We start from the raw sequence: 72089 nt of genomic DNA, 5'->3' as shown, positions 1-72089 counted from the left end.
CTTTTCAACCCAAAAAAAGAGTGACACTATGTTGAAGTGAACTTCAGCAGTAAAACATGACATCCTTAACTTGATCTTTAACTCGTGGAAAGAATTGTACAGGGATAGGCGCATCTCTCGTTTGACTCGGACCTGAATCGGTTTCGGAGGATTCGCCCTCCATGTAATAGCGAGCTCTAAATGCAACCAAGTGAGCGTAATATGCAGGCGGAACTGTAAAAGAGACGAGATAGATTTAATTGCTATTGAAACAGAAACACACATGAACAACATAGAAGGATTGCAAAACTTACCGATAGAAACTGAACGAGTACACCGGGCGTATCTGTTTTTTTGCAAGAACAAAATGAAATTACAAGCAACAAAAGAAAGACAGAAGAAAAATGAAAGAAATATAACATGAGAAATGCCAAGTACGTGTAACACAAGTTGTTAGTTAAGGTCTGCAATGCATTTGCAGAGAATTTGTTTTCGTCCCATAAAACATGATAATGAGTTGGCTTGCTCGTCCCCTGTCATAAGAAAAAAAAACACATTACAAAAACATTATATTCGTAGAGACTTGAAAGCATAGTATCTTGAGGGCTTCATAATGGCAACCGATCATGCCATGGGAAGTAGTGTTGAAACCAGTATGCTTTTAGTATGTTTCACATCAAAGTAATTCAATCAGTACCTGTATCCCAGCATGACTACATAAATAAAAGTCGAATTCCGTTGGATGACAAATTTTACGATCAACAACAGTACCTAGGAGTAAAAAGATTATAAGTACAAAATCCCTGAGAAAATTTTTGAATCAAATGCAACTAACCAGGTAATATATTCCCACTTCTGTCAGTCAATCCTTGATTTCCATGAACTTCAGGGAACAACCTTGTGTGATGTCGCTTCTGGACTACAATAAACGTGACTGGCGGAAGATATCCCTCTTGTAAAGAAGCACAAGCCTAATGTCATGATCAGAAACAACAATGCAAATGTCATACAAGAATAATGATAAAGGATTGATAAAAAAATAAACCATGGGAAAGTACCGAACCTTTCTTATAGCGTCCATTTCATACAACAACACTTGGCTAAATTGCCCTTCGCTGACCCCATCTCTGCCGTAAAAACATTCTTGATTAAGAAATCACATCACAACTATTGGTTTCAATGGATCTAGGCTAACCTGTAGAAAATTATTCTTCCAGGTTTTTGATTTGTTGAGCGGTAGAATGCTATCAGCAGTTCGCTGAAAAATAACACATGTTTAGTATCAATCTCACTAGAATTTATACAAACAAGCAACAACAAAAATGTACCGTATCATCCCGCCGGGGGTGTGTCCTTTTTTAGGATCTTGATCAACATTATATAAATCACTGATTATTTCTTGTCTATGCTGTTGGGTCGAGAATAAACCTCTGTACTTGGAGATCTGAGGCCAGTCAATCGAGGCTACAACTGCAGCAATGGAAGACAAAGAATCCTCCCCCGGGGAAGGGTGTGAAACATCAGCCCCAAAGAAAATTGTCGGTATATCACTTACAAGAGGTATCCTCCGGTAAATGGCATCTTCAAGTACTGTATTGCGTCCACCACACTGCTCAATTATATACGAAAGAGGATTAACATACAGGCAGATAATTAGCTAATAATCATGGTCAATCATAGTGGACACAATAATAACAAACCTTAACATTGATCTTCAGCGAGACATTTTCCAAATATTGTTTGTTGCATTTAGATACCTGCCTTGGATTGCAACACTGTGACACGATACCGAGCTCAGTTTCACAAATTCTCTTGATATTCCCTGTTCATCCATCATAGATTGAACCAAAATCAAACAACAAATTTTTCGATATGTCTAAGGATAGTCATTGGGCAAAATACCGTAATAGCCCTTCATCTCTGGTAAGATCACAATCAACAACTGGATGTGCTTCCCTTGAATCCCAGCTTTTTTGAATGCTTCAATTGAGCTATTGTTAATGTCTCTCAAAGCAAAGTCTAATCGATCAACACGAGCAAATTTGAAATTGACAAAAGGTGGCTTGATAACCTTTAAAAAATTTATGTAGAATCAAATAGATTGTATAAATGTCAATTAAGAGAAAATTATAGTGATTGACGTGAAGCATCCATACCATTCCATTGTTATTACACATGCCAATCAGTTCTTGACAAAAGTGAGATACTTCCTCTTGTCGAAGTCGTGACGCGAAACTCAAGCAAGTCCAATAATCAACAGAAGCACCATTCACCATTTTCTGGGAAGCAACACATAAAAGATGTATATATCAAAGTGCAGATAAGAACAAGAAATCATTAACAGATCTAATTGATTCCTTTTTTTATTTGTCAGATAATACGTTCTTATAAAAAAACATTGAAATTGAAAACTCTAAAATTTTTGATCCTATTAAAAACTAAAGACAAATTGCTAAAATTACAAGCAAAATAAAACATGTTACCTTGTTTATCATGTTCCACTGACCGACAGAAGGATTGCAGGATTTTTCTCTACCAGAGTCATGATACATTAGCTGCAACATTCAAAACAAATAGATTGAAATAAGTTAACTATAGCATTAGTAACTAGTCAAGAATTACTACACAAGAGTAAAATATTTAAAGGGAGAATACCCTAGGAGGAGGTAGAACACGAGCTTCTACAGTAGTGAGCTCATACTTCATCTTTAAACCGAATTCCTTCGTGAATGCATCATTATTGTAGTTGTTTTGTCCAACCATCTGACAAATCATCATCATATAGAAGTTACACGAACAAGAAGCATCTAAAAGTTTTAACTTTACAATAGTACTTTAACGAACAAGAACAATGTGTAGTATCACAAACCTCACGAATGCTACGTTCTCTGTCCACCGGCCTCTGGCATGTACTTCTCAATATTGCGGTTACCTGTCCCTCATTTAGCTTTTTTGAATAGCGTTGTCCCTCAACAATTGCACAAACCTGGACATCCACAGACCATTCAGTGAAGAACATATGTTTGAGAAAATTAGCAAATCATATATGTACCTCCATTGGTAAGTAGGTTGGTTTGCTCTCACTACCAGCCAGGAGGCAAGGCCATGAAACACACATCAAATTGTAATTATACCGTTCCTTAAAGTATTGGACCACTGATATCTCAGTTTGTGTTTCGCTGATAGGAAACCTAGAGAACGAATTCCCTTAATATAGAAACAATAAGGATGAACACAGAATTTTTCAAACAATTATGGAGACCGATACTGTACTTTAGTTGACGTAGTGGCTCCTTTGTCAATCCATTGATCTTGTATCGTATTCTTAAATCTCTTCTGTGAACTGCCTCAACTCTTACTCCACGTATGGCTCGCTTGACCTATCAATTTCCAGGAGTTCATATAAATGATAAAATATGTAGCATCAACAAAATCAGACAAATGCAGCAACCACAATTAAGGAATCAATGAATAACTGGCAGCAATAAACAACTTTACTGAGAAAAATAAATGGAAGTTTATGACATTTCATAGTAGATTGAAATATAAAAACCTTAGCTCTATTTTGATCAGATAAGGTCCTTGAAGTATCCCGCAGATTAAGATACTCCATTACAAATTCAACAACGTTCATGGGCTTATAGAAAGATGTCGCAGAGATATCTGCAGAGAGAAACATGTTATCTCAAAAGGTAAGGATAACCCTAGCAATATGGATAAACAAGGGAAAAAAAAAACCCATTAGGATCAATAACTGTTAACACGAGGTATCATATCAAAAGACAGGATATATAAGCCTTTCGTTCAGGGTTTTCTTGGACCTCTCCCAGACACTTAATCAACAAAAATGAAGTAAAGTAATACAATTCAGATGACATGTTACTGAAAACTTTAGTCGCAAGATTACAACCCACCTTATATAATGGAATATACCCTAGATGAATTGATAGTTTCCTCAAAACAGATAAACCAAAAAACACTTCCAGCAAGACTTACCTATGTTCAAAGACAAGCCCATTTGTGTTGGTCGAAGGCTTTGATAGTAGCCCCTCCAGCATTCTAAACCTTCTCCAATGGGTGCCCGATGCCCAAAACTCGGGGAAAAGAAGGACCGTGCTACCGAAGTATACCTGAAGCAGAACAAGTTGCAACGAAAATAATATTAACAATAATATAGTACTTGAGAAAATTGTACAGAAAGAAAAGGAAACAGAAGTACTTGGTAGATGGAGACTCCCTAAGAACAATATCAAGGGCTTGAATGACTTCTTGAGGTGCCTCAATCTGTCGACCAGCTAAAAACTCCTTCAGGTTGTGTATGCTTGTGTTTCCAGCAAGCTTAATAATCACTCTAAATTCCTTGGCCTTCCTGAAGAAGAGGAAAACCACACGATTTTAACAGATACGGTCAGCATAAAGCTTCAGTTGAGAAACAGTACCTTCCATCATTTTCAGGCAGTGAAACCGTGAACTCCTTTGACTCAAAAGGAAAAGTACCAGCCGTATACAGGCTCTTCCTTCCATCATAAGCTGGCATTCTCCTTCCCAAGGCTTTATCCTTGTGAGCCTTGACAAGCTCAGAGATGATTTTTCTATTGGTAGCTCTGGACACTGATTCGGGCACTATACTCACCTACAAATTCAGAACAAGGTATTCTCGATCAAACTGGAAGAACGATGCATAACGAAAGAGAAAAATAGAAACTTACATCATAATGGAAAAGAGTATTGTCGGCGATCTCGACAAGGAAATGGTTAGCCCTAACTAAGCACGGCCTTCCGACGGTGCCGAACTCCGGCCGAGCCGGATGCCTCATACCCTTGCTAGAGGCCGGAGGCGCCGCCGGCTGAGGAGTCTGCTCCTTCGCGGGCTCGGCGATCGTGAGATGCCGGAGTTCCTCGCCGATAGAAGAGGACGAAGGCGAATCTGCTGCTGTGGCCGGCGGCGAAGGACGGTACGATGCGGACGGAGTCGACGATTCCTGAGAGCGAGGAGCCGGAGCATATCCGCCCCTTCCTCCGCCGCCACGCGATCTGCCGCCGTCAACAGGACCCCGACCGCCCCGTCCACCGCCACGGCGACCACCTCCATATGCTCCTCGTTCGCCGGACATTGCGAGAGACAGCGCTCGTACCGGAGCAGGAATAGCAACAAACCAAGAGATGCTGGTGAACGTCTGCACGAAGGGGCGGTTGGGCTTCCTACTAATAAAGCGTCCTGAGCTCCGCACGTTCGGAGCGAGTGGGAAGGTGGCTCCGGTGATGGACGGTCCTAGCCGTCTGATTTTACTCGGCGGACGGCGACGATCGACCTATATGTAAAAATTACCCGTTTTACCCCTGTCCGTTCAAATCTTTTCCTTCCTCAGCAAGGCACAGCGTACGAAGCTGGCTCAAAGAATAATAGTGACGTGATGGCCGTCGCGAAAACAATCAATTTTCATTTTGCTCCCAAATTATAGCAAACGTAATGTTTTCACCCTCTAAATTTTCCGATTTTGCTTCATCTTGCCCCCCGATAACGATGGCTCTATTTGTATCATTCGATGCCGAGTGCTGACTGCAATAATCTGAAATTTTCAGGAGAAATCTGGCATTTCCTAAACTCCAAGTGTAAGCAAAACAATTCTCCAAACTTTGAGGATCAAATGAAAAAATCATGCCTTGTAGCCATTTAAAGCATATGGATCTTTCTAGAGAAACGAAAAAGTGCTTCTTTAAGTTGCGTTTCGGCTGCTCGGTGACGTTACTATTTTAGAAATACTTATTTATTCATTTTTGTTATTATTATTATTATTATTGTTTTACTTATTTATAGTCTATTTTTATTATTAAAAATACTTATTTAGTTTATATTTATTGACTACAGGTCACATGAAAATAGAGAGGTCAAGTGGACTTGGTGGACCAAAAATACCAATAGACTTAAGTGTTAAGTAAGCAAGAGTCAAGGTCAATACATATTTAGTATTTATTTGTTGATCAATAAATTTGAAAGTAAAGTGGACTTGTTGACTAGAAAAGCAAAAAAGCTTGACTGGCAAGTAACTCGAGCAACACGGACAAATTACATGTGCCGAGGCTAGCATCCACTAAGTAAAGTAAAGTTGAATAGATTGAGGATGAAAAGAGAAAACGATGTAGCAAGGTGTTTAATCAATGTGTTGTAGGTGGGAATGATATTTAGATTAGTAGAATTGCGTGATGCGAATAAATTGGGGTTCGTAGGTTCGTCATCATCCCTAGATTTTGAAAGTAAAAAAAAAAAATCTATAATATTTTAGAATTTATATTTAGATTTTTAAATTTATTTTTTAATGAATATTTTTTTAACATTTTTTTAAAAAATTAAAATATTAAAGAAAAAATAAGCTAGCCAGAGATGGGGCCTGTGTGTCTACCCCCACCTCGACCATCCAGGGCTAGCTCGGGATAGACCGAATTAGTCTATCGAACAACTTGATAATCATCTATTATTAAGTGGAGTTGTTGCAAAGAACATCCTAAACTAAATGATTGATAGGCGAGTCCAAGAAGTGTCTCCTATAAGTTGTTTTGCTTAGTTAAGTTAATTGAATGACATAATAAATTGGTTGTGCTTTATTATCTTGATTTGGTCTGTGGTTGAGAATGACTTGTGACTCCAAGTTGAGTATGTCACTTAGGTTTGATTCAATCAAGTGCTTGATCAATACAAATACTTTTTATAAATTTTTTTTGAAAATTTGAAATTTAAAATATATAAAATTAGAGAAAAAGCAATACAACTATACAAGTATTTTTAATAGAAAAATAATATTGAGCAATTTATCATCATATAAACACTCAATTTTTTTTTTAAAAAAAATATTTTTACATTTAACAAAGAGTGCATTTATTTTCCAAAATATACTTTCATTTATTATACATTGATTTTAGGGATGACAATTTCACCCGAACCCGATGGAAGATCCGACATCCGACCCGAATGGAGGAGGGTATGGAGAAACTATCAATACCCGATACCCGACCCGAATACCCGATTAAATAATATATATATATATATATATATATATTTTAATAGGATGTTTATTTTAATATATTTTTGTTGAATGATAATAGTTCGATAGAAAGAAGAAAAATTGCACGTATAGAATATATCCGGTCCTTTAATGAGTATGAGTATACCCATCGGATATCCTATACCCGATGGGTATGAGTACGGAGGATATAGAATCCGATCCGAACCCGATCCATTGCCATCCCTAATCGATATTAGTTTGAATATTAATACATCTATGTAAATAGCATATTATGTAATTATTCTATTAACATCTTCCTTTTATTAACAAATATTTATATTCATTTTAATATTAACATTAATTATTTATGAATTTCATTATCTATTTATTCATTTTTATTTTTTATATTCAAAATTTATTTTCTTATTTTTAAAATTTTTTATATAAAATCGGCTCATTAACCACATTCAAAGAATTGAATACGATTAATGTGTGGGTGTTATTAGGGATGTAAATGAGTCAAGCCGCTCATGAGATATTCGAAACTCGATTCGATAAAAGTTCGTTTAATTAGGCTCGTTAAGATAAACAAACCAAGCTCAAGCTTCACAATATTTGGCTCGTTAGCTCGTGAACATGTTCGTTAAGCTCATAAATCAATTTTTAAATAAAAATAATAATAGTTTTGATATTGAATTTATAGATTTTACACTCTACTTATGAAAAACATAAACAAATATATTAAATTTATTTATTAGAATGAAATTATAAATTTTAACAAGAATATTATAATTTTTTAAAAAATATATAATTTAGTTTTTAATGAATATTTAAATTTATAATTTATATTTATTAAACTCGTTTAGGCTCGATAAAAGCTCGAATAAGTTCGTGAGTCATGAATATATTCGTTAAATAAAGCTCGAGCTCGGCTCGATTATAAACGAGTCAAAATCAAACATCCAAGAGTTCGGCCCGGCTCGATTACACCCCTAGGTGTTATAACACTCATCCACATTAGTTTATAACATCATTTAGATGTTATAACACTCATATATTAACACCAATATGGATACTCTAACTAAGCAAATTAAATTTTAAAATCTTTGGTAACTTATGGTCGTCTAGATCACAATCATTTAGGTGCATTTAGTTCAAGGTTATTATTTATAATTTTGGTTATCTATATAAGATTATCAACAAAAATCTTATTTGGTTTATATAATATGTGATTCCAGAGTCATGATGCATATCTGATACGTCATTAAATGAGATATGTAACCCGAAATAAGAACACTTTAAAAAAAAACATAAGGTTCTTTTTAATATTAGGGTTAACGAATTTTTTTCTTCCAAAAGTATTCTATGATATTTACCGTTTGGGGCAAAAATAGCCCTAACAATTTATTAAATGCCAATCCGCGCGTACTCTTATACTCAGCTTTCCCGACTCACAATCATGAAACCCATTCGCGAAGAAACCCTATCGACAAGGCATTTGAAGTCCTTTGCGGAGTGTGCCCTAGCAGAGACGTTCAAAATCGTCTCGTGAAATCCTACAGGAGTTTGACCGGCATCCCCACTCCGCAAAGAACCCTAGCGGCTTTCCCGACTCACGATTATCAAGAACCCTAGTGGCATTCTTTATAAGTATTTATTTGATTATCAACAGAATTTTGGGATTTTATATATCCATTGAGTATTTATTTGATTGATGCACAATAGGTTGTTTAGATTTTAGAAGAGTTTTATCAGAAGTCCTTCCCCTTTGACTTCGGCTTCCAATCAAAAATACTATCATCTGCCTTTGCCTCCTGCCTTACCCTAATTAGGTGCCTTAGTTGACAATCTAACCCTTGTTTCTCTTTTAGCTAAGGAATGGCAGCTACATTGGCTTGAATGTTAGTTGTTTCTAGATCAGAATTTGTTAGCGTATAGTATATTGGTCATGTGAATTAATTGATATATTCTCTATATTGTGAAAATCAAATGTGCGATCAGAAAATTTATTTTTATTTTTATTTTTTTTCAAAAAGTCTCATTCTTCTTGGAGATTTATTTGGTGCTGGCATATTGTTGATATAGTTATGGCTTGTTTTTTGTATTTACCTCTTTCTGTATCCCGGGCTTTAATCCTTATGACTACGTTTGAATTGTTTGTGGATGGGAAGGTATGTTTTTTTGTATTTATCAGTTTCTATTTCTGTTGGAATAAATTATTAGATCTAGAAAATTAGCTTCTGGGTTTGGAGATTTCCAGCATATCTAATAAGGAGGTGTTGTAATTAATTCTATCAGATGAACAACTCTGCTGTGGAGGAATTTCATTGGCAAATGTCAATGGAGATAAGACACTAAATTTGTGGAGGTAGAGAGGAACATACATGCTTACATGCAATATTGGAAGAACAATCTTTGTAGATGGTCAACAATTTGTTACTAAATTATGTCAAATTTTGTATCTAAATTTGTCATCTGAAATAGACTTCTAAGACAATCTCTGATAACTTACAGTGCTCCTAGAATAAATATTATGTTTGATGACATCACTTAGATACATTTATTTTGTTCATGAGTATTATTTTCAAATTTGTATGAGTTAGTATATGAGTTGAATGTCATTCCATCTCTGAAATTTGAGGAGAGACTATCATGGTTTGTAAGCATCATGCATGAATTATTGAAACATGCTTGTCCAATTCAAGAAAAATATTGGGATATGTTCGATACGATATGTATTTAAAACACATTTCGTAAATATGCATAGCGAAAGATATAATGATAAATAAATTAATTTATTACATCACACACACTACGCGCATGCAACATACAATCGCGCATCCAAGATCATAAAACAAAATGAAATTGAATAATAATTATTCTAGGTATACCTTACAGATGACCTGTAACGAGAAGGGCATCAACCTTTTGCGACGTTATTGAATTTCACCTCTATTAATATCCATGCATTGGCATCTTCAAGACAACTCCAAGGAAACAAGTTTCGTCTTCGAAAGGCACTAGCCACAAGTGAAGGAGAAGGATCAAAGTGAAAGAAGAAACAAAAGGAAGGCATTCTTCCTTTGGGTGGCTCACAACAACAAGAGAAGAGCCTCTTGTTGTGGTCGGCGACAAGAGAGAGGGAGAGGGAGAGAGGTATTGAGTTTAGGTTTCCAAAATCTAATCAAGTTAATAATGAATTGTGTATTAATTCTCTCGTAACCATATTAATATATGGTTAGAAAATCCAAATCCAACTTATTATGCTTTAATCAAAATTTAGCTCATTAACCCCTCAGTTTGGTTCACAACTAAATTAAGTAGGTTCATGACTAAACCAAATTAGTTTATGACTAAACCAAATAGGACCCAATTCTTTTATAAGAGATATGGTCCATCTGTGTTTTAGTTCCGACAAATATTTCCATATTTGTCTTATGTATGGTCCAACAAAATATTTATTTCTTAATCTAAGAATTTTATTTTCTAACTTGTTTTACATCTTTTAGAGACTCGTAGTGCGTGTGACTCAATAGGTTCTCAGTTTATCTTGGTCGTCCATAATTAACTACTTAATTATGGAATGATTATGAATAATACCTAGTAGTACATCATAATCCCCAATTAACCGGAAAATCATAGTTGATCTCAGAACTAATTTTGAATCCTTCAGCAGTTACAGTAAGTCATGCTTCGTTCCTTTTACTAGTCTTATACCCACTTGGGTCAGGACATGGTCTATGTGTCTGCCCCCACTAGACTAATTACATCACACTTAGCTTAAGTTATACCTCCTCGTTCTGCGGATTCAAATTATTCATATATATGTACAAGAGTCTTATATTCATAATGTTAGAGTGTATACTAAAAGCCTAGCTTTTGTAAATATTTATTTTTGAAATAAAATAATCACATTGGTCAAATGTCTACATTTATTTGTTAAGTGTAGTTGTTCAATTAATTTATATTGTAGATAACATGGTGTGTGGTGTCACACACAGAAGATCATGTTATCAGTTCTTTATAAATTATAAACAGTTGCTCACGACTAAGATGGAAAGGAACAAACCATTGGAATAGTCGTAGTGTAATTAGGTATTAGTTTATCTTGACTAATAAATCACATTAGTACACTCTAAGTGTATTGAGTAGGACCATTTTAGGTAAGTTCTTTTTATACTGACTTAATAAAAGAACTAAACCTTAGTTATTATGGAAGTGTGTGCTCTTAATCCTAATATAATAACAAGCACATATATTTAGTATTTATTTCTTTAACTTATCAAAGGGTGAGATTTAGCTCGATAAATCAATAGGCCCGATAAGTTGGGAAATGATATTACTTATAGTGTGTGTTGTTGATTATAGAAGGAATCTGTGTCCTAGTTATCTAGGTTGAGAATGCCCCCAAGAGGAGCTCATAAGGATTGTCATGATAAACTCTACAGGTGGACTTAGTCCGACATGATAATAAAGTTGAGTGGTACTACTCTTGGAGCTAGATATTAATTAAGTGACTTGTTAGTAACTTACTTAATTAGTGGGCATTCGTTATCTTAAACACAGGGAGACTAACACACTCATGATATGAAGGAGCCCATAATGTAATTTGGGATTGGTGTGGTAGTGTAATAATAACTCTCTAGTGGAATGAGTTATTATTGATGAACTTGAGTTGTGCGTTCGGGGCGAACACGGGATACTCAAGCTCATCAGAAGGCCAAAACCAATTTATCCTCTAGGTCCCTGTCGTAGTCTCATTTGTTGGTGCGGGAAGCATCCGACGATCAAACCTGAGTTTTGATAATGGCAAAGGATTCAAAGTCCAGTCGATCTGGAAGATCGCACTGGCATCAGGTAAATCTCCTGAGTGGAGTAGGTGAGGACGCGTCCCCGTAGAGGGAACAGTAGGCGTCGGGTCGACCTAGGGTTTCCGGTCAGAAACCCGAAGTCAGACCCGGACAGTCTGGAGACTATCATTATCATATCTATTATGTTTTATGTGCTAACTTTGTGCTGTAGGGTATATTTAGGATTAATGTATTTTGTAGGGACCAAAGTGCAAAGAATAGCCTCGGATGAACAGTGACCGAGGCGCCTCCATGGAGCTTGGAGGCGCCTCGGGTGCGAGTCGAAGCCAGCTGTCCAGAAGGGTTGGAGGTGCTTTGAAGGAAGCTCAAGGTGCCTTGGACAGTGATTAAGGCGCCTTAAGATGGATAAGAGGCAGCGGTCAAAGCTTCATCGCAGAATTATTTCTGGGATAATACTTAGGGATTCAAGGCGCCTTGGAGCCTGATGGAGGCGCCTTGAACACCCTTTATAAGAGGGTTTCGACTAGCAGCTCAGTGAATCTGATTCCAAGCAATCCTTCTGATACAAGCTGCCTACGAGACAATCCCGAAGTGCTGCGACTTGGCACCGACAACCCAGAGCTCTGCATCTACTATTTCTCTTGTTGTTGGTAAATTTAACAGCTTTTATTGTAATTAGTTTGTAACACATTTCCGAAATATAGTTGTTGCCCACGGAAAGCGATCAAGGATCGCGGGTCTTCGAGTAGGAGTCGATCTAGGCTCCGAACGAAGTAAATTCTCCTGTGTCTCTGTGTTTGTTTCTTTATTCCGCTGCGTGTTTTAACTCTGATAGTTTTACGAATCGAACGAAATAGCCGCGAGCGCTATTCACCCCCCTCTAGTGCTTCTCGATCCAACAATTGGTATTAGAGCGGGGTCGCGTTGATTTGGTGCAACCACCAATCACGTAATTTTTTCGCGGTGTTTTAAATTTTTCGGAGTCAACTGAAATTAGTATTATTACTATATTCCAGTTTTTTTTCGTTTGTATTGATCTCGTTCGAGGTTGGTGCAACACCACTCGAGTTAGTTCTTTTTCAATTCTTTACTCCCGCACTACTAATCCAAGACTTAGTCTTGGGACATATTTTTTTTATCTCTTTTGCATATTCTCTCAATGGCCCAACAAGAGGGTTTCAGCACCGTTCGCCCCTCTTCTCCGGAGAAGATTTCAGGTACTGGAAGGGACGAATGGAAACCTACCTGAAAATCCAATTCGAAACCTGGATGATAATCAAGACTGGTTTGGATCTGTCAACGGATAAAGACGACAAGCCTACACCCTGCGAGAATTGGGAGCCATCCCTAATCAAGAAGGTGGAAGTCGACGTCAAAGTTACCTGCACCCTCCAGTGTGGTCTTACCAAGGAGGAGCTCAACAGAGTCGGTCCATTTTCAACCGCAAAGGAGCTGTGGGAGAAACTGATAGAACTCCACGAGGGCACCTCCGACACCAAGGTAAGTAAAAGAGATCTTTTATTTAATAAACTATATAATCTGAAAATGCAGGAAGGTGAGACGGCAAGTTCTCTACACGCAAGAATTCAAGACATCCTCAACTCTCTCCACGGAATAGGGCAAAAGGTAGAGAATCGGGACGTCATAAGGTACACACTAAATTCATTTCCGAGGAACACATTGTGGGCATCAATGGTAGATGCCTACAAAGTCTCCAAGGATTTATCTTCAATAAAGTTAGATGAATTATTCTGTGAGTTTGAATTACATGAGCAGACTAATGCACGACCAACCGAGAAGGGGGTTGCTTTGGTTGCAGGTACCAGTCGAACACGCGAACCGAGATCACGACGAAGAACTGAACCAGAGTCAGAAGAAGAACCCGACTCAGATGATGAAGATGAAGAACTAACAACGGAGCTCATGAACCTTGTGAAGAGACTCTACAAGAAGAAGAAAGACTTCAACAAGAAGGACCTAAAGAAGGCAGTCCAATCCAAGGAGGCCCAACCAAGTTCTAAGGTAAAGTTCGAAGTGATCTGCTACGGGTGCAACCAGAAGGGGCACATCAAGGCCAAACTGCCCTAATCAAAAGGATGCGAAGAAGCAAAGAAAGAAGAAAGCCCTAAAGGCGACGTGGGACGAATCCTTAGAAGAAGATACCGACGATGAACTCGATCAGACGAGTTTACTCGCACTGATGGCCCGGGACCAGATCGACGAATCCGAAAGCGAGACCGAGTCGGAGGCCGAGTCCGAGCGAAGCCACGGATCCGTATCCGTTTTCGAAGGGCCTAATCCCTCTGTAAGTATCCCTCGCCTTAATAATCTAGTTAATTACTTATTGTGAAAATTAGCTAAATCAAACCTTAGAGTTAAATCCATTCTAAAGGAAGTAGAAGTCCTTAAAGAAGCGACTAACTCCAAATCTCTGACTGAACTAGTTCAGACTGGAAACTCAACTCAAGTCCAAAAACTTGAGGAAGAGAATTCTAACATGAAAACTCAAGTCAAGGATCTGGAGAAAACACTAGAACAGTTTTCTTTAGGTTCCAAGAATCTTGACCTAATTCTTGGGACACAAAGAGCCGTTTACAATAGAACTGGTCTAGGATTTAAACCAAAAAAAATATATAAATCCTACTTATCTCTTGTAGAAAGAACAAATAGAAAAACAGTCCAAGAATGGCCTCCAAGTCCAAATTGATTAATCAAGTTGGACTTGGTCAATATTGGATCCCGAAGGATCAAATACACTACCTCGATAGACCATATCGAGGCTATGATCCAGGGGGAGCAAAAAGAAAAACAATATTAATAAAACGAACATAATTTCAAAATTTAAAATTCGAAAATAAATTAAAATATTAAAATTCAAAATTCGGAAATAAATTAAAAAAAAATTAAATTCAAAATTCAAAATTCAATTAAAAATTAAAAATTAAAAATTCAATTAAAAATTTGAAATTAAATTAAAATTAAAAATTAAAAATTAAATTAAAATTAAAAATTAAAATTCAAAATTAAATTTAAAATTCAAAATTCAATTAAATTCAAAATTGATTCAATTTCAATTTAAATCAATTAAAATTAGAAGGAGGATCTAGAATAGCTGGCACCCGCAACTAAACTACCCGACTGGGTAACCGTACTTAATTTACCCGAAATGGGTAAACAAGAGTAGATTACCCGGCAGGGTAATTAAGATTAGATAAAATGGGCTAGGTTTAACTTGACCCACGGTACTGGTGAAGTTTTTGGATGATAGTACGTTAGGGAAGCTTGGGCATCGCATGTCTAGGAAGATATGACTTCGACCTGGTGCATTTGGCCAAGTGGAACTGACCAAAGCTACCCTTAAATGGATCCTAACCAGTTAGACCAAGGTTTAGTATTAAGTTCAATGGGTAGGACTATTTGGAAAACCTCGAAGGTATGGTTACTTTAATGAGTTCCTTGTGACTCACCATAGCCCAAAAGTTTATCCAAAGAATTCTTACTTGTTGAACCCAAAGCTAAACCTGAATCTAACACAAAATTAAACCAAACCCTTAAATTGAACCTCAATTCATCTCACAAAAATTATAGGATTCCCTGATTGAAAATTTAGATCGGGTGAGATGACTAAGTAATTAAAATCAAACTGATAATTAATTCAAATTCAAATTACTTTCAAAATTATTTTAAAAAATCTTTTAAAAACTTAATTTCAAAATTACTTTTAAAAATTATTTTAAAAATCTTTTAAAAACTTAATTTCAAAATTACTTTCAAAATTATTTTAAAAATCTTTTAAAAACTTAATTTCAAAATTACTTTCAAAATTATTTTAAAAATCTTTTTAAAAACTTAATTTCAAAATTACTTTTAAAAATTATTTTAAAAATCTTTTAAAAACTTAATTTCAAAATTACCTTCAAAATTATTTTTAAAATCTTTTAAAAATTTAATGTCAAAATTATTTGAAAAATCTTCTAAAAATGATTTAAAAAAATCTTTTAAAAACTTAATTTCAAAATTACTTTCAAAATTATTTTAAAAATATTTTAAAACTTAATTTCAAAATTATTTTAAAAAATCTTTTAAAACTTAATTTCTCTTAAAACTTAATTTCAAAATCACTTGAATTTTTTTTTAAAAATCATTTTAAAAATCTTTTAAAACTTAATCTGAAAAAGTCTTTAAAATTATTTTTCAAAATTAATTAAATTAAAATTATTTTTCAAAATTACTTAAAATTATTTTTCAAAATTAACTTCAAAGTTAACTTAAAATTGTTTTTCAAAATCGACTTAAAATTAATTAAATTAAAATTACTTTCAAAATTAAATTATTTTTAAATTAACTTAAAATTCTTTTTAAACTTAATTAACTTAAAATTATTTTCAAGATGAATTAACCTAAAATTCAACCATCTCACAATCACCCATAGGATTAACTGATTGTCAACTTAGATTGGGTGAGGTGGAAAACTAGGGAGCCTTTCTCAATTGAGCTATCTATCAATCTATTAAAAAAACCAATTTAACTACTTTATGTGTAGGAATTGGATCAATGGATCAATGGATGTTGGATAGTGGATGCTCCAGACATATGACTGGAGATAGATTGAAGTTTACTAAACTCAAACTAAAGAACCTAGGATCAGTTGCATTCGACAACAACGGTAAACTTAAGGTAGTCGGAAAAGGTAATATCGAACTTAGTTCTGATTTTATTATTCGAAAAGTTCTACTAGTTGAAAATTTCAATTTTAATCTTCTAAGTATAAGTCAGTTGTGTGATAGTGGATACTTAGTTACCTTTGACAAATCTAGGTGTGTAGTTAAAAATATTGAAAACCCTGAAATCACTCTTAAGGGGCTTAAGAAAAATAACATCTACACAATTGACCTACCCACATCCTCTACAAAGTGTTTTCTAACACAACAAGAGAAAACTGATCCGTGGCACAGAAGATTGGGCCACACTCACACTAGACTCATTTAAAAAATGAGTTAAAATGGTCTAGTTAGAGGTTTACCCAAACTAAAATTTATTGAAAACTCAATCTGTAATGCTTGTCAACAAGGAAAACAAACCAAGTCAACTCACAAGTCAACTAATCTAGATAGAACCAACTCCTTACTTGAGCTCCTATATCTAGACCTATTTAATTCATATGGAGCCAAGTCACTAAGCAAGAACCAATATTGCTTAGTTATAATTGATGACTATTCTAGATTCACTTGGGTAAAATTTCTAAAAACGAAAGATGAAACCTTTGAAGTATTTAGTAATTTTTGCAATTTAATAGAAAATGAAAAAGATACTAAAATTAAAAGAATAAGAAGTGATCACGGGGACGTGGGGGGGGGGGGGGGATTTGAAAATCATAGGTTTACCCAATTCTGTAGAATCAATGGGTATAAACATGAATATTCTTGCCCTAGGACCCCCCCAACAAAACGGCCTAGTAGAACGTAAAAACCGAACCCTACAAGAAGCCGCTAGGACTATGTTAAATAAATATAATTTAAATCATCAATTTTGGGCTGAAGTAATAAATACTGCAAACTATATTCAAAACCGAATTCTAATTAACAAACTTCACAATAAAACCTCTTATGAAATATATTATAATAAAATTCCTAACTTAAACTATTTAAAAGTTTTCGGGTGTAAAGTTCACATTTTAAACACTAAAGATTACTTAGGAAAATTTACACCCAAATCAAATCAAGGAATCTTTTTAGGGTACTCTACAACAAGTAGGGCATATAGAGTCTATAATCAAAATACCCTAAAAGTTGAAGAAACAACTAATGTAATATTTGATGAAGAAAATAATCTACCAAATATAGATGAAAATATTGACATTAATCCAAAAATTGATGAAGATGATGAAATTCAACCTAACACTAGTAAACCAGAGGAACCAATTTCTGACCCAAACATAAGACCAACTAGACTAAGGACTTCTCACCCACCTGACCAAATTTTAGGTGATCCAAACCTAGGAGTCAGAACCAGATCCTCGTATATGAACCTGAGTTAGATTGCCCTTATTTCAAAGATTGAGCCTAAGACTGTAATGCCCACCCTTCTCCCTACTATACTACTCTCTAAGGATGACCGTTACTTAACTACTAACTCTACTTAACCGGTAAGATCGAAAGCACGAGGAGTCTCTATCGAAAAATTTCGGCAGCATCTCCCCTGTACCGGTGACCATAAACTGAGATACATACATAGTATACATCAGCCACAGGCGGCTGGAACATATATCAGACACCCACGCAATTAAATAAGCGTCAAACGCCAAAAATACATACTTACTAAACTGAGTTCATCTTAGCATGCAATCTAAAACAAAAATAATCTAAAATGACATGGATCTTAAGGTACAATTTCAAATATTTATTAATCACTAAAATGCGGAAAACTCAATAACATCCCAAGTCTCTCCCATAGTCCTGGCATCACACATCATCGAACACCTCCTTGTCGCCTTCCTTTGCTATATCTTTTCCTTTGCTCTATCTGCAGTAAGAGGAAAATGCAACTATAAGCAAAATTGCTTAGTAAGTGCTATCTAACTCACAAAACTCAAATATGCATGTAACTGGAAGAAATCTAAAACTGAATGCTCAGAAAGAAATACTACTCATACTCATCTAACAGTAAAGGAAACAAAGCATACTGGAATGCTAAACATGTAAAGCAAATCTAAACAAACATGCTAGCATAAAAGAAAACTAAACTTGCTGGATTTTAAACTTATGTGAAGCTTGTTTTACTTATTTAAAAACTTATACTTTAATACTTCAGAATAATAAGTTTAACTGAACTGATACATAAGCTGAGGTAAACTGATGCTAGGCTAATGCTGAATCTGAACTGTATTCGCGTAACTGATTTGTGAAGTTTTGAAAACTATTTTCATAATAGATAAAAATAATAATAATCATACTGCTGATGGGCCCGGCAACTGTACTTGCTATGCGCTCATCCCTAACTAGACCCGAGGTAGCTAGTCCCAAATCTAGTAGGGTTTACTAGGTTATCTAAATCTAGGGATGACTATGGGAGCCCAACCCAAAGACAACTGAGAGTCCAGCATACTAGGTTATCTAAACCTAGGGACGGCTATGGGAGCCCAACCCAAGGACAACTGAGAGTCCAACACAGTGCCACTGATAAAAGTAAAATACTTGTTATCTTTTAATACTTCTAATATATAATGCCTCGGCATTTTAACAAGAACCTTGTGTGCAAAAAATTCCTAAAGTCTTGACTTTGGGATCTACTTAAGGCTTTGGCCTTTTTCTTTCTTTTCTTTATCTTTCTTATACTTGTTCAAGTAAAATACTTGTTCTTGTTAATACTTCTAATAAAAGATTGCTTCTTACAAAACTGAAATGTAAATGATTAAACAACCTAGAATTGAATGCTTAAACAAACTGAAATTGAATACTTAAACAAACTAAATCTGCAGTGCTTGAGAAGTTCCAAAACTACAATTTAAACAAAAATAAATCTGCATACTATACTAATTAAAATTCTGCATACTAATGCTCAACAGAAATCTGCACTAATACTTAATAAAATCTGCACACTAATACTTAATAAAATCTGCACACTAATGCTTAATAAAAATCTGCACACTAATGCTTAATAAAATCTGCACACTAATACTTGATAAAATCTGCACACTAAAATTCTGCACCACAAGGAGATCTAAACTAGCCTAAAATTCTGCACTACAAGGAGATCTAACCTCCTCTTATCATGTTCGAAATATGAAAAGTCTATCACTTACTTTGAGCATTAACATGGTTGAAAACAAATCTCAGAATTACTCTTAAATCTCTGGCAACAATTCTTTAAGTATGCTACTACCAAATTAAAAGGAGAACAAATCTCAAGCTAAACAGGCAACCCTATTTCCCTTCTTTGAGGCACACGACAGCTAAATAAAAGGAAATTTCACATGCTTAACTAATAGCTAGTGGGAAACCAAATCCGTAAGCCAAAGGTATCAACTCAATTCTTACTACTCATTCAACAATAGCTATCAGTAACTACTGATACAAAGTAACTGTCTGTCCATCAGTAACTACTAGTGCAAGCAAAGAACGATATCTGTCTGTCCATCAGTAACTACTCGTTCTAATAATCCCTAAAATCTGATTTACTACTCGTTCAACAGATTTACACTTAATTTGCTTCCATGTTCTCGAATATAAACCAATCCAAACATGTCTAAATCTAATGTACTAATCATTAAGGTGGAAAAATTCAATTTACATGCTCAAGCTATACAAATCATCCTCTTTCTTCCTTTGATATACACGACAGCTACTTCAAACCAAAATCGCCCAATCTAAGCAGCATGCCCGGAAACAAAAAGAACAATCAAATCTCGGAATCCTCTCTAGGGTTTTCAACAAGCTCTGAAAAACTTCAATCCACGGCAGAAAACTTTAAAGCTCCGTTCTTTACAACATTCTTCGGAAAAATAAGAAACTAACAAGAAGAACAAATCCATAGCTACTCTTACCGCAAGTGAGGAGCTACTTACCACAGTTCCTTGGACTCACATCCGAAGAGGGGTAGCTAGGGCTTCGGAGAAACTTGAAATCTTGGCCCCTTCTCTGCACCAACAAGTTCCCCTCGATGAGAGGATCACGATGGTGTGAAGACCTCACGGAGGAAGGTGCTAGCCGGCCGCTGGAGACGCCCTAGCTTCTTGCTGCGGTTTCGCCCGAGAAGAGCCCAACGCCGTGCGAGAGAGAGACGAAGAGAAACCTTAGGTCACGGAATTAAAACTCTCTCCTAACTTATCCTTTTTATAACTTGGTATTTCTGTTTTAAATAATTTTGCTATCTATTCAAAACAGATCTGGCCACTTGGATTCTTGGTCAGCCGCGCTTTGACCGGGTCAGAGGTCACGGGTTCGATTCCTCAGCCGAACCCTTTTTCTCCTATTTAATTCCTATTTACTAACCACTGCTTAAATAAATTTTTCTCCTTCTTTAATCAACAATGCTCGCTGGAACACTTGGTCAGCCGGATTCGCTTAAGAGTTGGTTCGACCGGAGGTCTCCGGTTCGAATCTCGGCTTGGATATTTTTTTGTCGAAACTTCTTTCGTTTAGTAAAAATACCAAACGACCTCCAAAAATTACATAACAATACTCTAAAACTTTCTAAAAATCCCTAGAATATTTCTATAGCATTTTTAAATATTTTAAAATTACTTTTAGGACTCTAATTGAGGAAATTTGGGGAGTTACAAAGACTATAGAAGAAGCCCTACCCGACCCAGACTGGATCATTGCTATGCAGGAAGAGCTAGCACAATTTGAAAGAAACCAAGTCTGGGAACTTGTACCTAAACCCATAGATAAGTCCATAATTAACACCAAATGGGTATTTAGGAACAAATTGGATGATCAAGGTGAAATAGTTAGAAACAAGGCCAGACTAGTAGCCAAAGGATTCAGTCAGGTTGAAGGTTTAGATTATGACGAAACCTATGCACCAGTAGCTAGACTCGAATCCATTAGGATGCTGCTAGCCTATGCAGCACATAAAGGGTTTAAGTTGTACCAAATGGATGTAAAATCCGCGTTCCTAAATGGGTTCATTAAAGAAGAGGTCTATGTAAACCAACCCCCAAGATTTGAGGACTTAGACTACCCTAATCATGTATTTAAATTGAAAAAGGCCTTATATGGACTTAAACAAGCTCCTAGAACATGGTATGAACGATTATCCAATTACTTAACATCCAAAGGTTTTAACCAAGGTCACATAGATCCAACCCTATTTGTAAAAATGATTGAAAAAGACATCTTCATAGCCCAAATCTATGTTGATGATATAATTTTCGGCTCAACCAATTCTAAATTTCTAAAAGAATTTGTTAAATTAATGGAAAATGAGTTTGAAATGAGTATGGTTGGAGAACTAAATTTCTTCTTAGGTTTACAAATTAAACAAATAAAAGATGGAATCTACATTTACCAAACTAAATATGCTAAAGAACTAATTAAAAAATTTGGCATGGAACATTCTAAAATCATAAATACCCCAATGGCCACTAACATCAACATTGACTCGGACCCAGAAGGAAAATCAGTAGACCCAAAGTACTATAGAAGTATAATAGGAAGCTTATCTACCTAACTGCAAGTCGACCAGATATAATTTTTACAGTCGGTATGTGCCCAAGATACCAGTCTTGTGCAAAAGAATCACATTTAACATATGTTAAAAGAATACTTAGATATATAAAAGGCACCCTCAATATAGGACTTTGGTACCCTAGAACTAGCACCTTTGACCTATTTGGCTATTCTGACTCAGACTATGCCGGGTGCAAATTAGATATAAAAAGTACAAGTGGTAGTTACCAAATCCTAGGTCAGTGCCTAGTAAGTTGGTTAAGCAGAAAGCAACATTGTGTTGCTCTGTCAACCACTGAAGCTGAATACATAGCCCTAGGAGAGTGTGCCTCTCAACTTTTATGGATGATGCATACCTTAAAAGACTATCAATTAGAATACAAAAATACAAAAATCTTAATTGATAATATAAGCTCAATTAATCTAACTAAAAATCTAATTCACCACTCTAGGACTAAACACATAGAGGTAAAACACCACTTTGTAAGGGATCACGTCGCTAAAGGTGAACTTGCACTCAACTATGTTGAGTCCAAATCAAACCTAGCTGACATTTTCACAAAACCCTTACCTGAACTTGAGTTCAGTACACTTAGAAGACAAATAGGAATGTGCTGGGTAGAATAGATTTCGATTTTCAAACTTATTGTCTTACTTAATTATCCTGTTCTTTTCAAAATTTTGTTTTAAAAATTCTAGGAAAAATAATGATTTTAAAATCCCATTTTCTTAGAATTTTCAAAAAAATTAGACTTAGCTTAGGCTCTACCCTAGATATCATGTTCCCCTAGATTTAAGCCAGAGCATCTCACAAACACCTAGGTATACCTTGCTTGAGTTTGAAAAACATAGAATGGTGTGAGATGCATAGGGTACAGCCTGGACTCAAGAATGCTTATTTCTGTGCATCAATATGAGTCTGGGCGTTAAATACTTTATTAACAGTAATCAAGTCAAGTCTTCCAGCTCTAGTCAAATCTAACTGGACTAAAGGACTTAACTCGACTAACCAAGTGAAAGCTGCTGCCCTCTAGGCAATCAGCAAGTAACTAATGGTTAGATAGTTGGTGAAGGAAATATTAAGATTAAGCATGCTTGTACTTTAGGGCTCTGATACCTGATCAAAATAAATTTTGACTCATGCTTGGACTTAAGGACCAACCAATTTGATTAATTAAACTAAATATTTAGTTTCTCCCTCTTCTTTCTAAAAATTTAAAAGTTCTTACTCCTATGTTTTCAACAATAAATATTGTTTTATTCAAATTAAGCTAAGTGTCTTTTTAACTTAAGCTATATTTTCAAAAATTCAATGTTTGCAAAAAGCTTAGCTAAGTGATTCATAGAGCAACTTTCAAACTTTTTCAAACTTAGCCAATCTTTCAACTTTTTATAAATTCTTGCTAAGATACTTTTACTTATCTAAAAGTATTAAAAATCATTGCTTTCAAAATATTTCTTTTGCTAAGTAAAAAGAGACTTCAATTTTCTTTAAGATTTTCAAAATGTAGCTAAGTATATTTCAAAAAACAACTAAGTTTCAAAAGTGGTTAAAATCGTCCTTCACAGTCTACTATATATTAGCCTTTTAAACTTAGTCTGTTTTTCAATAAGAGAAATTAAAAATTGCTTAAAACTGACTTATTTTTTGATAAATGGCAAAAGGGGAGAGTAGGAAAATTCAAAAGTAAAAATTCAAAAAGGAAACCCTGAATTAAGGGGGAGCCTCACAAAGCTTAAAGTGTTAGCTTAAGTTATGCTTTTATTTGAATTTATATACTTAAGCTTGCTCACTTTAAACCTTTTAATATTTATACATTTGTTTTACTTAACTTTGAATTTGAGTTGCCATAATCAAAAAGGGGGAGATTGTTGGTGCGGGAAGCATTTGATGATCAAACCTGAGTTTTGATAATGGAAAAGGATTCAAAGTTAAGGTGTGTTGTGATCTAACAAGTCTGTTAAGTGTTTCAGGAAAAAACCTAACTGTGGTTAGGCAAGGTAAAAACCCTAGGGGGTGGTAACCCTAGGTCATAGGGGGTGGTAACCCTATGCGGAAAGTCTTGGTGGATCGAGTGCTTCAGGCAAAAGTCCTAGGGGGGGGGGGGGGTAACCCTAGGTGGAAAGTCCTGGTGTCGCGAACTAGGTGAAAGACTTGGACCAGCCAGGAAGCGGAAGTCCAGCAGAAAGTCCGGAAGCATAGAGCATCGAGCAAAAGTCCAGTCGATCTGGAGGATCGCACTAGCATCAAGTAAATCTCCTGAGTGGAGTAGGTGAGGACGCGTTCCCCGTAGAGGGAACAGTAGGCGTCCGGTCGACCTAGGGTTTCCGGTCGGAAACTCGAAGTCAGACCCGGACAGTCCGGAGACTGTCATTATTATATCTATTATGTTTTATGTGCTAACTTTGTGCTACAGGGTATATTTGGAATTAATGTATCTTGTAGGGACCAAAGTGCAAATAATAGCCTCGGATGAACAGTGACCGAGGCGCCTCCATGGAGCTTGGAGGCGCCTCGGGTGCGAGCCGAAACCAGCTGTCCAGAAGGGTTGGAGGCGCCTTGAAGGAAGCTCAAGGCGCCTTGAACAGGTGGCTTAAGGCGCCTTGGACAGTGATGAAGGCGCCTTAAGATGGATAAGAGGCAGAGGTCAAAGCTTCATCGCAAAATTATTTCCGGGATAATACTTAGGGATTCAAGGCGCCTTGGAGCCTGATGGAGGCGCCTTGAACACCCTTTATAAGAGGGTTTCGACCAGCAGCTTAGTGAATCTGATTCCAAGCAATCCTTCTGATACAAGCTGCCTACGAGATGATCCCGAAGTGCTGCGACTTGACACCGACAACCCGGAGCTCTGCATCTACTATTTCTCTTGTTGTTGGTAAATTTAACAGCTTTTATTGTAATTAGTTTGAAACACATTTCCGAAATATAGTTGTTGCCCACGGAAAGTGATCAAGGATCGTGGGCATTCGAGTAGGAGTCGATCTAGGCTCCGAACGAAGTAAATTCTCTTGTGTCTCTGTGTTTGTTTCTTTATTCCGCTGCGTGTTTTAACTCCGATAGTTTTACGAATCGAACGAAATAGTCGCGAGCGCTATTCACCCCCCTCTAACGCTTCTCGATCCAACATCATTAAAGCCTCAAGTCCACCTATATAAAGCCTTTCTAGGTGTCTAAGAAGCGGCCGACCCATGGCTTGGTGACCAAGCCAAAGGGGCCGGCCAATCTCCTTCACAAAGGGGCCGGCCCTTTGCTTGGTGTCCAAGCAAAAGGGGCCGACCATAATATGTCAAATTAGGAGGGGTGTTTTGAATTTCTAAAATCTTCTCTTTGTAGAAAACTACAAGTTTTAAAAGAGAGATTTTAAAATATAAAACTTTCCTTATTTGAATTAGGCCACATGATTTAAAAGAAAATTTAAAAGTTTTAAAACTTTCATTTTTTAACCATCCTCATGGTTTTTAGGAAAAAGGAAGAGAAGTTTTAAAATTAAAATTTTCTAATTTTGTAACCATGTTAAAAAAGGAAATTTTAGAAGAGAAGTTTTAAATTTTAAAACTTGGTTTTAATTTTTAAAACTTTCAATTTTTAACATCCACAATAGGTAAGAGAGCTTGTAAAATTTTATAAGAGGATTTCTTCTCTTATAAAATTTTATAAAAATTATTTCCTTCCTTTTTAAGGGGTCGGCCACCCTTGCTTGGTGCCCAAGCAAGGGGCTGGCCAAATTAAATCATCATTCAATCCATGATTGATGATTGATTCAATCAAGAGGAAAGAGAAAAAAAATAAAAGGGGAAAAGGAAAAACAAGAGGAAGATTTTAATTTTTGTAAAAAGTCTTTCCTTATTTGCCTTGGGCAAGTAATATAAAAGAAGGGGAGAGGAGGCCTCATGAATTAACAATTCTTATTCTTTTGTTGGTGATCCTCTTGTGGCCGACCCTCTCTCCCTCTCTTTTCCCTTTGCTCTCTTTTCCTTGGTGGTGGTGGTGGTGGCCGGATTTTAGAGAAGGAGGAAGAAGGTTTTGGGTGGTGTTCATCTTGGAGGATCATCACCCACACGACGCCCAAGGCTAGGCGAGGAATACGGCAGAAGATCTTGAGGTCATTAGCATACAAAGAAGAGGTATAATTAGTAATTGTTTTCCGCATCATGCTAGTTATTTTTCTTTGTAAGAATTCCAAACACAAGAGGCATTAGATTCTAGTTTTTCGGATTTGTTTCGAAGTTGTGTTTTTTTTATTTTTTGAATTTGTGATTCGATTGTTCCTTTTGGTTAAACCTAGAGTTATATAAGGAAATTAAATATTAGCTTTCCTTAAAAGGCTTTGTCTAGGAAGTGGTGGATGCTCCCATATCCAAGAAGGCCTAGTGCCTCGCCATGTTTAACTTGGAAGCCAATTTTGGAAATTAATATTTAATTGAATTTATAACATAGGTGGATTTGGATCAATAGTGTTAAGTTCCGCTTGCGATCCAAGTCTAAACCATTAAGAACAGATAAGTTAAATTTGAAATTAATAATGTCAAGTTCCGTTTGCGATTCCTAATTTAACTTCTAAAGAATACAATAGGTTGTTTAGGAAAGGTTCGACACTTGTACAAAATTTTTGTACAGTGGAACCGGTACGATCTTCTTAGGACCAACCAACACATAACATGTGATGTTTTGGCTAAAGACTTTGAGTAATAATCCTAACGAATGACCCTAGAGTATACGTCTCCTCGCAAGGAGAGGTGAATCCTCTATTGGCTATCCAAACACCTTTGGGTACTTTAAATTATATCAAATCATCTCGGGTCCGCACATCCAAGGAGATATTTGCTTAAGATATCAAAGTATAAGTTTTCACAACCAAGGTGACTTGTATACCTCAAGTCTAAGGAAACTTACACTCGAACTGTAGTAAAAACTTCACAGACATATCCATATATGTAGAGAACCATATGAAGTCTTACAACATGTCACTCCAATAAACTAGTTACCATAATTAACATCCACGTTTAACTCTCGACATCCCAATATCTCCAACTAGCGAGAAATAGTTGTTTGGCTGAACCAAGGAGTATAACCTGTGCTAGACATACAGAATGGATGATGTACAAATACGTTCATAATTGCACATGTAGAGATAATCATAAGTTCTGATCCAATCACAAATTTTCTCATGCTATAAATTGTATTACAGGCATTCAGTAAATGAGTTCAAGTCTATTCAAACATATAATAGCACTCAAATAGTGAATATATATTTATTAAATAAATAGTAAAATCATAAGGCAATTATTTTAGGACATTCCTCAAAATCTAACAACAGATGTCTATTCTATTTATTCTAAAGCATGAATTATAGAATCAAAATCTACAAACTGTAAACATTTACAGTGATCTATCGAAGATCTTGTGTTCTTGGTTACTAATTATTGTCAAAAGAGTAATCACAAAGATCGAACTGTCCTTCCAGGTTCACAAACAAATCCCTCACATTCTTGATGCTCTCTTTGGTGATATCAACAACCTCTTCAACTTGGACGAATTCCCCTTTTAAAGAAAAAAGGGAAGCATGGGGGCGTCGTGGGCATGCCCATATGAAGCCCATGTACCGCACTACTAGCATCTCCCACTCGTCCAAGTTAAGTCACAAATACCATATAGGAATTAAGTCACAAAGATCATATTAGAATATTCAATCCATACTTAAGGAAAAAATGGTTCATGCAACAGCAAATATATTAAGCAATTGATGCTAAGAAAATTGGTACACTTGACATAGCTACTCATCAAAACAAATTGAAAATATCAATATCTTGTATATACCAAGATTAAATCATTTACATAAATATGAGCTTCTTTAATCTCTCATACTGACTATTATGTTGAGAGCATGTTCAATATCTTCAATTAATACAATTATTAACAATCACATTATGTACTTAATAAAAAATATAACTGGTCGACTATAAATAAATGTCAAAGATGTAAATCTATTTTAACCTTCATTTTTAATTAGAATCTATGTTGGTTAGTCCTAGGAAGATCGTATCAGTTCCACTGTACAAAAATTTTGTACAAGTGTCGAACCTTTCTTAATAACCTATTGTGTTCTTTAGAAGTTAAATTAGGAATCGCAAATGGAACTTAACATTATTGATTCCAAATTTAACTTATCTATTCTTAATGGTTTAGACTTGGATCGCAAGCGGAACTTAACACTATTGATCCAAATCCACCTATGTTATAAATTCAATTAAATATTAATTTCCAAAATTGGCTTTCAGGTTAAACATGACGAGGCACTAGGCCTTCTTGGATATGGGAGCAACCACCACTTCCTAGACAAAGCCTTTTAAGGAAAGCTAATATTTAATTTCCTTATATAACTCTAGGTTTAACCAAAAGGAACAATCGAATCACAAATTCGAAAAATAAAAAAAAACACAAACTCGAATAACAAATTCGAAAAACTAGAATCTAATGCCTCTTGTGTTTGGAATTCATACAAAGAAAAATAACTAGCATGATGCGGAAGAAAATTACTAGTTATACCTTCTCTTTGTATGCTAATGACCTCGAGATCTTCTGTCATATTCCTCGCCTCGCCTTGGACGTCGTGTGGGTGACGAACCTCCAAGATGAATACCACCCAAAGAGCTTCTCCTTCTTCTCTATGTTTCGACCACCACCACCACCAAGGAGCAAAAGAGAGCAAAGGGAAAAGAGAGGGAGAGAGGGCCGACCACAAGAGGATCACCAACAAGAGAATAAGAATTGTTATCTCATGATGCCTCCCCTATTGTTAGCTAGAGCCCTAGAGCCAATCATTTGATGATTGTATTTTGGACTTGTTGTATCATATTCTATATAAATAAAGACATTTGATTTTTGGTTATTATACTTACTTGTATTGGTGCCAAATAAACTAAGTATAATAACGTCCTTGAGTAGAAGGTTCTTACCTATATCAATCGATTGATTGAATCGATAGTGAGATGATATAGGGAACACTACTCTTAATCATTCCTAGTCGAGTATTAACATTCAGGGACAATGTTAATGCAATAAGACTAGCATGTAGGTCAACTCGATGACTCGATCTCACAAGTCATGGATATGGAGATATCAAGTTGACACATGGGTATACATTGGAGAATGTATAATGAATGACCCGCCATGAGAAAGTATCATGGATCGTTATATGAGTGTCATATACTTTCTCATGTGGCTATTAGTATGACTACTAGTCCTTAGACCTGAAGTCACCATGGTTCTTTACATAAGGAGTTATGTACTTTGGTTTCGTCAAACGTCACCCGTAACTGGGTGGACTATAAAGGCGATTATTGGGTATGTAACAAATTATGCGGAGGGATGTGAGTGATGTAGATGGGATCTATCCCTCCTATATGACGGGAGAGACATCGATATTCTTGATAGAGTGAGACCACGAAATGCATGGCCATGCCCAAATGAGTCAATATAAGATATTGAGCTCATTTGATTTAGTGAGTCTACTTGGAGTTCAAAATTTAGATTGATCAGAGGATGACACGGTCTTTGCCTCACATTGATCAATCTAGATGTCTAGGATAGAAGGACACTTGTCATATATTGTGAGGAGTCACAATTAGTCACTACAACAAAAACTGCAAACGACAACGGATATTATCCGTTGTCGTAGGGTCAAAAAACCGTTGTAACTGAGGGCGTTGTAGAATGTATTGCCCAACGACAACGGTTTTGAATCCGTTGTCTTTGTAGACATTTGACAACGGTTTTTATCCGTTGTTGTATATATGCTCAAAATTTAGCTACGAAGGATACGACAACGGTTTAAAACCGTTGTGGTAGCTAATTTCAACAACAGAAATAAACCGTTGTAGTAGACTCTTTTTACAACAGATATAAACTGTTGTGGAAGATAATATTTACTCGTTTTGATTTTTTTTACAACAGTTTTAATATATTTTACAACGGATAAAACCGTTGTCTTTTATCACTTTTTTCAAAAAAAAAAATCGTTGTGGTTTACATAGTTTTTACAACATTTTTAACTGTTGTCTTTAATGTTCATTAATACCAAACAACCAATCTTATTTTACTATAAGCAAACCACCAATACAAAACTAAATATTTACTACATTAAATCCAAAATAAACATCCATATATAATTCATCTTGTAGCCACACATATACAAAAATATACAAAATGAGTTGTTACTCATCAAAATACACATGTTTTCCATTACTGTTCTCCATATACATTAAATCACATGTTTTCCATTTGTTGTTCTCTATATGGCGCGCTTTTAATTTACAAATTAGCAAGGCAAGCTACATCCTAACAAAGCTCACTTCTTGCATCAAAAAAACTCAAGCCTCACGAATTGCCCGACCTGCAAAAGAAAAATTCAACAAAACTTATAAAATTCCATAATTCCAGATTATAGTCTACATGACAACATGAATTCTTGGAAAATAAGCAATACAAGGAAACAAACCATTTTATACTCGAAGTTGCATGTTTGAGGTGGTTATAGTCAAAATTACTATAAATATGATTACCAAAGAATAAGAGCAACTAAAAAACTACTTTTATCCAGTTAGGGAAAAAAATAGACAATTGTAAATTTTCCTCCTTCTCTTACGTTTTCAACTAATGACTGGTTTAAAGAGGATTTTTTGCAACTTCATCAAGTTTTACATTGACTCAAACTTATGACTACCCTTGAACATAATCTTTGAGTATCTATTTGTACATGTTGCAGAACTGTTAGCCACTACTAGAAGAAATGGAGAAATTCTTCCAACTAATGTACTCCATGTGACTCAAGGAGCCTTATCGAAATATGGTTCTAATAATAATAATAATAAATCCTCTCTCAATCAGCTGCATTCATGAGTAACACATTGGAAGAGGAATATCAAGGCTGTGTATGAAAGGAAAAGAACTCTGGTATTCACAAAATATAATTTAACCGTCAGGCCTTGCATAATGCAGAAACAACTAAATAAGCGTCATGTAACATCAAATGTTAGAATGAGGTATTGGGCAAAGGTATGTGTATAATTTATTTCATGGAACATCAAATGTAGAAACAGAGTTTTTTTTCCTTCAACCAAACATTTAAAAAAAAATGGAAATTTCCAAAGCATGACATAACTGCCCAAATCTGCGTTGGATATAGATACTTGGATAATGACACTCAAACAGTGACACTAAGAGTGAACAATCACTAATCCTATTGAACACATGTACAATTTGTAAAAATAGTCATGTCAGAGATTGCGATCCTACTCATGTTGAACTATATCAAGTCCAAGTAACATAGACATGGAACAGTTGTAGCACTGACACCATATTCAACCACACAAGCATTATCATACTAGAGATTTGAATGAACATTAGTTATCAAATTTCGTAAACAGTAAGCAGTAGAGTACTAGCCTTGTATGTTAAACTTGTTGAATGTACAATATCTCATAAGAAAGTTTACCTTTAATGTTATCACAATAATCACATCCAGAGAGAATACACAAATCAATGAACTGATCCATAGTGAGTCTTAGCTCTTCAAGAACCTGAAAAATAAGGATGAGAATAAATATAGTAATTCAATTAGCAATAAGCAGAATAAATATACCTTTGAAACGTCAAATTCCATCATAGAGATTTTTTTGGAACTAGGATCCATTAAATGATGGAGAAACCTTGGTACCCCAAAAGTTAAAGTATCCATGTTTTCTAAGGCAACCGCAAACACCTAGAGATTGATAACAAACAAATACGTTTAGGATATTAAAGTTAAAAAAAATAAAATAAAATGTGTTACATTGCATCATTTTACCTTGTCACTTTTGCAAAGAGCTGCGCATTGAGTTTCTACTTCACAGGGTGCCTTTAGATCAGAAAGATGAGTTTAGCTTCTAAAACTAGAGATACAATACTTGTATATTAAGCAATTGCATGCAGCTTTAGGAAATGTTTGCAAGAGAAAGTAAAATTGTGTCATTGTTAGTTCAAATTCTTGTAGCAAGGATAAAGAATTCAATAAGTGAAAGTGGACTAGTTTACCTCAATAGTAGGCACACCCATTAGTCTTAAGAGACGTTTACAATCTTCATTATGTTGCTTGGTTACCTGTGAAAAAACTCTACAGTCATCTACTGGAATCAAATTCTTCAAGAAAGTAATTTGAAAGTTTAAAATATATTTAAAGAAACTCTATGTTACATATGAAGAAAACAGATAATCAGCATGCTAACTTTATGTTGATTGCATCATAATCAATAAGATCCTCGTGGTAATTTCCAATAAAATAGCAATACCTTGACAGTCCTTTTGCTGTACTTTTCAATTCCCTCCAAATCACCAGTCTGCAAACAACAAATGTAACCAAGACCGCAAAAGAAATTCTAGCACACTAAGGAGTCCCAATAAAGGTACTTGTTATGCACAAGCAATGACCTCAATTGTTGTGTTCAGATCGTTAGTTGCATCTTTCCTCTTTAAATATCTAAAGAATAAAATAAGCTTAAAGATTATCATTATCTTGCAACAAAAAAAAAGGAGGGGGGCAATGACAAAACTGTAAAGACTAGCCTTTTGGCAAGTTCTTGTTTCTTCAACTCTGGAGGTTGACCGTCAAATACATATCTGGCATAAAAAAGATGATAATAAAATATGGTGGCTGAATGATAAAAAAAATGATATTTAGACATGCAAATGGACTTACACTGGCTCGATACCTGCTTCTAATAATCTAATAGTTCGATTGAACATCCCTTGCAAATGACTTATCGGCCATACAAAATGTCAAGAGTTAGAAGAAGAAATAAAAAAGTCCAACTCATGCATAGATTTTTCAATGAACTCTGCAAATTCTTTCCTAATTCCAGGAAGTCCTCGAGAATCACTATATGCACCTGATTGCTCGAAAAAAAGTTGAGATTCTTATCAGAATGACTAAAACAATATTTACTCATCAACATGAAAAAAATAACAAGGCCTGCAGATGATGTTTTGGGTTTGTTACATATAAAGATACAACTAAAAACTGGAATATGACACAAATGTTATGAAAAGGTCAACATAAAAATTGCTTGGGTTACAAATGCACAAACAAGTACAGAATACATTTCTTTTCTAGATCACCGTTAACAAGAGGAAACAAGTTGCAAAGCAATTTAGCTTGAGAAACAGACTGCATCAAAAAGGAAAAGGTTTAAGTAGACTGCGAGTTGAAAATTGTAGGAATATGTGAATACCTAAACCATCCGAATTCAATGAAAGATAATGTTTAGCTCTTGCAATGACATCTGCTGGGAATAAAAGCCCGACATTAGGGTCATCCAATAGAAATGGAGCTTGGCACAATTCTACCACCTGGAGAATAGTATAGGTAAAAAATTACACCATTAAAAAGAGAAATCTAATGGAAAATGTCGCTTTATCTCAGGGAGCACAGAGAAGGAGAAATTGCTCCATGTACAAGGAATTTTTGACTTGTGAAGATGATTTTTTCTCACTGAGTTCCTTAAGTCAAGCAATAGAGAAGAATGATCAACACTTTGATACAAGTAGTTTTTAAGAAAGAATAAAGAGAAAATGGAAACCTGACGGGGAAATGTTAATGGCTTCTATCCGAGAGCATGAGGGTTCTCGACATTTGTGAAAATAATCAGCAAACAACAAAAAAAACCAATCTCATGGAAAGTAAGTCCAACTTGTATCTTGTTTCTTAAGAATAAATTGCAAGGGGAGTGCAGTATTATAACCTCAAATTTTAATCTCACAAGTGGCATCCCAACAAGCTAACAATAAAAAGAATCAAAGGCATATGTGCACTTCATATCTTGATACAAGCAATAAAGCAAACATATACAGTGCTAAATAACCCAGGAAGATATCTTCAACCAGATAACAAGAATGGAAAAAAAACAATCAAAGTCAGATCTTTCAGGAATCGAAATAAGAGTCTCTTTCAATAAAATTTATTCTATTTAACTCAAATCATGTTATGGCACAATCAACAAAAATTGTGTATGAGAAAGCATCATAACCTTCTTCCCCTCCTTCTGCAACTCCGAAGCCCACAGGTAAAGCTCCCCTTTGACAGCATATGCAAATTTCTTCACATTCTCATTCAGCAACTCGTAGTCCAGCGGCTTCGGCGCCATCCTAATACTAATTAATGATTTAAAATCAGAACTTTTTATCTTAATACTGACTAAACAATAAAAGGAGTATAGAAGAGGTCACATGCTAATTTTATGATGGAAAGCAGATCAAACTTACTTGGACATCAAAGATTCTGCTGCCTTCTCCAGGCATGGAAAAATTAGCCTATTTTGACTGAAACTTGTTGACTCTCTTTGTTAGAAAATGGGCAGTCTTCTTGGAGCATATAATGTAGAAATATGCATCTCCGACTCTGCTGTAGTTCTATATACATGAATAGAAACAACAATAAACAAGGATGTCATGGTTAAAATCCTGATGCCTTTGCAGTCTGCTATAGACCCTGCAGAAGAAGCTTGCTTACATGCGAAACAGACATATGTTTTCATGTTCTTCTCTGATCTAAGAAGTCATTAAGAAAAACTAGAGGAACAAATCTCGTGGAAAATGATCGCCATATTCAATTAATGATACGATTAAGACGATTTGGTGAATTATTTTTTTTTTAAAAAATGACCCTAATTCGATTGAATCTGAAGCAGAGGAAACCCTAATCGAAGGAAAAAAAGATCGAGCGCGGATCTGGAACTCAGAGGTGTGGTACAAGCTCATAAACAAGCGGAGGGCACTGGCTTGGAGGAGCATGGGCTGCGGCTTCCCGCCATCATCCTCCTCGCCTCTTCCCAGCGGTGCGAAGATGTCGTGTGTGTTGCTATATAGGGAAATAGGTTCGAAGAACCCTCTGCCAAGGCCAGACGACGAAGCGACGGCTTGCGTCCCGGAGAAGGTGATGAAGATTGCATCGTCGCTCCTGTCAATGACGAAGTTGGCGCTACCTGCTTTGGCACGCAGGCAACGGGTCCAGGCTTATGCCAGAAGAGGGGAAGATGCAAGGAGCGCACCAAGGGCATGGCTCATCTCGAACCTTTAGGAGGCAAAGGTAGACAAATCAAGAGTGAGGGTGAGAATGAGAGAGAGAGGAGAGCACACCGTTGTGGAGGAAGATCCAGTGGTCGACGGGATGGCGTGAAGAGATTGTATGAGGAGAGGGAAAGAAAATTGCCCTAGGTTCAGGAGCGCGAAGGAAAAACACGGCGCCGAAAAGAAAACAGCGAGGGAAAGGAAAACAGTGAGGGGGGAAAATGACCAAATTCAATTACAATGGTTTTTTTTCAAAACTGTTGTCGTAGACGCTAAAACGTGGATAAAGACAACGGTTTATAAAACCGTTGTAAAAAGTATTGTCGTTTTAAAAAAATATTGCTCAATGACAACAGTTTTGCCAAAACCGTTGTCTTTTATATTTAATGGGGAGTTCAAAAGACAACAGTTTTGGCAAAAACCGTTGTCTTTGAGCAAATACGTAACGTTTTCTCTTAAAACCATTGTCGTAGGGGTGTTATCGTTTGCAGTTTTTGTTGAAGTGAGTAGTCACAAGGTGATGTTGGATCTCAACATTCTTGTAACTTGGGTAGTAATGATGTATTGCTAGATACTGCTCATTACTTATGCTTCTAAATGAGTTTAGAGGAATTGCCAACGTTACAAGAACCTATTGGGTCACACATAAAGAACAAGTGGATGGAGATTAGGTTCCTATGATGAACCAAGAGGATTAGATTCATGTGATGAATCAAATTGGATTAAGAGTAATCCTAATTGGGTTAATTGAGTTGGACTCAAATTGATTCATGTGTTCAATGAGTCTAATTTAGATTATGACTCATTGAATCAATTTAATTAAATGAATTAGATTCATTATATTAAATTGGCTTGAATTAAATGGTTGGATTAGATCAACCATGAGAGAGATTAAGTCAAGTTTGACTTGACTTGAGAGGAATAGGAAGAGTCAAGTTTGACTTGACTTTATGCCATATCATTTGTGACTTGGCATTAGGAGAACTAATGATGATGTGCCACATCATCACATGTGCCACCTCATGGAGGTTACAACTATTCTCTTTAATGGCCTTCACATTAATTGTGATTAATGTGAAGGGGGTTACACCTCTTGTAGTGGCCGGCCAATTGATGAAAAAGAAGGTTTTTTTTTTTCATTTTGGTGAATAACTCTCATTCAAGTGATCTTCCTCCTCCCAAGCTCTCTTCTTGCTCCTTTCTTTACTGTTGCCGTGGGTTTCAAGCAAGGGAGAAGAAAGGAGAGTGAGTCTAATCCAAGAAGAAAGGTTAGTGAAAGTCACATAGAGATTTTAGAGGAGTGTGTTCTCTTCTTTTCTTTTCTTCTTCTTCCAATCCCATCCGAGAGCATCAATAAGTGCTAGCACACTTGTGGTGTTCTCTTCTCCATCCTTGTGTGTTAGAGAACACATCTTATTCGTGTGGATACTACTAGAGGTGTGTACATTTGAACACACTCGAGATCCGGCGTACCTTGGACGAGCGGGATTTGCAAAGGGCACGCAACAAGGGTAACCTTCTAAACATGTAGATCTAAGTGTAGATCTAGTAAGTAAACTCGTACATGTAAATTTTGTTTTATACTCTTCGCACGGATCCGTTGGCTAGGGACTTTCGGAGTTTCCGCGAAGCGAAAAAGCGGTTTTCGCGACGCGAAAAAACGGTTTTCGCGGCCCCAAAAACCCAACAGCCTCCCCTCCCCTTCTTTTATATTACTTGCCCAAGGCAAATAAGGAAATACTTTTTACAAAAATTAAAATCTTCCTCTTGTTTTTCCTTTTCCCTTTCTATTTTTCCTTTTCTTTCCTCTTGATTGAATCAATCATCAATTATGGAATGATTGGCTTGATTGGCCAATCCTTGCTTGGGCACCAAGCAAGGGTGACCGACCACATCATCAAGAAGGAAAAAATAATTTTTATAAAATTTTATAAAAGAAGAAATCCTCTTATAAAATTTTACAAGTTCTCTTTCTTAAAGTGGATGTTAAAAAAGGAAAGTTTTAAAAATTAAAACCATGTTTTAAAATTTAAAACTTCTCTTCTAAAAATTTCCTTTTTTAACATGGTTACAAAAAATAGAAAATTTTAATTTTAAAACTTCTCTTCCTTTTTTCTAAAACCATAAGGATGGTTTAAAAAGGAAAGTTTTAAAACTTTTAAAACTCTCTATTAAACCATGTGGCCTAATTCAAATAAGTAAAGTTTTTCATTTTAAAATTTCTCTTTTAAAACATATAGTTTTCTACAAAGAGAAGATTTTAAAAATTCAAAACACCCCTTCACTTTTGAATTAATATAGTCGGCCCCTTCTTGCTTGGGCACCAAGAAGGGGCCAACCCCTTAAGAGAAGATGGTGGCCAGCCCTTGGCTTGGTCACCAAGCCTTGGGCCGACCCTCTCTTGGAGACCAAGAAGGGCTTTTATTTGGATGGACTTGATGCTTTAATGAGGCTACGACAGGGACCTAGAGGAAAAATTAGTTTTGGTCTTCCGATGAGCTTGAGTATCCCGTGTTCGCCCCGAACACACAACTCAAGTTCATCAATAATAGCTCATTCCACTAGAGAGTTATTATTGCACTACCACACCAATCCCAAATTACATTATGAGCTCCTTCTTATCATGAGCGTGTTAGTCTCCTTGTGTTTAAGATAACGAATATTCATTAATTTAATTGAGTTACTGACAACTCACTATAATTAATGTCTTAGTCCAAGAGTAGTACCACTCAACCTTATTGTCATGTCGGACTAAGTCCACCTGCAGGGTTTAACATGACAATCCTTATGAGCTCCTCTTGGGGACATTCTCAACCTAGATTACTACGACACAGTTTCCTTATATAATCAACAACACACACTATAAGTAATATTATTTCCCAACTTATCGGACCTATTGATTTATCAAGCTAAATCTCACCCTTTGATAAGTTAAAGAAATAAATACTAAATATATATGCTTGTTATTATATTAGGATTAAGAGCACACACTTCCATAATAATTAAGGTCTAGTTCTTTTATTAAGTCAGTATAAAAAGAACTTACCTAAAATAGTCCTACTCAATGCACTTAGAGTGTACTAGTGTAATTTATTAGTCAAGATAAACTAATACCTAATTATACTACAACTATTCCAATGGTTTGTTCCTTTCCATCTTAGTCGTGAGCAACTGTTTATAATTTATAAAGAACTGATAACATGATCTTCTGTGTATGACACCATTCACCATGTTATCTATATTATAAATTAATTGAACAACTACACTTAACAAATAAAGTGTATACATTTGACTAATGTGATTCTTTTATTTCATAAATAAATGTTTGCAAAAGCTAGACTTTTAGTATACACTTTAACAATCTATTCATTCTAATTAGTCATTTTCCTAATTATGCTTCATAGACTGAATTATTCATAGTCAATAAGTTATATGCTAAAGTAGCAAATACTGATTAGAACTTTAAGTAAATAGCTAAATAGTCACTTGGGATAAAACTGAGATTAACTTATAATCTCAAGGGTCTCACATAGTAAGGAAGTAAATATCTATTCTCCTACTACCCTTATTGTCGCTATAACATATGTGGTATGAATCACATGCTACGATATCTTTCTTTTTATTAATAAAGAGTGCATATTTTTCTCAATTTCAACATTATACAGATTTTTTATCTAGATATTCCCAATGTTTAATCCTGAATTCAACTCATGAATTCAAATATGACCTCCAGGAGGTTTAGTAAATACTGGGTGCATTTACTCCGATCATTATCAATTCATAAATGACCTCATCTTGATAAAACAATCAAGGTGGCCTCAACTTATATGCATGTCTTCATGCACAACTTCATTAGTTGTCCAATAAGTAATAGTCTTACCTCTATTTGTACTTAACAAAATAGAGTGATTGGACCAATCTTAACTTGCCAACATACTTACCGAGACTTTATCCAAATGTAACAAAGATATTTACACTAAATAGATCATGATATTTCATATATCAAATTGTCTTTATAATGTGTTACATTATACAAAGTTTCAAAGAATTCACATGCCCTTGAAATGACTTTTTAGTAAATGACTTAGTAAAATAATCTGCAAGCATAAGACATGTAGGGATATATTCAAGAATTATCTTCTTTTTTTAATAATCTCCTTTATAAAATTATACTTAATTTTTATATATTTGTCTTTGATGTGATATTTGGGATCATTAAATAAAACTATAGTAGCTTGATTGTCACAATACACTGTAACAGAACTTCCACTATCCTCAATAATTTTCAGATGTTTTAGGTGTTATAGTGTATACTGAAAGCCTAAACTTTTGTAAATATTTATTTTGAATAAAGAATCACATTTGGTCAAATTATCTACATTTGTTTGTAGTTCAATTAATTTATATTGTAGATAACATAGTATGTGGTGTCACATACAGAAGATGATGTTATCAGTACCTTATAAATTATAAACAGCAGCTCACGACCAAAATGGAAAGGAACAAACCATTGGAAGGTCGTAGTGTAATTAGGTATTAGTTTATCTTAACTATATAATTACACTAGTACACTTAGAGTGTATTGAGTAGGACCATTTGAGGTTGTTTCTTTTATACTGATTTTAAAAGAAACAAATACCTTAGTTATTATGGAAGTGTGTGCTCTTAATCCTAATATAATAACAAGCACATATATTTGATATTTATTTCTTTAATTTATCAATGGGTGAGATTTAGTTCGATAAATCAATAAGCCCGATAAGTTGAGAAATGATATCACTTATAGTGTGTGTTGTTGATTATAGAAGGAAACTGTGTCCTAGTAATCTAGGTTGATAATGTCCCCAAGATGAGCTAATAAGGATTGTCATGTTAAACCCTGCAGGTGGACTTAGTCCGACATGACGATAAGGTTGAGTGGTACTATTCTTGGACTAAGATATTAATTAAATGAGTTGTCAGTAACTCACTTAATTAGTGGACATTTGACATCTTAAACATAGGGAGACTAACACACTCATAATAAGAAGGAGCCCAAAAATGTAATTTAGGATTGATGCGGTAGTTCGATAATAGTTCTCTAGTGGAATGAATTATTATTGATAAAATTAAGTTGTGTGTTCGGGGCGAACATGGGATGCTTAATTTTATCGGGAGACCAAAACCAATTCCTCCTCTCGGTCCCTATTGTAGCCTCTTATTTATAGAGTACTATACCCACCTATACCCACCTTCATACCCATGATGTAGGGGCCGGCCAAGCTAGCTTGTGGTTCAAGCTAGGGCCGACCAAGCCTTGGTTCATGGGTGGCCGGCCCTAGCTTGAACCCAAGCTTAGGTGGCCGGCCCCCATTAAATTAAAAGGAATTTTAATTTTAAATATTTCTTATGTGAAAGATATAATTTATTGGAGAGATTAAAAATTAAAATATCTTTAATAAAAGGATCTACAAAAGATTAAAGAAAGAGATTAGATCTCTTTCCTTATTTGTAGATTGGAAAGATATTTTATTTTTCTTCTTTATAAATTATTCACATGTAGAATAATTAAAATTATAGAAATTTCTTTTTATCAACCATGAAGGGATTTTAAAAGGAAATTTTATTTTTTAAAATTTCCGAAGACAAATAAGGAATTTTAATTGTTGATTGAAATTGCTTTGTTTGGTCTTGTTGATGTGGTCGGCCAAGACATGGAGTTTTAAGAAATTTTGTTTAATTTTTATTAATTAATTCATGTCAAGGAAAGTTAAGGAAATCTTATTGTAATTAAATTTCCTTATTTACCAAAGCTAAGGAATATAAAAGAAGGGGTTGGGGTGCCTTCATGAGACACAACCTCTATTATTCTCTCCCTATTTTCCTTGGTGTTGTGGCCGGCCATCCTCTCTCCATCTCTTCCTCTTTGTGGTGGCCAAAACCCTCTCTTGCTTGGAGCTCTTGTGGTGGCCGGATACTACTTGGAGAAGAAGAAGAAGAAGGAGAGAAAGCTTTCATCCCTTGGAGTTTGGTTGGTGTTTTTCTTCATCCTTGGTGAAGCTTTTGATTTGGCCGAACCTAGCAAGGAGGAGAAGAAGGTGTTTTGGTGGTCCTCATCTTGGAAGATCATTGCCCACACAACGTTCGAGATTAGAAGAGGAATACGGTAGAAGATCAAGAGGTCTTTCTAGAAGGTATAACTAGTATTTTTCTTTCCGCATCATACTAGTTATTTTTGGAAATAATACCAAATACAAGAGGCATACGATTTTAGTGTTTCGAATTTGTTTTCAATGTAATGTTCTTTTGTTTTTCTTTTCCTTGTGATTTGATTGTTCTTTTCGGTTGACCTAAAGTTATTTTAGGAAATTAAATATTAGTTTTCCTTAAAAGGTTTTGTCTAGTCGGTGGTGGTTGCTCCTATATCCAAGAAGGCCATGTGCCTCGCCACGTCAGTACTGGAAACCAATTTTGGAAATTAATATTTAATGGAATTAATAACCTAGGTGATTTGGATCGAACGTGTTAAGTTCCGCAGGAGATCCAAGTCAAAACCTAAAAGAACAAATAGATTAAATTTGGATTAAACGTGTTAAGTTCCACAGGCAATCCAAGTTTAATTTAAAAGAACACAAGGTAGCTAGGAAAAGGTTCAGACCTTTGTACAAAATTTTTGTACAGTGGAACCATTAGGTTTTCCTAGTAGCAACCAACAATTGGTATCAGAGCTAGGGTTTTGCCTCTGTGTATTTGGTATTAGTTTAATTATGCACATGTCATACATAATTTAGGCAGGTTAATAGTAGGATGTGCTAACTTTGTGGTTGCAGGATCCAACTATTATGACTTATAGTTTTTATGTGTGTGATTGGACCCTTGGACATGTCAAGGGCATTTATATGTGTGTGCATGATTGTATTATAAAATACAACAGGAGCTGTATCTAGTTTTTATTAGGATTTTATGTTCGATCTAGTTTACATGTACATTCCTTCGAGGAATATAGAATCGGAAAATGTAAAATTTTATTTATGTCGCGGATCGAATCTTGCAAGGCGTGGAACCTTTTTTAGAGGACCAGAGGCGCAGCGGAACAAGGAGCAAGATGGATGTGACAGCAAGTCCCGGTGACGGTGGCCAAATAAGGCAGCAGCTTGGGATGACAACACACGGAGGACAACCATAGATAAAAGCCATAATAGTTGAAAAATTAGATTTTCTATTTATTGCTTTTATATTGTGCTGTGTGTGTATGTTAGTATACATGTTTAGTAGGCTAGCATAGTTAAAATTCCTCATTTATAAATAACTAAGCGGGAGAGGAATTTTAAATAAATTCCACGGTCTCCATTACTGGTTTGTAAGTGATGCAAACAAGCTTGCGCGTTGGCTCTGAGTGCCTTCCTCCATATCAGATGAGCTTGTTTGTGGATCACTAGAACAAACTTCTATTTGGGATGACTATAGGAAGTTAATTAAGAGCGTGTGATCTTCCCCATCGGAAGGGGCACAATCTTATTAATGGACTTAGTGTCAAGTAATTGTATACACTTAGGCACAACTAATAGTATCCTCCCCATTAGAGTCACTGCTATTATTTGTGTGACCAAAGGATACCAACTATTAATTTTATTTGTCAAAAAGTTAGGTTGACAAGATAATAAAATTAATGGGTTAAAACCCTCCTTTTACAAATGTTGAATTTGTATACATCCACACTATCGTGACATACAAAATTCACGGTGTTTTGAGGTGTTGGTTAATTTAAAATAGTATTGTTTGAGGAATCAATATTATTCTAAATTTAGAGTTCTGACCAAAAGTTATTTGTGATTCTTAGGATGACTTTCAGCCCACTGTCCATCATACTACAACTGAATAGACTTACTGGTCCTAACTACATAGACTGGAAAAGGAACCTAGACATTGTTCTTACTGCTGAAAGCTATAAGTTTGTACTGACTGAGTCTTGTCCTGATGCACCCACTGGTGAATCTACCCAAGAGGAGATTGAATATCATAAGAAATGGGTAAAGGCAGATGAGATGGCGCGGTGTTACATTTTGGTTTCAATGTCAAATGTATTGCAACATCAGCGTCAAGATTTACCAACAGCTTATGACATTATGAACAATCTCAAGGAACTCTTTGGTCATCAGGATCGGGCTTCTAGACAAGAAGTCATGAGAAAGATAATGACAGCCACCATGCAAGAGGGTACTCCTGTGAGGGATCATATCCTAAAGATGATGGCTTATCTGAACGAAATACAGATCCTTGGAGGAGAAATTGATGGGGAAACCCAGATCGATATGATCCTCCAAATACTACCTAGAAGTTTTGAGCAATTTCGCCTGAATTACAATATGAACAAAAGGGTATATTCATTGGCGGAACTACTAACAAAACTTCAGGCAGCAGAAGGATTGTTTCGTCACAATTCTCACATTCACTATGCTGAAAATGGTTCTACTTCTAAACCGAAAGGAAAGAAGAAGAAGAAACAAGTTGGTTCAGCAAAGAAAGTGAATAAATCTCAGAGTACAGGACCTAAAGCTGGAATGAAGAAGCCGAAGGGCAAGTGCTTTATCTGCAAGCAGTCAGGGAATTGGAAGGCGGACTGTCCTCGTAGGAATCAGAACAACAAAGGTATATCTCATGCTCTAGTTGTTGAAATATGTTTAGCGGTGTTATCTACCAGCACCTGGTGTGTAGATACAGGAGCCACTGATCATGTCTACAATTCCTTGCAGGGGTTCCAGGAAACCCGACGACTAACTGAAGGAGAGATTACCGTTTACATGGGCAATGCTACTAAGGTGGCGGTTGTTGCAGTGGGAGACGTCTACTTATCTTTTAATAGAAATAGAAATTTGGTTTTAAGAAATTGTCTTTATATACCCAGTTTTAAAAAGAATTTAATTTCAGTTTCTAAACTGTTTTTAGATGGATATTCAGTTTCTTTTAGTAACGATGTAGTTATTAAGAGAAATAAAGAGATTATCTGTTCTGGTGCATTAGTTGGCAATTTGTATACTTTAAATCCAATTTCTCCCACGAACCAAAATATGGAAATTTATAACTCATCTTCTAACTCTAATAAGAGAAAAGAACCTTCGGAAATGAACCAAGCATATCTTTGGCATCTAAGGCTTGGTCATATTAACTTAAGTAGGATTCAAAGGCTTATAGCCGATGGACTTTTGGGTTCATTAGAGTTGGAAAATTTTCCAACTTGTGAATCTTGCTTGGAAGGTAAAATGACCAAGAGGCCTTTTAAGGCCAAGGGGTATAGAGCCAAAGAAGTGTTAGAATTGGTTCATTCTGATTTGTGTGGTCCTATGTCTGTCCAAGCAAGAGGAGGTTTTGAATATTTTGTATCTTTTATAGATGATTATTCAAGATATGGATACATTTACCTAATGCGCCGCAAGTCCGAGTGCTTTGATAAGTTCAAAGAATACAAGGCTGATGTGGAGAAACGACTAGGTAAAAGTATCAAGACACTACGGTCTGATCGTGGTGGCGAATACCTCTTAGGAGAGTTTAGGAATTACTTATCAGAGGCAGGGATTCAATCCCAACTGTCCGCACCTGGTACACCCCAACAGAATGGTGTGGCAGAACGAAGGAATAGGACACTTATGGAAATGGTTAGATCGATGATGAGTTATTCAGAATTACCAAATTCTTTTTGGGGATACGCTCTGGAAACAGCAGTGTACATTTTGAACTTAGTACCTTCTAAATCAGTTTCTACTATTCCCACAGAATTGTGGAATGGGCGAAAGCCCAGTCTAAGACATATTCAGATTTGGGGTAGTCCAGCACATGTGCTGAAACCAGATGCTGATAAGTTAGAATCTCGTACAGAAGTTCGCGTGTTTGTGGGGTATCCCAGAGGAACGAAAGGTGGTTTATTTTATAGTCCTAAAGATCAGAAGGTCATTGTTAGCACCAATGCCCAGTTTTTAGAAGAAGACTATATAATGGATCACAAGTCCAGTAGCAAAGTTGTTTTAGAAGAACTTAGAGAGGACACGTCTACCTTAGTACCAACAGTACAAGATGAAGTACCACAAGAGACTGCAACACGTGTCACACATGATACACAACCACAGACTGTGCCTCGTCGTAGTGGGAGGGTTGTTAGGCAGCCTGATAGATTCATATTTTTGGGAGAGTCTTCGGACTTGATCCCGGGTAAACATGAACCTGATCCCCGAACATATAACGAAGCACTCCAAGATATAGATGCAAATCTTGGCAAAAGACAATGAATTCTGAAATAGAGTCTATGTACTCTAATAATGTCTGGGAGCTCGTAGAACCACCTGATGGTGTAAAAGCCGTTGGATGCAAGTGGATCTACAAAAGGAAAAGTGGGACAGACGGGAAGGTAGAAACCTTCAAAGCTAGGCTTGTTGAGAAAGGGTACACTCAGAAAGAGGGAATCGATTATGAGGAGACCTTTTCACCAGTAGTCATGCTTAAGTCTATCCGGATACTCTTATCCATTGCTGCTCATATGGATTATGAGATTTGGCAAATGGATGTCAAGATAGCTTTCCTTAATGGAAGTCTTGAAGAGAACATCCATATGAAGCAACCCGAAGGGTTCATTGAAAAAGGCAAAGAGCATCTAGTGTGCAAGCTTAATCGGTCCATTTATGGACTGAAGCAAGCTTCAAGGTCTTGGAACATCCGGTTTAATGAAGTAATCCAGTCATATGGATTTATTCAGTGTCCGGATGAGTCTTGTGTATACAAGAAGTGTAACGGAAACGTGGTGGTATTTCTTGTACTATACGTAGATGATATTTTGTTAATTGGCAACAATGTCAAGGTATTATCGGACGTAATGGTATGGTTGTCCAAACAATTTGATATGAAGGACTTAGGAGATTGTGCACACATTCTTGGGATCAAAGTTATTAGGGATCGCAAGAAAAGAATGTTGTGTTTGTCTCAAGCTTCATATATAGATACAATCCTTGCTCGTTTTAGCATGCAGGATTCCAAGAAAGCACTACAAGAAATTTTGGATTTAACCACACTTAATAGACAACAGTTTTTCAAGAAATTGTTGTCTTTTTTCCATTTAACAACAGTTTTATTGAAAACTGTTGTTGTTCACCATAATATTTTTTAAATAACAATAGTTTTTCAAAAAACTGTTGTCTAATGTATGTCAAAGACAACGGTTTTAAAAAACTATTGTCTTTTAGTGTTGCTTATATGATAATATACAGCAGTTTTATTAAACTGTTGTCTATTGAATGTTGTTGAATCTTAAAAACATAACAGTTTTATTAAACTGTTGTCTATTGAATGTTGTTGAATCTTGAAAACACAATAGTTTTTTTAACTTCATGAAAAAAAACCTAAAACCCACTTCTCCGTAACTCTTCAACGAATAAAAACCTATCTCCGACTCCTTCGCGACTCCTCCGCGAAAGACGCTCCTCGTCGCTCTCGCTGGGAACCATTAGGCAATGGGCTATGGGAGGAAGGGCCTAACTTAAATCATTAGTTGAAGGCGACGGGATTTATAGAGTCAAATGCGGTGGGGAGGCGAGCTTTCGCTCTCCGATGGCTGGGAGAATGGCGCAGGGAAGGCAGAAGGGGCCGTCGCGATTTGGGTTGTTTTGGTTTGCATCTGGACTTGCGATCCGAATCTGAGCTTCGCTTTTGGCGCTACCGATCCCAATGACGGTGAGTGAGCTGATAGTCTCGTTGAGGGTTTGATGTAAAATACCGGAAATGGGCATACCACCATAAGGGAAATTTTACGGAATTTTTGAAATTTTTTTGGAAATTTTTCGGAGCTCGTACGGACGAGTTAACAGGGATAAAAATGAGGCCCGGAAAAACCTGTTTAGGCTATCTCATTTAAGCGAGGAAAAGATAGATTTATTTATTTATTTATTTTCTTTTTCTATTTTCTTTTCCTTATTTTTCTTTTTCCCCCGCTGTTTCCTTCCCTCGACGCCGAACCCGTGCCCTACTTCTTCCTCCCCCGCGCGCCCGACTGTGCCCTAACCGCCTTTCCCAACCGGCGATGCAAACCGCCGTTTCCTCTCGCGGATAAACCCTCGGCCAAGCTCGCTTTCCTCTTCTTCTCCTCTGCCGACGCTGACCCCCTTTCCCTGTGCCCTAGCCGCCAGCCACCGAGACCTTCTTCTTCCTCTTTCCCCAAGCGCCGGCGACGAATCTGCCACCGCCGATCCACTGTCACCCTTGTGTGCCGACGCCGCCGCCGACTTTTGATCCGAGCAGCATCGCCACACCCTTGCCCCAGTGCCGAGCCGTCCAATGCCGTGCCCTATTTTGGGTTCACAGTCGGCCGACTCTCCTTCTCCACGTCGAGCCCTAGTTTCCCGAGGCCGATCTCTTCCTCTTTGCCGAGGTTTTTGTTGCTGCTTTCCACTGCGGACTCACAACCGATCACCGCCGATTTCCACACTGCAGTTGATCGCTACTGTTTCCTTCATCCGGTCCAGCCCTAGTTCTTCATTGGTGCCCTAGATCTAATCTGCCCATCTCCGGCTACTCAGGTCAGTGACTCCACCTGGGTTTTATTTACAGCAACCTCATGGGCTGTAAGGCTACGAATGAATGTTCGGATGTGGTATTGATGTGAGTTTGATTTGTCTACTTAGTTTCAGTGATATCGCCATCTATTCGGAGCATCAGTTGTTATCACCGGCCATAATTTCCATCAAACTCACAACAATGTGAGTGTAGACAAGATTTTCATTCGAGAAGAAACTTCTTAATATCAACTATCTTTATATTCTTTGTGATGCAATATCATTTACCACTTGTATCTGCTCAAAATAAGTTTCTTATTCATAATTATGGTTTTACCTTCAATACTGTCAAACCTACATGTCCATGAATACTTTCTACTCTATCATACTCCACTCTCTGATAAAGGGGCCTTTTTACTGCAGGGACCTGTCTTACAATTCTCTTAATGTTGTTAGGCTTTTTTCTTGTAGTGTCTTCTGCTTGGTGCAGGAAATGGCAGAGGCTGTGACGAAAGATTTTGGAAGGATTGACATCTTTGTGCATTCTCTTGCCAATGGACCAGAGGTACTACCTTACACCATATAATCATGATGTTTTTTTTTTACTTTAGTTCTAAATTATGGTTTTCATAAATAGGTAACAAAGCCACTCTTGGAGACATCTAGAAGAGGGTATCTTGCTACAATTTCAGCTTCGAGTTACTCTTTTGTCTCCCTGCTTCGGCACTTTCTTCCAATAATGAATCCAGGTTTCTTTCGATTCCATGAAAACAAAACAATTGCATGTTCCATTTGTGTGTATATTTCAACTTGAGATCCTGACAAGAACATCATTATCAATCCATCATTATATCTTCTTCTTTACGCACAGAATAAAGCAATGCTAGTAGTTATAATAAAACCCAAAATAAAGTTATCAAACAATTCCTTTTCTTGTTGGCACATAGATTTTATATCTCATCTTCACTTTGTTTTGGATGTCTCCGTTAAACATGGCAAGCGGTGCTTCAATATCTTTGACATACATAGCTTCCTAAAGGGCAATCCCAGGGTATAACCTTTTCCCTTGTTTATTCCAAAGTTTATAATTTGGAATACTTGTTTAGTTCTTGCATCAACTTGCAGATACGAAGGTGGAATGAGCTCAGCAAAAGCTGCATTGGAGAGCGATACAAAAGTAAGTTCAACTCTTCTGTAATTGTTGTATGTGAAATTGATTGTCAAGTCCGGCTAGTGTTTGGAAATATTTAAACCCAAACTATATGGTAGTTCACTCATCTAAGATTATATTTGGCAAAATATAGATTCAATAATTTTGATGTTTTCCGCATTTGTTTTTGGATGTAGGTGCTGGCTTTTGAACTGCACTTGCTTGCCACAAAGCATCAGGTAATTATATAATTAGTAACCATTTGGTGATTGTTAGCATACACGATATGATGACTTTTCTTCAGTTCAATAGACATATTTTTACCTACTGCTCTGTATTCCTATGTTCCTTTCTCTGTCTATGCCATGTTTTACATTGATCTTTCAATTGGCATTTGACTTGAGATTTACCCACGCATGAAATTCTGCAGTTTGTTTATATCACTTGATTATAGAAATTTGTTGAAGAGTTGTCTCGTTTTTGTTTATTTGATCTATGAATTTGTTTGCATTTGCATTATTTTCAATTCCTGAGATGTTAAACACTTCTAGTTGCTTCCTTAAACATTGAAGAATGTTTTAAAACATTCTTCAACCTAGCTCTTGATTGTTAATTTTAGTCAATTATAGTGGTAATTGTTATATCCTTTATTTATTTTAATTAATCTCTATTTGTATATTCCATTATCTAATTAATCAATGACTTATTAATCAATGGTGCTTATTTTTGTTTATTAATCTCTATGAATTAATGTTGCTTGATCACTGGGAAAAATAATGTTTGCATGGTTTATAATAGAAGTTTTGTATGCAATGACATAAAATGAAAATTCTGCTTAATAAGAAATTTAAGAGCCACCATATTGTTTCAAGAGGTTACCATTTATGTTACATAGATAACGCTTTTTGCACTTCTATTAGATGACTAGATCAAATGGTTTTTATGGTTATGTAACATTTATGCAGTGCAATTAGAATCACGCGTACAGTTTAGTTTCTAATTTGTAATATATATCTTTATTCGAATAGGTGCCCTCAAGAGTACTGGGAAGAATGTCGACAAACTAAAAAAATGAAGAGACTTTAACAAATTAAGGAGCACTAGGAGCTGCAGTCCCTCCTCTTCACCGACATCTAAGTAGAAAATCTCGTGTTATATTGTTCTACCTTTGTTTTAATAATGTTATCATTTTGTTGGTTGATTATAAAATTTCTTCAGAATGTTATAAATATTATTTTTGAATGTTAGAAAATTGTATATTAAATTTTATTTATAAATTTAATATTTTGAATGATTTATAATATTGGAAAATTGTGTATTAATTTTTTTTTATTTTTTATCTAAAAAAGACAACGGTTTTTCACCGTTGTCGTAGATAGTTTAAAACTGTTGTTGAAGACCCTGTTGTTAAAGGTAGACGCTCAAAGACAACGGTGAAAAACTGTTGTCTTTGAAGGAAAAGACAACAGTTTTTCACCGTTGTAAAAATGTTGTCTTTGCCTTCAAAGACAACGGTTAAAAACTGTTGTCTTTGGGCACTCCTTTTAACAACACGGCCTTTAACAACAGTTCAAAATGGGCTACGACAACGGTGAAAAATTGTTGTTGTTAGGCTTTTTTCTTGTAGTGAAGGTTTCTTACCTTTTAGGCATGGAGTAGCTCTATCTAAAGAGATGTCTCCGAAGACATCGAAGGAGATAGAGGACATGAAAGCAGTTCCTTATGCTTCGGCTGTAGGAAGCTTAATGTATGTAATGCTATGTACGAGACCTGATATCTATTTTGCCGTGGGCATGGTTAGCAGATATCAGAGTAATCCTAGACAAGGACATTGGACTGCAGTAAAGCATATATTAAAGTACCTGAGAAGGACTAGAGATTATATGCTAGTTTCCCAAGCAAACGATTTGCTCCCTGTGGGTTACACGGATTCAGATTTCCAATCAGATAGGGACAACAGTAAGTCTACATTAGGCTATGTGTTTACTTTAGGAGGTGGAGCCATTGCATGGAGGAGTGTTAAGCAGAAATGCGTTTCAGACTCAACCATGGAAGCCGAGTATGTAGCAGCCTCTGAGGCGGCTAAAGAAGCAGTATGGCTCAGGAACTTTCTAATGGACTTAGATGTGATTCCTGGTTTGCCCAAAATCATCACAATTTATTGTGATAATAGCGGTGCAGTTGCAAACTCGAAGGAACCACGAGCCCATAAGGCAAGTAAACATATAGAGCGCAAGTACCACCTGATACGAGATATTGTGAAGCGAGGAGAAGTTGTCATCGCCAAGATTGCATCAACAGATAACCTGGCAGATCCTTTCACTAAGGCCCTTCCGGCAAAAGCTTTCGATCGGCATATGGAGGGAATGTGAATCAGATGTATGGCAGAAGATATGGCAGCTTAGTCATTAGTATAAGTGGGATATTGTTAGAGTGTATACTGAAAGCCTAAACTTTTGTAAACATTTATTTTGAATAAAGAATCACATTTGGTCAAATTATCTACATTTGTTTGTAGTTGTTCAATTAATTTATATTGTAGATAACATAGTATGTGGTGTCACATGCAGAAGATGATGTTATCATACCTTATAAATTATAAACAACAGCTCACGACCAAAATGGAAAGGAACAAATCATTGGAAGGTCGTAGTGTAATTAGGAATTAGTTTATCTTAACTATATAATTACACTAGTACACTTAGAGTGTATTGAGTAGGACCATTTGAGGTTGTTTCTTTTATATTGATTTTATAAAGAAACAAATACCTCAGTTATTATGGAAGTGTGTGCTCTTAATCATAATATAATAACAAGCACATATATTTGATATTTATTTCTTTAATTTATCAATGGGTGTGTTGTTGATTATAGAAGGAAATTGTGTCCTAGTAATTTAGGTTGATAATGTCCCCAAGATGAGCTCATAAGGATTGTCATGTTAAACCCTGCAGGTGGGCTTAGTCCGACATGACGATAAGGTTGAGTGGTACTATTCTTGGACTAAGATATTAATTAAATGAGTTGTCAGTAACTCACTTAATTAGTGGACATTTGACATCTTAAACACAGGGAGACTAACACACTCATAATAAGAAGGAGCCCAAAAATGTAATTTGGGATTGGTGCGGTAGTTCAATAATAGTTCTCTAGTGGAATGAATTATTATTGATAAAATTAAGTTGTGTGTTCGGGGTGAACATGGGATGCTTAATTTTATCGGGAGACCAAAACCAATTCCTATTCTCGGTCCCTATCGTAGCCTCTTATTTATAAAGTACTATACCCACCTATACCCACCTTCGTACCCATGATGTAGGGGTCGGCCAAGCTAGCTTGTGGTTCAAGCTAGGGTCGACCAAGCCTTGGTTCATGGGTGGCCGACCCTAGCTTGAACCCAAGCTTAGGTGGCCGACCCCCATTAAATTAAAAGAAATTTTAATTTTAAATATTTCTTATGTGAAAGATATAATTTATTGGAGAGATTAAAAATTAAAATATCTTTTTTAAAAGGATCTACAAAAGATTAAAGAAAGAGATTAGATCTCTTTCCTTATTTGTAGATTGGAAAGATATTTTATTTTTCTTCTTTATAAATTATTCACATGTAGAATAATTAAAATTATAAAAATTTCTTTTTATCAACCATGAAGGGATTTTAAAAGGAAATTTTATTTTTTAAAAGTTTTGAAGACAAATAAGGAATTTTAATTGTTGATTGAAATTGCTTTGTTTGGTCTTGTTGATGTGGCCGGCCAAGACATGGAGTTTTAAGAAATTTTGTTTAATTTTTATTAATTAATTCATGTCAAGGAAAGTTAAGGAAATCTTATTGTAATTAAATTTCCTTATTTACCAAAGCTAAGGAATATAAAAGAGGGGGTTGGGGTGCCTTCATGAGACACAACCTCTATTATTCTCTCCCTCTTTTCCTTGGTGTTGTGGCCGGCCATCCTCTCTCCATCTCTTCCTCTTTGTGGTGGCCGAAACCCTCTCTTGCTTGGAGCTCTTGTGGTGGCCGGATACTACTTGGAGAAGAAGAAGAAGGAGGAGAGAAAGCTTTCATCCCTTGGAGTTTGGTTGGTATTTTTCTTCATCCTTGGTGAAGCTTTTGATTTGGCCAAACCTAGCAAGGAGGAGAAGAAGGTGTTTTGGTGGTCCTCATCTTGGAAGATCGTTGCCCACACAACGTCCGAGGTTAGAAGAGGAATACGGTAGAAGATCAAGAGGTCTTTCTAGAAGGTATAACTAGTATTTTTCTTTCCGCATCATACTAGTTATTTTTGGAAATAATACCAAATACAAGAGGCATATGATTTTAGTGTTTCAAATTTGTTTTCGATGTAATGTTCTTTTGTTTTTCTTTTCCTTGTGATTTGATTGTTCTTTTCGGTTGACCTAAAGTTATTTTAGGAAATTAAATATTAGTTTTCCTTAAAAGGTTTTGTCTAGTCGGTGGTGGTTGCTCCCATATCCAAGAAGGTCATGTGCCTCGTCACGTCAGTACTGGAAACCAATTTTGGAAATTAATATTTAATGGAATTAATAACCTAGGTGATTTGGATCGAACGTGTTAAGTTCCGCAGGAGATCCAAGTCAAAACCTAAAAGAACAAATAGATTAAATTTGGATCAAACGTGTTAAGTTCCGCAGGCGATACAAGTTTAATTTAAAAGAACACATGGTAGCTAGGAAAAGGTTCAGACCTTTGTACAAAATTTTTATACAGTGGAATCATTAGGTTTTTCAAGTAGCAACCAACATTAGGAACCTTCTTAACCAAACAGCTTCTAGCACAACTGCTGCACAAGCCACATACTCAACTTTCATTGTCGATAGGGTTGCACAAGTCTACTTCTCACAGTTCCATGAGATGGCACCATTATTCGGTAAGAAGACATAGTCAGATGTGGATTTTCTATCATCAAGGCCCACTGCCCAATTTGCATCTATGTTGCTCTTCATGCTCATCTTTGATCCTTAGAAATAAAGATAATAATCTATTGTCCCTTTTAGATATCTGAATATTCTCTTCATTGCTTTCTAGTATCTCGATCATAACTTTAATTGGAAACAGCTAACTAAGCTAATAACATAATTTATATCAGGATATATACACAACCTACTATACATTAAACTATCAATGACATTAACATAAGATTTTTTTTCAACATGCCAACCATTTCCTCAGGAGTGTTGAGATATATACTTTTGCTCAAAACAGTATCTCTCACTGTAAGTATTTATTCAATGTTACAATCTGATATATTAAAATATTGTAGCATCTTAGTGATATAAGCCTCTTGAGACAAATCCAAAAGTCTTTTTAATTGATCTCTAATAATCTTTACTATTAAGACGCACTTGACTTCTCCTATATCTATTATGTCAAATTGTGATGAAAGTCATGATTTGACTTCTATCATAAACTTTATGTCATTTTCAACTATTAGCATATCATCAACATATAATGATAAGATGACCAATTTTCTTTTCTCCTTTATTAGGTAAAAACAATAATCCTCATTGATCATTTCAAAACTATAAGATAAAATAACTTCATTAAATTTTATGTTTCATTGTCTTGATATTTGCTTTAGCCCATATATAAGCTTTTTAAGTTTACAAATTTTGTTCTCTTAGAGTTCAGCAATATAACCTTCTAGTTATGCCATATAAATTTTCTCGTCAAGATTATTATTAAGGAAAATCATTTTTACATCCATCGGATGTAATCCCAAGATAAAATGCTACTATAACTAATATGACATGTATGGCATAAATTTCACAACAAGGAAAAATATCTTTTCAAAATTAATATCTTCCAATTGGGTATATCTTTTTGTAACTAGACAACTTTATATCGATTAATCAATCTTTCTATTTTCCTCTTAATTTTGAGAATTCATTTAATCCCAATAGCCTTTCGGCCTGGAGAAAGATTGACTAATTCCCAAACTTTTTTTTTTTTCTCATAGACTTCGTTTCTTATCCATTGTAACTTTCTATTTTTCTCGAACTGAATATCTCAATGCTTTATCAATCATTCGAGATTTCTTATCGTCAACTAAGAGAATCATTAATGTTTCATTCTCAATGTTAAATCTTCTCCGATAAATAATTTGATGACTACTTCATAGGTTAGACTATTGAGAAATTAATTCATTCATTGGCAAATCACTCCCACTAGGTTTTGGCAAATCACTCCCACTAGGTTGATTAAATTTAGACATCTTTTGTTATACCTAATTTGTTGATAAAGGAATATTATTTTCCTCTTATTACAAATAAAACAATTGTCTTATCAACTTCACCACTTATTGGAAACTTAATTTCGAGAAAAGTAGTATTTCTTGACTCTATTTTAAAGATGGTTTATCTTGTTGCTCACCAATAAAAACATAACCCTTGGAGGTATGAAAATACCTTTTACCTATACATTTTTTTTTATATTTGTGAGTCTTATCATGAACGTAAACAGCTGACCCCAAGGTTTCAAATAGGGGTGAAAACAAATCGAGCCGATTCACGAGTTTTTTTAGTTGGCTTGAAAATTATTGAATTTGTATTTGAAATTATCAAATTCAAGCTAAACTCGAACATGTTCGAATATTTTTTGAGTCAAATTCAAACTTCTACTATTTTGTTTGATTGTTCACAAGTTGCTCTGAGCCAAACTTGAATCAAATTCTAATTATTTTTATACAATTTTAACTTAAATATATTCAAATTAAGGTTCAAATAATTCAAATCGAATTCAAATTTAAGTCATTTTAAATTATAATTCGAATATGCTTGAATCAAGGTTCGAACAATTCGATTCAAACTTGAGCTTGAATTTTATTTTGAATCAAGCTCGAGCCAAAATTATTTATATTTTTGAGCTTCAAATCGAGCTTTGAATATTATATATATTTTTTGAACTCAAACTCAAATATCAATATTTTCATATTATTCAACTCGATTCGATTCATTTGCACCCTAGTCTCAGATTACTCAAATCTAGTTTTCTATCTGTCCAATGTTCATATGAAGTAGATGAAATAGACTTAGAAGACACTTAGTTAAGTATATAAGTTGCTACAATAATGCATCTCCTCAATAATAAATTGACAAATTAGCTTGAGCAATCATAGACCTAACTATATCTAGAAAAGTTCAATTTCTTCTTTCAGCAATTCTATTTTGTTGTGGAGTTTCTAGGATAGTTAGTTACCTAATAATCTTTATCATTAAATATTGTTTTGAACTAATCAAACAAATATTTACCTCCACGGTTAGTGCGTAAGGTTTTAACCATACAATCTAATTGATTCTCAACTTTGTTCAAATAAAGTTTGAAGCAATCTAATTTTTCATATTTATGAGAAATCAAATGCACATGACCAAAACACGTGAAGTCATCAATAAATATAATGAAATAAGAACCCATGTCTAGTCTTCACATTCATTAGATCATAAATATCTGAATGAATTAATTACAATGGTGATTCAGTTCTAATAGCCTTACCAATTGATTTTCTAGTTACCTTTTTAGTAAGACAATGTTCACATTTAGATAAGTTAACCTTAGTATGAGTGCTAAGCAGATCCTATTTAGCTAATATAGTCATTCGTTCTTGTCCTATATATCTAATCTAACATGCCAAACTTCATCATTTACATATGCATTGTTAGTGAGAGCAATGTTTGAAAAATAATAATTAATACCATACTTAATATCTAATTTTACATCAAGAACTATGAAACTATTTGTTACAAACCATACCCTATTAATCCAGTGTTAATACTAAGTTACGCACAACGAATATAAAAGTTTATACAATAACCCAAATCAAGAAGACTAGTAACGAAAACTAGATTCTGTCAAATTTTAGGAGCATAAAGGGCGTCATGAAGAAACAAGATACGTCCACCACGTAGGTTGAGTTTACAAGTACCAACTCCTTTAACTTCAATCATTACAGTGTTTTTCCACACAAATTCATTTGTAGCAAACTAGTACTCGACGGTATTCCATGTATGTAGCTAAATCATGAGTTACATGGTTCGTTGCCCTTGAATCTATAATCCACGAAGGATAAGAATCAGCTAGCAATATTGAACTAGCAATATAATGCACATGAAAAGAAGATAAACATGAATCTACCTTTTTTAGACTCAATACATTCTTGAGCAAAGTGACTCTTTTTTCTATAGTTATAGTAAGTCAGCTTGCTTTTAGGTTATGTCATACTTTTTCCTTTAGAATTCTTTTTAATTGGGCCTTGCCGAGCAATAGCACTAGCTTCTTTTCCTTTTCCCTTTTCTTTCTTGAACTATCTTTTCTTATTCTTGGATCCAGATACTCTAACAGAACCTTTAGATATAAAAGCTTGTCTAGAAATCTTTACAGATTTAATTCTCTTTGCCTCAAGTTTAACATGACGTGAAAAATTAGCAAAACTCTTGATACATTTACTGTGTGTAAATTTTGTTTCATCATTTCCCAAGAACTAGGAAGGGAACAAATTATTACTTGAACCTGTTGTTCATTAGTTAACTTATGGCCAATAGTCTTTAGTTCTTGAATTATATTCGTCATTTCCCTCAAATGTTGGGTCATGAATACATTCAGATGCCTTTTATAGCTATCAAACTTAATTGTCAGCTGACAAAGCTTGCTTAAGCTAACTTCATTGTATTTATCTCTTATGGCAACCTAGAGTGCATGTGCTGATGGTAATGACTCATACTCAAATACTAGGTCATCTACCATTGAACTAATCAATATTCCCTTAGTGGTGGAGTCCTTTCTCTTCCATGCCTTATAGATATCAAGATCATATTTATGTTGTGTTGCAGAACCATCAATAGAGTTTTCCATAAACTAATTTATAACCTCTAGAGCTTATTATTCCTCAAGAATATATTATATCTTGATAAGTTATATTTTATAGTTATCTCCATATAATTTCTCTCCCTTATTAAGTTCAGCTATTATGTTCTTAGTTGTCATAATCTAACATAAATAAACACATTATTTAATAATTTAGTATAATTCATATATATGTAATTAATGATTGACTCAATGTAAATTAGAATTGATTTACAAAATCAAGTGATAACTATGTTTCCACTTATTATTCATATACTCCAATCTAATCAACATTGATCAATTATATTACATACATCGCATCAAAAGAGCTAATAATTAAATGAACAAATCATGAAATGAATTCATCATTTAAATAAATTAATCATTCTTTTAAGACTATTAACACATAATATTCTTTAAGTTTGTCAACATATAACAAGAGACTAGAACTAATCTAAGAAAATAGATAGGTCACTACTAATCCCATTAGGATAGATATTAGTACAATAACAATCAATACAACTCCCATATTTCTAGGTTCAATTAGGGCACTGTTGATTGAGGTGCCGCGTTTGAGCCCTCTTATCAACTCTTTATTTGTCGGATATGTGGTACTGAGGCTCCCTAAAAAATTCCTTCGGGGATTTCTGGGGTATGGGGCCGTGGAGTGGTGGGCCCAGTCACGTTAAAAAGTTTACCCTACCTTAGTTTTTGCCACAATGAGGTCTGGAGTTCGAATCTCGGCAAAGCCGAGGTAAATATCTCCCTTATGTGTTAGTCACTATTCCAAAGGCTAGTAGCCGCCCGTGATTTACCTCCTCCGTGTTGACCCTGGGACGGGTTGACGGGGTGCTGGGGGCGAGCGTATTCACCTTTTTGCCATAATTAGGACAATCTTAGACAGACTGGCTTCAGGATTCTCTATTGGATCCATATGTGGATCTTCTTTTGAATCCTCCTCAATCTCTACAGGATTCTCTTGATCCACATGGTTAAGTAGTTTCATATACAACTCTGCATATGAGATACATCCTTCAGAGCTCCCATAAATGATGTGCTAATATATTGAGGTGTATAGTGATCAAATTAAAGCCAAGATTCAGTAATTGTCTAGGATTGAAAAATCTTACTGTTTGAGTTTTCAAAATAACCTATCGAGCCTATCAATGTGTCCCTGAACTCCGTAAGAAGGATTATACACTATCTCCACGATAGCCTCCCTCAACTTATTGCATTACACATCACAACAAGTCATAGTATATATTATTCATGGTATATGAAATTGAAAATAATAAAGTCGCTACAAAATTGAAAAAAAAAAACTATTAATAAAACTAGTACAATTTAATTCAAAGTAGGCATAAAACCAATACAGGACACCAACAGCAATTAATAGATATAAGAAAATTTATCTAAATTTTCCTAACTCGAATACAAAGAATTTTCCCTCATTTAAATTCATTTTTCACAAAGAAAAATACAATTTTAAAAATCTTAAACAATTCAAGAAAATATTCTAAAACAAAATCAAAATATTAAACTAACCTTATACATGGTCATAATACGATCATTGCCGACATGTCTTCAACATGTCTTAGTGAAGACAAACTACTCAAGACAAAGCCGAGTCTGAGTAAGTTCAAGTCTGTGCTGACCTGGCCATCATACCCACTCGACAAATCTGAGTCATTCGGTTTGAGGACAATGCCAACTCCGTGGGACAGCCAAGTTCGAGTATTTGAATGGCCCAATATCTTCATAAGAATCCAACTTATAAAAACTAATTTAATTGGACGTTTGCCCCATTCCAATTCATTGGCCCGTGAAAGTATAAAGCCCAATTCCTATTAATTGTGTGATGATTTATCTTTTTTATGTTGATCTGGACGAATTAATAAAAACATGAGAGAATAAGCGTATTTATTTTTTACCATCAATTCTTATTAATTGCACCAGTAAAAACATGAAGTCCAATTGAAATGATAAGTATTCAAATCTTTGTCCAAATCCATTAAGTCTCAGTCCAATTAGTCCAATTCAGTATTAAGCATGGAAAAATAATAATAATTTATTTCAACATGAATAATTTAAATCGCGGTGAAGAACAGCGAAATAAAATATCATTTCATCATTTCAACCACGCCGTTTCATCGTCTTCTCCGCGTGCCGCCGTCCGTGCGTCAACCTAATTGCCCGCCAATTAAATAGGAGGAAATCTCCGTGGACTGTTGTGCTTGGAGCCCGGTAACGACCGCAAATCGCAACTGCGCTGAGCGAAGCCGGCAAATCGCGACTTCGCTCGGTGACAGATTATTTCGACAGTAAATTGGCTGCCGCATTCAAGGCCCGGTGACAAATCACAGATCATGAGAAACAAAAAAACGAGAGTAGTGGGGTCGTATTCATCCAAGGGTTAATAATGCATTTTCAAGGTTTAAGTTATTCTTATTTGATACTCTCCAAAAGCGGAAATCGGAAAGATGGAAAATTGAAAATGTGATAATTTCACTGGCTGACTATAGACTTGTTCTATTTTGAAAAATAAAAAATATCAGCATCGAGTCAGGGAAGAAGTTCTTGATGTTGACCATTTGATGCTCAAGTCAATCACCAGAAGTGTAGAAGGAAAGCGGAGCAATAGTAACGTAGGCGCAAACAGTGAATAACGCGAACCTTCGTCGGTGATGGACCTCCTTTATATAGAGCTCTGGTGGGCGACGTACACGCTCCTCGAGTCATGAGTATGTTCTCTAATATGTCCTATGAAGGGGTCTGTCAGGAAAGTACCTCTGACACTATACCTTAACAGGGTATGCATATCGCTGACAAGACAGTAGAAGCTTTCGTCGTATGATCCGCTTGTCGATCATGCCTCATGTCAGCGGCACTAGCTCCCAAAAGGATGTTGAGATATACGACAGTGGTCCAGTTGCTAAGCCGAGCGGGGTAGCCGCTCGGTCGGGCCTCCTCCGTTCCATCCATGATCAGGTCCCGCTGCTTGGCCGAGCGGGGTAGTCACTCGGCCGAGACTCCTTCACTCTAGGGGCCTCAGTTGCTCTTCCCTACATTGACTGAGTAGTAACATACCCTCCCCCGTTTGGACAAGTTATCTGGTCTCCTTAGTGTCTTGCTGCTCCACACTGAGCGTCTAATTATCTTATCATATTATCCTGAGCTAGACGGGTAGTCCGCTCGGGCATGTCTCCCGCCGATAAGGCACTGAATGCCCCGACTAGCAGTTGCACCTGTCCTCTGTTCGGTCCTTTGACACTCTGCCGTTGACCACCTTGACTTTGACCTGCACTTTGGCAACTGACCCTGTGCTAGGTGGGCCTCCCTATATCGCCGCATCACAAGTCTCTCTCTCAAGTCTAGTCGAAGGAGGCTGCAAGTCCAACTGACTGGACAAGTAGCGTCTTCGGTGCCTTACACGACCGATCGGACCATACCCTACATATGCTCCCCGATTTCTGATGGGCACAAACGTCTTCCCTCGTTTGGTTTCGTCTCATTAGGTTAGGTCCGTAGTTGCCGCTCGGATGGTGTCTCGACCATTCGACTTCATATCCCCAAGCAGATGTTGTCCCAGCCATTCGGCTATATGATCATCCACTATCTGTGCCCGATCGGGATGATGGGCGACAACACTTGGTGAATTTTCTTCTTTCCTTGCGCTCCCTCGGCTGAGCGCCCTGGCGCCATAAAAATTTCTTGAAGACCGTGTAAATCTTTGATAATTATGGTCGAGCACGCGACCATACCTTTTAATTAAGTCTCATTAATACTTTTCGCTAGCTGCACGCCACGTGTCCCATTTTCTACTACCACACGTTTGACGTGACAGATGGATATCCGATGACGACGTGATAGACGTCGTTTCAAATTCAACGGCTGGATCTTCTCCTAATTTTTCATAACCCTGGATCGGACGACTCAGGTCAATCGGTCGTGACGCTTATAAACCCCTCATGCGTCGTCGTCTTCTTCCTTCCTCACGCCTTCATCTTCAAGCTTTATTCGCGACGCTCCGCTTCTTCTTCTTCTTCGACGATCTTTCTTGTAAGCTCTTGCACCTTTTCTCATTTACATCTGTTCATTGTTCTTCCCCGATCTCTTTTTCGATGGCCAGTTCCTCTCAACCTCCGTCCCTGTCCTTGGGCTCTAGTATACTTCCATAAAGTCCAAGTTCGACGGGACAATATTGAAAGCCTGAAATCTATCTATGAATTTCCATCCGACTACCAAGTTGCTACTCCTTCTACGTACGATCATTCACACGAACCACCATCGAGTTTTTTTGTATTTCCTTAAGAACCAATTTATCACCGGTCTGCAGTTCCGTGTTCATCCGTTCTTCTCCACTGTTTGCAAATATTTCCGTATTTCTTTTAATCAGTTAGTGTCGAACTCCTTTCGGCTGCTGTGTGGGGTCATAGTTTTGTTCTGCCTGCACGGTATTTGTTTGACTCCTCAGCTCTTTCATTACTTTTACTATCCCAAACTATTCGAATCGGGGACTTTTCTATTCCAAGCCCGAGTGAGCTTGGTCTTCTTTGATAAAATATCGTCCTCCAATAAACATTGGAAGGACCACTTCATTCGCTTTCTCGATCGACGTCTTCTTGAAGCATGGGCTAAAAATATTCGGCCAAAAGGATCTTCCAGGCTAGTGATCAACTGCCCGGATGACTTCTGTAGGAGCCTTGATGCACTTTTTAGAGATACTCTGTGTCTTCTAATCCAACATACTTGAGTAGTGGCCTCAAGAAAGCCCGCTTATAAAGCTGGTCCTCGATCAACGTAAATAGTTCGACCCTCTATTTCAATAGACGAGCTGCTTCCTGATTGGAAAGGGTGCCACCTGATCGGAGGAATTCAATCAACGATGTCCTCCAGTCGCTTGGGAAGGAGACTCCCTCCATTCGGTCAATATGCGCCACTAGTGAGACCTGTTCGATTGGGTGGTCTATCATGACAATTAACAGAATGTCGATCCCGCTGCCTTGCCGAGTGGACGAGCCGTCGATGTATATTTTTCAAGTTTCATGTAGCTCGGCGTTCTGGACTTCGGTGACGAAGTCAGCTAAGGCCTGATCTTTAATCGTCGTTCGAGGCTAATACTGGATGTCAAACTCACTCAACTCGGTCGTCCACTTGATCAGCCGCCCGGATGTCTCGGGGTTAAGAAGGGCAATATTTGTCATAGCGATGATCGGATGCACCAGGAAGTATGGGCGAAGTCTCTGAGTGGCTAGCACCAATGCGTATGCTACTTTTTAAAGACAGATGTAGCGAGATTCTACATCTTTCAATATATGACTCAAAAAATATACGGGTTATTGTTCATGGTCGTTCTGCTTTACCAATGCTGAGCCAACTGCATACTCGGTGGATGACAGGTAGATCCAGAGTGGCTCACCAGCGCTCAGCTTGGCCAATATAGGCAAGGAGTTGAGATATTCCTTAACCTCTTCCAGCGCCTTGTCACATTCAGCATCCCATTGAAATTTTGTCGCTCGGTATAACACCTTAAAGAATGGATGACTTCGGTCGGATGACTTGAAAATAAACTTTGACAGTGCGGTGATCCATCCGGTCAGCCATTGGGCCTCCTTCAAGCTACGGGGTGGGGGTATGTCTTGTAGCGCCTTCACCTTGTTCGGATTCGCCTCGATGCCCCATCCGGTGACAATGTATCTGAGGAAGCGGCCACTCTTTGCGCTGAACAAACATTTGCTCGAGTTCAGCTTTATCCCATATGCCCTTAAGGTTCGGTATGTTTCTTCAATATCTGCACAAAGATCAGTAGCTCAGAGGAATTTTATTAATATGTTATCGACATATACCTCCATGTTAAAGCTGATTTGTCGACGGAACACTTTATTCATTATCCACTGGTATGTAGCGTCGGCGTTCTTCAATGCAAACACCATAACGTTGTATTAATACGTTACGTCGGTCGTGATGAAGCTGACCTTCTCTTGATCTTCTAGGGCGAGCGACACTTGGTGATATCCTTGGTATACGTGGAATATGCAGATCAGTTCGTAGTCTGCCGTAGAGTCCACCATGTGATCGATTCTGAGCAGCGGATAAAAATCCTTTGGGCATGCCTTATTCAAGTCGCGGAAGTCGATGCAGACCCTCCATTTGTTACCCGACTTGGAGACCAACATGACATTAGCGAGCCAGCTCGGGAATTTGACTTCTTGGATGTGTCCGGCCTCCAGCAATTTTTTGATCTTTGCCCGGATGATCAGGTTCTGCTCTGTGATGAAGTCCCTCTTTTTTTGCTTCACGGGCCTAGCGTCCAGTCGACGTGAAGCTCGTGCTGAGCCACACTCAGCGAAATCCCAAGGAGCTCATGTATCGACCAAGCAACACATCGTGATTTTGTTTGAGGCAGACGATTAGCTCTATCTTCTTCTCACTTTCCAGGTTGGCGGCGGCAAAGGTAGTTGTCTCCGACTGACTTGGGTGAATCTGCACCTCCTCCTTTTCATCATAGACCAACGTAGGAGGTTTCTCTGTGATAGCGTTCACCTCCAAGCGCGGGTTCTTCCGAGCGATCCTTGCTTCGGATTTGACCATCTCGACGTAGCATCGCCTAGCGACTAACTGGTCACATTTGACTTCTCTCACCTTATCGTCTACCGGGAATTTGATCTTCTGACAGAAGATGGATATCACCGCTCAGAACTTATTGAGTGATGGTCGACCCAATATGACGTTGTAGGCCGACGACGCATCCACCACAATGAAATTTATGGTCCTTGTCCTCTTTAGCAGCTCCTCCCTGAGCGAGACAGCCAGGCGGACTTGGCCGATTGGCAACACTTCATTTCCTGTGAATTCGTAGAGTGGAGTCGTCATGGGCAACAAATCACTCCGGTGAATTTGTAGTTGATCGAACGCCTTCTTAAATATGATATTCACTGAGCTCCCTGTGTCAATAAAGGTTTAGCGAATAACATAGTTAGCAATTACCGCTCGGATGATCAGCGCGTCATCGTGAGAGATCTCCACTCCTTCTAAGTCTTTCGGATCGAAACTGATCTCGGGTCCTTCGACCTCTCCTTGTTGTAGCCAACGACATGGATCTTGAGTCACCGAGCGTGCGATTTCCTCGCCCAATTGGAATCACCGCCGGTCAGCCCACTAGGGATCATTCCTATTTCTCCCCGAGCGGCGTTACTTCTGTTCTCCTCCTCTCAAGTTGAAGGTCTGCTCCGCTCGGCAACGGCTCGGGCTGGACTCTGGTTGTGCCCCCTCTGAGATTGATGAGGGCGTGGTTCAACCACCGTCTATTCTTCCTCCCTTCGCCCGACTAATCGATGTCTGTGTCGCCGATCAAGAGATAGGAAACGATGGTGATATCCCCGCGAAGCCAACCTGCTAGCTATTGGCATCAGGTTGTAGTAGTCCCGTGTGTTGTGTGTCACCGACTGATGGAAGAAACAAAACATTGGTGTCCACATTTTGCCTTTTGCAGTCTTCAGGTGTCCGACAGCCACATGTTGTACGACATATGTCCTGGGCTCATTGTGTGGCTGCGCTCCTCCCGATCGAGGCCCCTTGGGAGGCTGATGGTTTCTCGACGGATGTCGCTCAGGCGTTGTTGCAGGTTCGTTCGACACCTCCCTCCTTCTGGCTGCTTGGGCCTCCTCCACGTTTATGTATTCTGTGGCTTTCCTTTGTAAGTGGTCGAAGTCCCTCGATGGCTTCCGAATGAGCGATCTGAAGAACTCCCCTTCGGTTAGCCCCTGGGTGAAGGCGTTCACCAATACATTTGAGGAGACTGCTGGGATGTCCATTGCCACCTGATTGAAGTGCTGAATGTAGGCCCTCAATCATTCCTTGGGCCCTTACTTTAGTGAGAACAAATTTACGTTGGTCTTCTGGTGGCGACGACTTTTAGTGAAATGATGTAGAAATGTCGCTCGGAAGTCCTTGAAGTTGTGGATGGAGCTGAATGGTAGTCTCTTGAACCAACGTTGCGTTGACCAAAAGAGGGTGGTGAGGAAGACTCGACACTTCACCCTGTTGGTGTACTAGTGAAGTGTGGCCGCGTTGTCAAATTTGGCCAGATGGTCATCCGAGTCGGTAGTCCCATTGTATTCTCCGATCACCAGCGGAGTGTAGTGCTAGGGCAGGGGATCGTTCAGAATCCCTTACGAAAATTATTGATTAATCCGCTCAGGCAAATCATCATCCCTTGGAGCCTTTCCTTTCCTTGCATCCCGAATAGGCGCATCGTCCGATGAAGATCCCCGATCCTTGTCTGCTTAGCCCCGTTCTTCCTATGGGGTCCTGAACAACGCTCAGTAGAAGGGGGTCAACGCATTGGGCACTTCCCCATATGTGCTGGCCGGCTTCTTGTTATTCCCTCGAGTAGATATTTGGTCTGCTCGGTCAACACCTGTTGTTACTGCTGCTCCATTACCTTTGCCTCTCGGGCTTGTATTAGCATGTCGAGCTCCTCTTGCGTCAGCGTTACCATAGTGAATTGTCCAGAGTCCTCCATATTCTCATTTGGATGCAGGCTACATTCCCACAGACGACGTCAAAATGATCCTGTCCGAAAGCGGGAAGGTGGAAAGCTAGGGATGCGGCGGTTTCGTTGACCGACTATAGACCTCGCTCCACTCTGCAAAATAAGTAACATCAGTGTCAAGCCTAGGAAGGGGTCCCCGACGTTGGTCCTCCGTGTTGGTGTAATATCCCTAGGTCAAGGTTGACTAAGTTGACTAAGCTCGTCCAATTAGGGAGATTGTTGGTGCAATTCTCCTCTGGTTAAGGTTTGACCAGTTTGATGTGAAGAAGAGTTAAGTAGGTCAAGGTTGGCCGGATACTTAGCTGGGAAAGTCCTAACTGGAGGTCAGGTAAAGGTAAGTCTAATAGGAATGTTGATAGAAGGGAAAATCAAAGTGGGTTAGTATTGACCGGACACTTGGTGGTGAAATTCCAGGTGAGTGAAGTCGGGTAGTGGGAAAATCCTGGTGAGTGAAGTTAGGTGAAAGTCCTGGTAAGTGAAGTCAGACAGATGGAAAGTCCTGGTGAGTGAAACTAGGCAAATGGAAAGTCCTAATTAGTGAAGCTAGACAGATGGAATGACATAGTGAGTGAAGGCAGGCACATGAAAATCTAGGTGAATCAAGGTTGATCGGACACTTAGTGTTGGGAAGTTCAAGTAGGTCAAAGGAGTGACTGGATACTTGGCACAAGGAAATCCAGATGGGTCAAGGATGACCGAATATCTGGTGGAAGGAAGTCCAAGTGGGTCATGGAGAATCGGACACTTAGCACGAGATGGTAAGTCCAAGTGGATTAAGGTTGACCGAACACTTAGCATGAGGAGAAAAGTCCAAGTGGGTCAAAGGAATTACTGGACACTTGGTGAAGAAGTCCCAGCAGGTCAAGATTAACCAAATGCTCGGCATGAGAAGTCTTAACAGGTCACGGTTGACCGGATGTTGGATTTGGAACCTTGGACTTGAGTTAAGTAAGTCAAAGGGAAGTCAATCAATCAACCGATCTATTGAACCATGGAGCAATTGATCATCCGATCGATTGAACGTATGCTGCGAGTGAAGGCTAGACTAATCGATTAGCCGATCGATTGGGAAGCATTATCGCGAGCACAAAACGGTCCCTAATCGATCGGCCGATCGATTGGAGTTTGGTTTTCTCGCGTGGACGCGAGGAAGCCTGAATCGATCGGTCGATCGATTCATGCCATTTCCAGCAGAGCACAGAGGCATTCTGAATCGATCAACCGATCGATTCAAGCCTCCCCAATCGATTGGTCAATCAATTCAATTGATTGAGAGTAAACTCAATCGATTGGGAGCCCTAAAAGCACATAGTATAAAGTCGTGGCGAGCTTTCTTCTTCGTAGCTTTTTCAACACAATGCTTACACGATCTTCTCCAACACTCTCCGCCAGTTCTTGGAAGCTCTTGGGGACAAGTGCTGCTGCACTTCCAAGGTTCAAGAGGCGTTCTTCAACAACAAGGTCAACAAGAAGAGGTTTTTATTTAGTATTCTTGTATTTTCTTCTTGTGTGCGTTATATTTTGTTGTGTGAGTGTTGTACGAGGTTTCTCCACCTTCGGTAGTTATCGAGAATGAGCGCTTTTCATAGTGGAGAGCGTGTCATATGTGGATCCTTGGATTAGTCACCTCTTCTTGAGGTGGATACCAAGTAAATCTATGTGTTAGCGTTGTGAGTCTTGTTACGAGATCTATTCGCTGCATATTATCATCACGAAGCAAGCAAATGAAGCACGACAAGCTATTCACCCCCCTCTAGCTACAAATCGACCCTAACACTCCGATACTCAAGTTAGTTACCGGAAGTGTAAAAGGAAAGTGGAGCAACAGTAACGTAGGCGCAAACAGTGAATAGCACGTATCTTCGCTGGTGATGGACCCCCTTTTATATAGAGCCCCTGGTGGGTGACGTGTACGCTCCTCGAGGTGTGGACACGTTCTCTAATATATTCCATGAAGAGACCTGTCAGGAAAGTATCTCTGACATCATATCTTAGCAGGGCATGCATATCCCTAACAAGACAGTAGAAGCTTCCGTCGTACGATTCGCCTGTCGACCATGCCTCGTGTCAGCGGCACTACCTCCCAAAAGGATGTCGAAATATACGGTAGTGGTCCCGTTGCTTGGCTTAGCGAGGTAGTTGTTAGAGTGTATACTAAAAACCTAGCTTTTTGTAAACATTTATATTTGAAATAAAAAGAATCACATTGGTCAATATCTACATTTATATGCTAAGTGTAGTTGTTCAATTAATTTATATTGTAGATAACATGATGTGTGGTGTCACACACAGAAGATGATGTTATCAATTCCTTATAAATTATAAACAGTAGCTCACGACTAAGATGGAAAGGAACAAACCATTGGAATAGTCGTAGTGTAATCAGGTATTAGTTTATCTTGACTTATAAATTACACTAGTACACTCTAAGTGTATTGAGTAGGACCATTTAAGGTAAGTTCTTTTTATACTGACTTAATAAAAGAACGAGATTTTAGTTATTATGGAAGTGTGTGCTCTTAATTCTAATATAATAACAAGCACATATATTTAGTATTTATTTCTTTAACTTATCAAAGGGTGAAATTTAGCTCGATAAATCAATAGGCCTGATAAGTTGAGAAATGATATTACTTACAGTGTGTGTTGTTGATTATAGAAGGAAACTGTATCCTAGTTATCTAGGTTAAGAATGCCCCCAAGAGGAGCTCATAAGGATTGTCATGTTAAACCTTGCAGGTGGACTTAGTCCGACATGACAATGAGGTTGAGTGGTACTACTCTTGGAGCTAGATATTAATTAAGTGAGTTGTCAGTAACTTACTTAATTAGTGGACATTTGTTATCTTAAACACAGGGAGACTAACACAGTCATGATAAGAAGGAACCCATAATGTAATTTGGGATTGGTGCGGTAGTGTAATAATAACTCTAGTGGAATGAGTTATTATTGATGAACTTGAGTTGTGTGTTCGGGGCGAACACGGGATACTCAAGCTCATCGGAAGGCCAAAACCAATTTCTCCTCTAGGTCCTTGTCGTAGCCTTATTAATGCCTCTAATCCACTCATGAAAAGACCATCTTGGTGTCCAAGAAGGGGTCGGCCCATGGCTTGGTGACCAAGCCAAAGGGGCTGGCCATAATCTCCTTAAGGTGGCCAGCCACAAGAAGTTTGAAGGGTGTCGGCAACATATTCCAAATAAGGAGGGGTGTTTTGAATTTTTAAAATCTTCTCTTTGTAGATATCTACAAGTTTTAAAAGAGATATTTTAAAATATAAAACTTTTCTTATTTGAATTAGGCCACATGGTTTAAAATAAAATTTAAAAGTTTTAAACTTTTCTTTTTTAACCATCCTCATGGTTTTAAGGAAAAAGGAAGAGAAGTTTTAAAATTGTAAATTTTCTATTTTTGTAACCATGTTAAAAAAGGAAATTTTAGAAGAGAAGTTTTAAATTTTAAAACTTGGTTTTAATTTTTAAAACTTTCCTTTTTTAACATCCACATTGGGAAATTAAAAAGAGAGCTTGTAAAATTTTATAAGAGCTTTCATTTTTTTCTTATAAAATTTTTACAAAGTCATTTCTTTCCTTTTAAAGGGGTCGGCCACCCTTGCTTGGTGCCCAAGCAAGGGGTTGGCCAATCAAATCAAATTATCCATTCAATGATTTGGTGATTGATTCAATCAAGAGGAAAGAAAAGGAAAAATAAAAGGGGAAAAGGAAAATAAGAGGAAGATTTTAATTTTTATAAAAAATCTTTCCTTATTTGCCTTGAGCAAGTAATATAAAAGAAGGGGAGGAGATACCTCATGATATAACAATTCTTATTCTCTTAGTGGAGTTCCTCATTATGGTCGACCCTCTCTCCCTCTCCTTTCCCTTTGCTCTCTTTTGCTCCTTGGTGGCGCTGGTCGCCGAAACTTAGAGAAGGAGGAGAAGCTCTTTGGGTGATGTTCATCTTGGAGGATCGTCGCCCACACGACGTCCAAGAGGAGGCGAGGAATACGGCAGAAAATCTCAAGGTTATTAGCTTACGAAGAAGTGGTATAACTAGTAATTTTCTTCCGCATCATGCTAGTTATTTTTCTTTGTATGAATTCCAAACACAAGAAGCATTAGATTCTAGTTTTTCGGATTTGTTTCAAAGTTGTGTTTTTTTTGTTTTTCGAATTTGTGATTCGATTGTTCCTTTTGGTTAAACCTAGAGTTATATAAGAAAATTAAATATTAGCTTTCCTTAAAAGGCTTTGTCTAGGCGGTGGTGGATGCTCCCATACCCAAGAAGGTCATGTGTCTCGCCATGCAGTCCTGTAAGCTAATTTTGGAAATTAATATTTAATTGAATTTATAACATAGGTTGATTTAGATCAATAATGTTAAGTTCCGCTTGCGATCCAAGTCTAAACCATTAAGAATAGATAAGTTAAATTTGGAATCAATAATGTTAAGTTCCGTTTGCGATTCCTAATTTAACTTCCAAAGAACATAATAGGTTATTAGAAAAGCTTCGACACTTGTACAAAATTTTTGTAGAGTGGAACCGGTACGATCTTCCTAAGACTAACCAACAGTAGCCGCTCGGCCGGGATTCCTTTGTTCCATCCGTGACCAGGTCCCGCTGCTTGCCCGAGCGGGGTAGCCGCTCGGCGGGGTCTCCTCCTCTCTGGCGACCTCAGTTGTTCTTCCTTGCGGTGATTGAGTAGTAGCATGCCCTCCCCCGTTCGGACAAGCTATTCAGTCTCCTTAGTGTCTTGTTGCTCCACACTAAGCGTCTGATTATCTTATCATATTTGTAGGACCGTTAGATTCGATAGAGCGGGGGGGGGGGGGGGGGGGGAATATCGATTCGAAAAAGACGAGTATAAACGCAGCGAAAAAATAAAATAGACACAGATGTTTTTACTTCGTTCGGAGCCTGTGACGACTCATACTCGAAGGCCCGTGGTCCTTGACCACTTTCGTTGGGCAATCACTAACAAGTCGAAGTATAATTACAGAATAAGTACAGGAAATGCTAGTGACAATAAAGCAATACCGACAAAGAAAATTAAATAAAAACCGGAGGAGCACTTTTGTCGGAGCGTTGTTGACGTCGCACTTGAACGTCGAGCAGCAAGACCAGCAGTAGAAGAGTTCTCAGTAAAAATTGATTGATACTGAAGCTCCTGTCTGTGGCTTCTTTTATATGCTGTTCCAGGCGCCTGGATCCCTTCCGGGCGCCGGGAATGTGACGTAGCTGCACAAACCATGATGCTCCACGTGGCGACGACTCGGCTGGATAGAATTCGCCTTCCGGGCGCCCGGACCTCCGGGCGCCCGGACCTCCTTGTTCCAGAAAACTCCCTTTTCCTGCAAAACAAAGTTAGTCCGAGGCAAATGTATATCCTGAAAATAGATTGTCAGCACAGTTAAAGTTCAACAGATAAATAAAAAGAGTATGACTTAGATTCCGTCTTTCCGAGACCGGAATCTAGTCACGATCTCGACTTAGACATCCGAAATGGATCTAAGACGGATCAACGCCTAATGTCCCCTTCCCGGGAATGCGTCCTCACAGTCACTCCCTTCCAGTGACTTACCTCACTTACCTGCCAGACGTCCGGTCAGCTCGCCAAGCGTCCGGTCAGCCCGTCGACCCGCTTGGACTTCTCGCCAGCTATCCGGTCAGCCCGTCGACCTAGCTGGACTTCGTGCCAGACATCCGGTCAGCCCATCGACCTGTCTGGACTTCTCCTGCACACTCGATCAAAGTGTCAGACAACAACAAAACTAACTTAACCTATTTGTCATTCATCAAAACCTGGGTTAAATCGTTAGTGCTAACCGCACCAACAATCTCCCCCTTTTTGATGGAATGACAACCTGGTTAAGTTAGTGAAAACATATGCAAGAAAGCATTTATGTGGTTTTAAAGTTAGTTTGTATTTTCAAATTGGTTTAGCTAACTT

At 37.2% G+C, this 72089-nt stretch overlaps 2 protein-coding genes and 3 long non-coding RNA genes across 6 annotated transcripts in view; 1 reads left to right on the top strand and 4 right to left on the bottom strand.

Moving 5' to 3' along the window:
• LOC122005852 (protein argonaute MEL1-like) overlaps window positions 1-5185 on the bottom strand; it is a 5414-nt gene extending 229 nt beyond the window's left edge. The window contains exons 1-21 of one of the 2 annotated variants that reach the window (XM_042561083.1): window positions 4689-5184; window positions 4419-4612; window positions 4199-4348; window positions 3976-4109; window positions 3533-3642; window positions 3253-3359; window positions 3032-3170; window positions 2849-2965; window positions 2635-2742; window positions 2463-2534; window positions 2136-2258; window positions 1882-2050; window positions 1680-1801; window positions 1308-1588; window positions 1175-1237; window positions 1043-1106; window positions 815-950; window positions 677-750; window positions 418-512; window positions 294-325; window positions 1-213 (exon numbers count right to left, since the gene is read on the bottom strand). The exon at window positions 1-213 is cut by the window's left edge and continues 229 nt beyond it. In XM_042561083.1, the coding sequence (XP_042417017.1) occupies window positions 44-213; window positions 294-325; window positions 418-512; window positions 677-750; window positions 815-950; window positions 1043-1106; window positions 1175-1237; window positions 1308-1588; window positions 1680-1801; window positions 1882-2050; window positions 2136-2258; window positions 2463-2534; window positions 2635-2742; window positions 2849-2965; window positions 3032-3170; window positions 3253-3359; window positions 3533-3642; window positions 3976-4109; window positions 4199-4348; window positions 4419-4612; window positions 4689-5093 (2865 nt within the window). In that variant the 5' untranslated portion in view covers window positions 5094-5184 and the 3' untranslated portion in view covers window positions 1-43. Of the gene's footprint in view, window positions 214-293; window positions 513-676; window positions 751-814; window positions 951-1042; window positions 1107-1174; window positions 1238-1307; window positions 1589-1679; window positions 1802-1881; window positions 2051-2135; window positions 2259-2462; window positions 2535-2634; window positions 2743-2848; window positions 2966-3031; window positions 3171-3252; window positions 3360-3532; window positions 3643-3975; window positions 4110-4198; window positions 4349-4418; window positions 4613-4688 lie in introns of both variants that reach the window. The other variant, XM_042561082.1, reaches the window with a different exon arrangement.
• A 25128-nt stretch (window positions 5186-30313) lies between these two features.
• Window positions 30314-31643, bottom strand: LOC122005869. Its single transcript, XR_006118568.1, has 3 exons — window positions 31608-31643; window positions 31461-31545; window positions 30314-30359 (listed from the first exon to the last, which is right to left on the bottom strand). It is a non-coding gene; the product is annotated as an uncharacterized LOC122005869 (long non-coding RNA).
• Window positions 31644-31849: 206 nt separating this feature from the next.
• LOC122005868 lies at window positions 31850-32342 on the bottom strand. Its single transcript, XR_006118567.1, has 3 exons — window positions 32293-32342; window positions 32039-32104; window positions 31850-31862 (listed from the first exon to the last, which is right to left on the bottom strand). It is a non-coding gene; the product is annotated as an uncharacterized LOC122005868 (long non-coding RNA).
• Window positions 32343-32764: 422 nt separating this feature from the next.
• LOC122004374 (glutamate--glyoxylate aminotransferase 1-like) lies at window positions 32765-34143 on the bottom strand. Its single transcript, XM_042559273.1, has 4 exons — window positions 34027-34143; window positions 33580-33603; window positions 33232-33349; window positions 32765-32889 (listed from the first exon to the last, which is right to left on the bottom strand). The coding sequence occupies exons 1-4, from the start codon at window positions 34141-34143 to the stop codon at window positions 32780-32782; spliced, it is 369 nt and encodes a 122-aa protein (XP_042415207.1). The 3' UTR covers window positions 32765-32779.
• A 14081-nt stretch (window positions 34144-48224) lies between these two features.
• Window positions 48225-49806, top strand: LOC122003774. Its single transcript, XR_006118093.1, has 4 exons — window positions 48225-48628; window positions 48703-48754; window positions 48925-48966; window positions 49756-49806. It is a non-coding gene; the product is annotated as an uncharacterized LOC122003774 (long non-coding RNA).
• The last annotated feature ends 22283 nt before the right edge of the window (window positions 49807-72089 follow it).

Source organism: Zingiber officinale, chromosome 7B (assembly GCF_018446385.1).
Source record: "Zingiber officinale cultivar Zhangliang chromosome 7B, Zo_v1.1, whole genome shotgun sequence".
NCBI classification, from domain to species: Eukaryota; Viridiplantae; Streptophyta; class Magnoliopsida; order Zingiberales; family Zingiberaceae; genus Zingiber; species Zingiber officinale.
Note: the sequence above shows the minus strand (reverse complement) of the source record. Positions and strands in the feature narration are given on the sequence as shown.

Bases quoted from the DNA above. Each gene is read 5' to 3' on its own strand.
- LOC122004374 (XM_042559273.1), bottom strand. From the start codon at position 34,143: ATGGCGCCGAAGCCGCTGGACTACGAGTTGCTGAATGAGAATGTGAAG. The intron at 33,350-33,579 runs GTTTCCATTTTC...ACTATTCTCCAG, and splicing joins CATTAACATTTCCCCGTCAG to GTGGTAGAATTGTGCCAAGC. The intron at 32,890-33,231 runs GTATTCACATAT...TCGAGCAATCAG, and splicing joins ATTGAATTCGGATGGTTTAG to GTGCATATAGTGATTCTCGA.